Source organism: Lotus japonicus, chromosome 3 (assembly GCF_012489685.1).
Source record: "Lotus japonicus ecotype B-129 chromosome 3, LjGifu_v1.2".
NCBI lineage: Eukaryota > Viridiplantae > Streptophyta > Magnoliopsida > Fabales > Fabaceae > Lotus > Lotus japonicus.
Window position 1 is genome coordinate 317624 of NC_080043.1, and position 55683 is coordinate 373306.

A 55683-nucleotide genomic window follows, 5' to 3' on the forward strand; every position below is an offset into this window, starting at 1 on the left:
CTAATGAATCCAGCTTCCAGTAACTTATTTGTTTCCACCTTTACTGCCTCTGCCTTTTCTTCGCCCATCTTTCTCTTGAACTGAACAATAGGTTTTGCCCCGGGATTTAAAGCCAATTTGTGACATATAAATTCCGGATCGATTCCTGGTAGATCCCTTGCACTCCATGCAAACAAATCCATATTCTCAGATAACAACTTTACTAACCTGTTTTCCTGACTTATAGTTAAATTAACACCAACTTTCAACTTTCGCTCACCAATCTGGATCGCCTTAGTTTCCTCTTCTGATTTCATCTTGTACTCAATGAATCCTTCTCGAGGATCCAAAATAATATCTGACTGTTCTATATCCACCTCATAGACTCGATGCCCCTCTTTCACTGCCTTCTTTCCCATGTGTCCATACTGCTTGAAACTTTCTGAATAACATTTTCGAGCAACCATTTGATCAGCCTTTAAAACTCCAACTCCTCCTTTGCTCAATGGATACTTCGCTGTTAAGTGTCTTGTAGAAATGATCGCTCCCAATCTGTTCAGTGATGGTCTCCCAATGAGTACATTGTACGACGAAGTACATTTTACTACCAAAAACTTAATAGCAAATGTCTCCGCATTCTTCCCTTCTCCAAAGACAGTTTTCAATTCCACATACCCTCGAACAAATACTTTTTCTCCAGAAAAACCCACCAAAGAACCATCATAAGGCAACAAATCAGATTCATTTAGCCCCAACTTTTCAAAAGCGTCACCATAAATCAAATCCGCCGAGCTTCCTTGATCCAGAAGTACCCTCTCAATTTCATAATCAGCAATCCTCAGCATTACAACAATTGGATCGTCTTCGTGAGGTTGTACTCCCTCAAAATCTCGCACAGTAAACGTTATATCGGGTTGATTGGTTGCCCAACTTCCCCAATCGTTAGAATAAACAGCATTAATGGAATGGACGTACCTCTTACGAGCTGAATTAGTCATTCCTCCACCGCGGAATCCACCAAAGATGGAATGAATCCGCCCCTTCGCTTTCCCTTCTGATTGTCTGTTTTGTCCTTCACTCTCAATCTCTTTTCCGTCTTCGGTGCGCCTGGTTGAAGTTCCTGCTTCATCTGAATTGCTTCGCCCTTCAAGCTGTTTAATACACCCAGCCTTTATCAACTTATCAATCTCCTTCTTCAAAGTAAAACAATCATCAGTATTATGTCCCGAGATCCTATAATATTCACACCACTTCTTCTTATCCACATAACCCGTTGACGGCTTTGGCTGTCGCGGGAAACGGATAACGTTCGCCTCCAAACACGCGTGTAAAGCTTCAGTCAAATTAACCGCCAACGGCACTGCACGATCATTTTGATTCCGGGTCCACGTCATTGAATGTCCTGGCCCACGCATCCCATACGGCTGAGCACGATTTTTGAAATTAGAACGGTTATCAAATCGACTGTCATAACGGTTGCGATTGTTATACCCTGCGTTGCCACGTTCGGTCCATCCCTTCGAATATTGATCTGCAACCGCTCCCTTCTTCGCCTCAAACTGCTGCCTCTGCCCTGTAACCGCTGCATTCGGGCGGTTGTTCTTGATCTGATCGCTCTGCTCCTCCCTGATGTATCCTTGTACCCTTTCGCGTAAATGCGCCATCGTCTCCACAGGTTTTCTACTCAAGTTACTGTTCAAACCACCCCGGCTTCAAGCCCAATTCAAAAGCTGCAATGCAAATTTCCGACATTTTATCCTCCAAATGGACAGATAATTGATTGAACCGCCCCATGTAAGACTGTAAAGTCTCATTTGGTCCTTGACGAACATTGAATAATGTCGCCGGAGTTACTTTTTGTGCACGACTGGTAGAAAACTGAGACAAAAATTTTGTAGATAATTCCGTGAAATTGACAATTGACCTTGACGGTAGAGTTGTAAACCAAATCATCGCCGACTTCTTAAAAGTTGATGGTAACATTTTGCACTTCAACGCGTCTGATGCGCCTACAATGACCATTTTCGTGTTGAAATACACTAAATGGTCCTTTGGATCTGAGTCGCCATAGTAAGAATCAAGCTTCAACGTCTTCAAATTGTCTGGAACGGCGGTGTTCGCTATTTCTTTTGTAAAAGGTTGAAAGTCCACCACCGTCTCAGCCATTCTTCGATCGCCCTCTCGTAAACCCTGAGTCTGATTGAGATCAGTAAGTTGATTTTGCAACTGTTGATTATGTTGACGAAGTTCATTGAGATCGTCCATGATCCGCTGAAGAGCATCGGGAGGAACATCATTTTGTTGAACATGATTCCTCTCTCCGTTCGCCCCGGATCGAGTCACCATCGCGGTGAAAAACGAAGCCTAGGAAAGTATCCTTCGGCACCACGGTGGGCGCCAATGTTCCGGTATAGAACCACAGACTAAGGCTAACCAGTTTAGAGAGCAAGCGAAAGTAAACAAAGTGAGTAAAAATGCGTGAAATGATAGGTCTCTGCCGCTTGGGCGGTCCTCTTTTATTTATAGCTTGGGTTTTGATCCGGTTGGATCATGGGTTTCCCGGCTCATTTGATACATGATTTGATCAGCCCAGTTACTAATACATTGATCCGCCCATACCAGACCAATAACAATATGCCAATATATCCTCTTTCGATTTATAAAATTAAAGCAAACATGATATCATTGAGGACAACGTACTTCCGACACGTGTTTGTTTAGCTTGTCATTTGACACTGGTTAATTAAAGTGGTTAATTAAAGGGACAATGAGTGTTGAGGGAATTGGGGCCGCTGTTGTTGAATTACAATTTAGGCTTAATTGTACTTTTGGTCCCTGATGTTTGACCTTTGTGCAATTTTGATCCCCTTTGTTTTAATTGCGCGATTTTAGTCCCCTTTGTTCCAATTTGTGACAATTGGGTCCTGTCGTTAGCCTTCCATCTAATTGCTAACGGCAGTTGCTATTTTCACCCCCCTCTTTTGCTATCTGTACCACCTAAACTAAATTAAAAATTATTATTATTCTTTTATTTTATTTTTATATTTGTATCTACAATGTAAAATAAAAAATAAAACACCTTCTTCCTAAATCCCTTTATTCTCCTCCCACTCATCTTCTTTTTCTCTCCTCCACCCAGATCCACCAAACCAAAACCGCTGCCAAAACGCCACCGCCGCCCACAACGCACCGCAAACCCCGACCAGATTTATTATCTCCCTCACCCTCATCCACCCAACCCGACTCCAAGAGCATGAGAGAGGGAGAGAGGATCCCGATTTGGAAGACGGGGATTACCACCACCACCCGCATCAGCAGCAGCAGTGGGAGGAAGCGGTGAAGCAGGTGCAGGGGATCAAAAAGTGAACGCGATTTGAGCGACTTAGGGTTTGGTGAATTGGGGAAATAGTGGAACAGGGGGATTTGTAGGAGTTTAGCCCAGATCTGGGTTTGGGTGAGTTGGGAAAATGGAAAAGGTGAATAGGAAGAAAAACAATATGATTAGGTTACCTTGTAGTTGTTGTTGGTCATGGGATGATGAAGGGAGGTTAAGGTCAGGTTCGCGAGCAGGAGGGCGACGCTTGAGGCGGGGGAGGAAGGGGACCGGAGAGAAGGTGGCGATTTGATGATGAGTGGCGATTTGATGATGAACTCTCTCTCTCTCTCTGAAACAAAGATGATGATGATGAAATTGAAATGGTTACTTTGAATCTGTCATCAACCATGCACACTGAGATTTGACGGAAAATTACACTTAAAACATGTGTTTGAACTGGGTTTGTTCAAGGTTCCAGATCTGGGTTTGTTGATGATGATGGATGAATACATGAATTGATGATGTAGATGATGATGTTGGGAGATGATGTTGTTTAGAGATGATGATGAAGAATCATTTAGGTTTTTTTTTTTTTTAAATTACTGAAAATATTTTTATTATTTAAAATAGTAAAATCCAAGTCATATGTATGTGTAAGCTAACGGCGTCACGGATTTAACTGAGATTTGACGGAAAACCCCAATTGTCACAAATTGGAACAAAGGGGACTAAAATCGCACAATTAAAATAAAGGGATCAAAATTGCACAAAGGTCAAATATCAGGGACCAAAAATGCAATTAAGCCTACAATTTATTAATAATGTAGGCAAATGATTGAACGAGGGGCACTGTACCATAAAGAAGGCCACGTCCACGTTTTCTCTTAGCAATCTTTATCTTGGGACCTGGTTATAGAGTACTGGTTGTTTGCCACCATGGATTTATTGCATGATGTGTCTTTGATGAGAAGCCTCCTTCGGACTTATTCCATGTGTGTATGCAATTTTTATCGTAAACATTGGGGACATGCTTGATAGGAACTGCGATACAAGGATCAATCATACTCTGGGCGAAGGCAATTAATACGTGTGTACGTGGATTATTTAGCTAAGGGTGGGGCTCGTCAGGTTATAGAGTTTGTGATTATTAAGAATTCCTAGGTGATATTTTCTGAGCAGATTCGATAGGAACGGTTATATATCCCGTGACTTAGTTGTCTTGGAGTTATTTTTCCTGTAATTGTTCTTTTCTTCGCCGTTTGTTTAATTGCCCTTTTGTACGTACGTACCCAATATAAATGAAGAACCAATTCAAATTATAATAATATAGTAATTAGCATAAATTAAAAATAGGTCATTAGTAAAAAATGTGTCATGCTATTCGCTTGAGTCATGAGTTGTATATTATTGGATTTACAACTGATGATTTAAAAGTCTCATTATGTATTAGACTTTTAAATAAGCTTACAAGCTACTAGTTTTTTAAAACAAGTTGTAATGATGCTTGATTTCTTTAATCTTTCTCTTTGGAGGTGGTGGGTGGTGGGTTTATTCTATTGGGAGGCTTTGCTGATGCTACTGGAATGTTGTTACACTTGTTTCCTTTGTTTTTCTTCGTTTTTTCTTTTTTCTCCCTATTATTGTATTGAGTTGAAGTACCCCTTATACTTCATATCAATATAATTCTTTGTTTATTAAAAAAAAATTGTAATGAACCTTAAAAAGTAACCTACATCATGGCCGTCAAAAATAGAAAAAAACCTACATCAGGCCGATATGTAAGAATAGACCATGCTTTAAAAGGTCCAGCTCTGCCCATTTAGAAAGTAATTCCTGTAATAATAATTAATCTGCAATTTATATGATTCAATAGTAGTATGACTTAATAGCACTTTTGATTCCTCACTTATCATGATCTAGTAGTTTTGGTCCCTCATAGAATTTATTAGCCTACAACATCTCTCAATCTCTCATGTTTACTAGCTAATTATTGCAGTTTTGGTTTTTCGTCAACTTCTATCCAATTTTTGATGATTTTTAATTAAAAAATCAATTAGAAAAAAACTAGAAACCACAAAATTGTGAATTAGAAAACATAAAAATGTTATCCAAGCTTTATTTTTAATTGATTTTTTTAATTAAAAACTAATAAATATTGGATGAAAGTTGACAAAAAATCAAAACTGCAAGAGTTAGTAAACGTAAGGGACATTATAGGCTAATAAATTCCAGCGACCAGAACTGTAAAATCGTAATAAATGAAGGATAAAAATGTTATTAAACCTAGTACTAGTATTTAACAGAATTTTGTAAGACACGAGTTAAAGTATTATTAGATAAGGACTATAGTGAAAGTTTAATTAATTAGTAGTTTAGCGTACATTTGAACAAAATAAAGTAATTGGTGTGTTGTAGTTCCTTAATTAGTGTCGACGGTAAACACCAAAGTGATTGTTAATCTTATAATATGAGTACTAGTAATAATTAAGTTTTTGGTGGGCATTAGCAGCATATATCCGTGTAGAATACTAATAAAGAAAGAAATGTGAGGAATTTAAATGAAATAAATAGGGCAATATAATAGCAATAATTAGGCATCACGTGTCGGTGATATGAGTTTGTTTAAATAGCAGCACATAAATCTGAATTAAGTAGCAGCAGCTAGAGTGAGCCAAAGAAACAAGAGGAGAAGAGAGGAGGTAGAAGAATACATACAGTTTTTCAAACTCTAAACATAAGCCTCTTCAATTCCTCATCTCTCTCTTATATATCAGTATTGATGCAGCAGCACTGCAGCAGAAAAGAGAAGAGTAATAAGAGGACTAGACTAGGAGCGGCACTGGCCGGGTCAAAAAGAGGACGAAGGGTGCGGGTGCCACAACCACTACGGCAGAGGAGGAGGACGACGACTACGAGAAGGAGGAAGACAAGCAGTAAGAGAGGAATAAAGCTAGTAGTCAAACATAAATTGATGAGTATCTGGCAAAACATGGTTTTTCCTGTCCGGCGTGTCTGGCTCACTCTCTCTTCTCGCCTCAAATCCTCCAAAAACGGTTCGTTCCTTTCTTTCATTCTTCTAGCTATCCTATATATATAAATTAAATTCATTCATCACTTCATTTTTCCATGTTTCATATTCATATTCTATCTATCTATCTATATGCGCGCAAAAAACTCTTTTTAATTCACTCCCATGCTCTGCTACAGTGCTACTCCATCTCAAGTATATATTCATGCCATTTTCTCCATTTCTTAATTCCACCGTCTCACTTGCTAATCTATATGCTTAATTTTTTATCTGATATATATTATTTAATTTTATATCCAAACTTGCTCTCAGTCTGGGCCTGAATCTTCTTCTTCTACAACAAATTAAAATCAAATGTTCAATTCGCTAGCTTCTTCCCTTCCTTTAAATGGGCTTTACTAGTCTAGCTAGCTAGCTAGATGTTGATTGGTTTTTTTGAGAGAGGCGATGCGCAATCTAAATAATGGTAAGTTATTAGATGGATGGATATGGGTCACTTATCAGATACCACCCCTGTCCGTGTGTGTATGTCCATACATTCATATTCACATTGCTTTCTGTTATCAATTAAAGGGTCCATTACTTTACTTAAATTAATCTTCCAGACTTCCACTTAACATAAAACTAACCACATAAATTCTACCTCTATACTATACCCGCATAATAATATTCATACCTTTAATTCTACCTGCATCACACGCCTTTTTACCTTCCTTTCACCCAATTTGCCAACTCAAGTTTTTCCCAATAATATAATATGCCACTAGTAATTATATTTAATACTTTCTCTATTCCATATAAAAATTGTTGTTTAAAGTTATGGTATATATAAAGAATAACATGCTAGTTTTTTCATTCACCAAAAAAAAATAAGATACTAAAAATTATTATTACTACTATTTGACTACTTATTTATCCTTTTTTTAGAAACAGGGAATATAGTAAATACTCAATAAAGAAAGAAGAATTGTGGGTTTTTTTTAATAGAAGAATTGTGGTTAGTCAATATAAAATGTGGTAATTAAATAAGATGATCAGTTAATGATATAGATGGAAAACTGAAAAAAAAGGCATTAAATAAAAAAGAGTAAAGTACACTCACCCCTCTCAAGGTTTGTTAGAATTACACTCCACCCCATTCTTGTCTAAAATCTACACCCCACCCCATTTTATATAGATGCAAATTTAGTGACGAAAAATATTCTTCATTAATAATTAGTTATTATTTAAATTGTTAATCAATAATTTCAAAAAATATTTTCAATATAATCCAATAAATTTAAAAATGAAAACATCACAGTCCTCCTCATTCTCTCAATCGCGGTCTTCCTCCATAAATTCACAATGCAAATTCTGCAATAGCACACCCGACCGGTTTACAAACCATATCTCGAACATAGGGAAACATGCTTGTGTTTTCATATTTGGTAATAATTCAATTTTAATAAAAATAATCTCTTTATACCTCAAATTTTGAAAATTGGATTGTAGACCCAAAAAGCAAGACAAATGGGTGAAGAAAATAGAGAAACAAAATTAAGAAATATGAAGTGGATCAGAGGTTATTAGAACCCAACGATGCGGTGGAGCACCGTTTTTAACAAAATCCAACGACATCTTAAACCAACAGAGCGTTCGCTCGCAACTTAAAGGGGGTGAAGTTCACAAGAAGTAGTTGAACAGGTAGCTTTGGGAATGTGCGATTCACGTTCTGTGGTTCAGGTCGCAACAAAACTTTGATGCATGGTGGTGCCATGGGGTTTCACATTCTGGGACAGTGGCCGTCGTGTTAAAGGGAGCAAAGGCTTGGTGGTGACCGTTTGTGGTGAGAAATATAATTTGGAGACAGATGGGACGTGGACTTAACAGACAGAGTGAATTGTTTTTTTAAATTTAATTCAGTAAAATTATTTTCATAAATTAATGTATGATAGTGTATATGCATTAAACTTATTTAAATTTTAACTAATTAGTAATTATTTTTTATTAGTGACGAATTTGTTTTCGTCACTAAATTTTTCCTTTATAAAAAATGGGGTGGAGTGTAGATTTAAAAAAAGAATGGGGTGGAGTGTCATTCTTGCAAATCTTGAGGGGGGTGAGTGTATTTTACTCAATAAAAAACAACAAATTTTATGAAAGGCGCTAGTACATGCTACTTGTGCGTGCGTGGTAACTACTAACTGACCTAACTTTTTTTTTGAGCCATGGCACTGAAAGAAAGATGAGGAGGATCCACATCGTTTTCTGTGCAACTTTATTTATGCCGCCCCACCTAGTCACCTACTTTAGTGGCGGCTCAAAAATAACATCACACTATATTGTTACATCATTTTGCTAAGGTTTCCTCTGTACCACAGTTTTAAGGTTTAGTAACAGGACCAATATCTGCCTCCATTGTTACATCATACTTTCTACAAATATGTAAAACATCCCAACAAGTATCTGGATATCACGAAATCTTATTGTGGGAATGGTTTCAATAGCTTTTAATTGATATCAACATCACTTTTCTCATCATAAAAAGCTATAGCATATTTAATCACCTTAATTTTCACCTTAAGTTAGTCAGAACCTACTCACAAGTTTTTCCCCTGTATTTGATTTTGCCTTTCTAAGAAGATTTTCAAACATACCACTAGTCTTATTAGCTTTAATTTGAGAATCATTTCTTCTCCAAACATGGAAACTTATCCTCTTTGTAAACACACATAACATAATAATAAGATACAGGCATTTCTTTGAATAGATTTGAGCAATGTCCTGATTGTTAAGTGAAAATTAAATGTTATTAGTGGAGGGCTATGTGTTTAGTGTTATTGATGTTAGTGAAGATAATCGGTGCTTAGTAGAGTGATTAAAGTGAGTCATTGTAATTCTTTGATAATTGTAACAATCACTTATCATGCTAAAAGTACATTATATGTGTATGTGATTGATACTGAAATTAATAGAGAGAAATATAAAATAATTCAACTACTAAACACTTCCTCTTACTCTAAATTTCTCTGCTAAGATTTGCACTCGATGTAACTCATCATACTCTACTTTTAAGTGTTAGTTTCTACTTTGATGATACTGTTTTTTTATTGGCACGTACTGACATGAACATTTATGGTGCAGGAGCAGGATTGTTGAAGCTTCAGGATGATGTGCAGACTTGTGAATACTCTGATGTACAAGTGATGTGGGAAATACTACAAAGAACCGAAAGCGAAGTCATAGACAAATGCCATAAGCGCAAGCAACTACCCTTCTGGAGGATTTTTGTATGGTCCAACCACCATGAAGCTTCATCACAATCTGCAATAAAACAAACTTGAAACCAACCAGACACATACAAATTTGATGCTTGTTTGTTTACAAATAATTAAAACTGCTGCATATTCTGCAACAGGCAAGTCACAGTCCTGTTATCTTCCCATTGCTGGCAATTGCATTGCAGAGGCATAGTCCTTGGTTTCTAAAACTAAGTGGAAGACACTGATAATACTGTAGTTGTAAATATGCTAATTTAGTTTGTCAAAAGTCACACACACCCAAGAGCTTTCGGGGAGGCACTACTGCTTCTTTAACAGCAAAGCAATTATGTTTCATGTCTCACTGACTATCAAACTAAACAACTTGGTAAACTCAGAAAATCACTATAGTTAACTGGTTTTTGTTGGTAACAAGATTGTTTCAAGTTTTATCTGTGGGCTTAGAAACTAAGATTATTTCCTGAATGTAAGAACATGAGGAATGGTAGCAACATATATATTCTTTTTAGCATAACTTTTCTCACCTATACACCAACATCTGTCATTGAAGATTCATAAGGAATAGAGACTGCCAAGGGAAGTACTACCCCTCAATTCATTAATAGCATCTATGGAAGAGTTTCTACTTAATTTCTCATAATCAATTTTGACAATCAAAAGTAACTCACATAAACTAATCCCTAAAATTAATTGTCGATTTAGAATCAATTGTAGAAGCATTTCCAAACATGACATTAATTCACTTCATTTTCCTCGTCTCTAACAGCAATCAGCAATGCCTTAAGCTGTTAAGCCCTTCTACATATGTTCTATACAACTCCATACAAAAATTAAACTTAGACATCTTTCCAAATTTTGAGCATAATATATAAGAAGTCCAGCCCAACCTACCTCTATGCTCATCACAGCATAATTAAAGTTGTGTGTGTAGAAGTCATGAAACCAAAATCAATGAGAAGCCAATAATTTTTTTTGATAGCATTGATCACAAACCTGGAATTGCAAATCACCCATCTCTGCCAAAAATTCTCCTACATCAATTGTCCTACTTGCTGAGCTAATAATTCTCACATCAATTAATCATCAATATCTAACAACTCTTATTATTATTATACATCACATACACTGATAAGAAAGTAACAAGAATAGCTAAAGCCCTGTTCACACATAACTTGTTCACCCCTGAATTTGAATTAGGATCCTCTCCTCCATTATCAGCACCACCACCAGGCGAAAGACTTAAATCTGCCGGCGCTTCACTTCCGTCGTCACCCGCATTAGGACCCGGGCCTGAAACCGAACCCGGAGTCGGACTAGGAGGAGACAATGCAGGCGCCGGAACTGGTATTGGAACCGCCACTGGCACAGGTGATACCACCGGAACTGGAACTGGAACTGGTGTGGCTACCGGCACCGGAGACACCACCGGTACAGGTGAAACTACAGGAACGGGCGCGGGTACCGGCACAGGTGATACTACAGGCATCGGAACGGGAATTGGGGTGGCTACCGGAACAGGTGAAACAACCGGTACGGGAGAAGGTGATGGCGCGCCGTCGAGCAGAGCGCGTGGCATGATGACGGTGCTGACCTGCACGATGGAGATATTGTAAGGCTGAGAGAAAACGTCCTTGATCAATTTGGCGCCGGTGGCGTTGGGATCGGAAACGGAGCTGAAAGTGACGGAGCCGGTGCTGAGATCGGTGATCTTCATGAACCCCTGCATCCCCTGAGCTTGGCCGGTGGTCTGAAACAGAGTGGCGACGGTGATAGTCTGGTCACCCATGTTGTGGAATTTCTCGACGTCAAAGTAGTCGAGAATGACATGGATGCTGAGCACCCTCTTGATGACGTCCATTGGCTCGCCGGAGATCGGGGCTAACCCGGCGTTATCGACGGCGAGGAGGGTAACGGTTTCCCTGTTGTTCAGCTCGTCTGCCAGCTTGGTTTGGGTGAGGTAGTTGCTGAAAGTGCTGTAAGAAGGGTATTGAGATAGTAGTTTAGTAATGTCAAAACAAGTGGTGCAAGCAGGGAATATTACTAGTACAACTAGTAGTGAAAAATAGGAGAGCATGGTAGAAGAAGAAACACTCATCTTGTCCAAGATCATAATCAAGATGCATTTGATACTAGTTATATATAAGCACTTTAATTGAGACTAATTCAGATTTGTTGATTTGTTTTGCCAAATTTTTAGGACAATACTTAAAGTTGGATTGATTAATTCAATATGATGATGAGAAAGAAGAGGAGGAGGAGTAAATCGTGGAGCTTTGCTAGGCCATTTCAAGTTTGACAATGTACAAATGCCTCCTACTTAACTGGCTAATTAGTTTTTTTTCTTCTCTTACTTAAAGATGGACCAAGCATGAGTTATTTTACTTTTTATTACGTGTATACTATACAGCAGATTATGGACTTTTGGCAACTTAATTTGATCTACTGCCATTCAATGTGTGAGCCATATATTCAATTATAAATCATGGATTTCTTGATCCTAATTTTTATTAGTGAAAAATAAGATTTGCTGTCATTTTTATAATATATATTTTTGGGTTAAATATATTTTTGGTAGCTATCTTATACCATAAACTAAAATGGTCCCTATGAAAAAGTTCCATAGTTTTTAGCCTTGAAAAACTATACTTTGTTTGATTGAAAATAGTCATTATAGCGTCATAAAACATTTTAAAATAACAGCACACTTGACAATCCTATAAGATGTGGGTTTTCAAGTGTAACTTTCACGGTAACAAAACGTGAAATACCGCACTCAAATCTTTAATTACTCATCTTTTTCAACTTTTAACGTTGATCTCCACTTGTCGAAGGGATAAAAATCATAGCATTGTTTATTGAGTTTCTAAGATGCAATTTTGTTTTTCTGCCGTTTTAAAATGAACTTCAATTTTTTAGCCATAAATCCTCATGATTCAGAAAAGTCACATTGAATTTTAACTAATCCAAGTTAATCTACCTGGGACAAGACTCTCATTTTTGTGTGCCGGTTCTTTTTACCATGTATAAGATTTGAACCCTGAACAATGAGAAGAATCAAAAGGCATTAATTTTCACATATGATAATGTTTTACTTAGAAAAGGGCCATTCGGATCCCAGATTCAATTAGGAAAATGAAATTATTTGAATACACCCCTATAGTAATGAGTAGATACATCATTTATTCTATGAAATGAAAATGTTGTTTTTTGCTTATAATAGTGACAAGAGGGTGTATGTTGTTAGAAATATAATATAAAATCATTTATGTGACTATTATTTAATATTTTAAAATTTTTTAAATAATTGATTGCTTGACATAGTATCATATCGACCTGTTTATTATACACTTCAAGCTTAAGTGAGTTTTTGTGTGAGGATGTGTATTAAAATTATAATGTAAAACAATTCAGGTAGCCCAAGAAGCTAAAATCATCCCATTAAATTCAACTGAAAATCATAATTAAGGCCTAATGCCTACTAATTTCTCAACTAGCTAGTGGCAGATGATTGTGAATTTGATCTTATTGCACTAATTTTTTTAGAAAGAAAAAAATATGTATTAACCACAAGGTTTGGAAATAAAGTTCAAAATGGGATAACGAAGGTAGTTATTACAACAAAAAGATAACCACCAACCAATAAAAAATATCCCCAACAAACCAAGAAGGAAAACCCCGCAAAAACCAACCTACCAAGATTTACGAGAAAAACCAAAGACACCAAAAACCAACCCAAGAACAAATGATCCAAGCTAATTAAAAATCAACCAGAGAAATCCAAAGAACCCAAATTTTCTCTATTTAATTTGATTTGTTATGTGTAATTTTCCTTTGCTTTTATGTTGATTCAATCCTATGATGAAACTATAAATAGTTACTAGTCCATTGTAGATTCATTGACTAGAGGTTCGGGGGAGAGAAGGGAAAATTAAGGTTTAAGTGTGGTGGTTCGTCGGGGAAAATGGTTGAAGAAGGGGTGATGATGGGTGGGAGGAGGAAGAGGAAGAGGAAGAAGAGAGAAAAATGGAGAAACACTAAATTTGATAAAATTTTGAAGAACTAAAACTGATGTGAAAATAACATGTGGACATTTATATTTGACTAAGATTGTCATGTCGACTAGCGATTGGGTAAAAAGTATTTCAAAAATGCTTTATGACATCAAATAAAAAAATTCAGGACTAAAAATTATAATTTTTTTTCATAATAACCATTTTAGATTATGGTGTTACTTTCCCAAAAATCTTATAGCGCATAAGGGCTAAGGGATTCTCTTTCTCCAAAAGAAGGCTCTTTACCAACTCTAGGTAGGTTTCCCCTCCCCTTAGTGAGAGTTCACCTCTTTAGTGAGATCTGCATTCTCCTCCACCCTTCCGCCAATATTCACTTCCTTGATTAGTGACCTTTTTCTTCACCTCCTCCTCCACCTTCTTTTCTCTCTTTTTCCTTCTTCCTAGTTTTCCTTTTATCACCCTCCATCCTCTCCTTTACATATATCTCTCCCGCATCACCTTTTTCCCTCCTCTTTTATTTCACATTCTTACCTTTAACCAGTGGCGGACCTACCACAGGGCTTGGTAGGTCCAATGCCCTGGCTCAAAGTAAAAAAAATACAAATTTCTTTGGACTAGGTAGGTTTTTTGGCCCAAAAAAAAAATTAGAGAAAAGACAAATTTATAAGGAAATGCAAAGTTTAGAGATTAAATCATAAAATTTGCCTAGGCTTCCTAAAATTTCTAGTTCCGCCACTTCCTTTAACCTTTCATCATTGTGGTATCCCTTTGCTCCATCAATGTTTTTCTTCATCTAATGTCTAAACCTCTTGCATGCAAAAAAAGTGTTACTTTGACTGCATTCTTTGATATATGGTGGGTTCCCTTGCATCTAAATATGTCTACAACAGTGGCAAAGTCTGTTAGGCTACGAAATAATAAATATTCCTTTTAGTTAAGCGACAGATCGTATGATTTGCATTTTTGTTTGTGCTATAGCATTGCAGAATCGCTATAGTAGGAGTTTGATTTTTTTTTCTCCTTACACACAGTGTTTTAGGTGTTCTTTTTTTGAAATTGTTGGTTAGTTGACTTTGTAGACACTAATTACTATTGAAATAAAAGGAAACATGGTATGGTAAGATATTGTTTCATTTGTTTTGAAACAGATATTGTTACAGTAGTTTTTGCATATTCATGCTTAAATCCAATGATATCTTTAAATTTATGTTTGTTCTTAAAATTTGTCACATACCTCTTTCGCATCAAGTATTTAATTTTTTTTTGATACATCGAAAAACCTCAAGTATTTAATTTTATAATCGATGTGTTTTCTTACTCTTATTTTTTATGCAAACGACAAAATGAAGAAGAAGAAAAATACAAAAATAAACGACATTGTACTAACCTATCAAAACAGAGACCTTCAACGTATCAACAAGCAAAAACTGACTCATACCCTTCAAAGATCTCTTTAGGATAACTAACTCATGACCCTGACTTACATTATCTCCACACACCAAGGTCTCCTCAACAACTTGTTATTATCTCATAAAATGGCAAAATGCCCACATGCCTATAAAGACCTGGATGTGAAATACTAATAAGCTTCACTGCACATTGAGGATGTGATTGACAAATAACCCTCCTCAAGCACATATTCACATATTGCCAAGAGAAGTTTGTAGCGAACACCTGTAAATCCAAATTTCGCCAAACATCTCTCACATTACCACAATCTCGATCTCAAGTAGTGTAACACGTATTCACTCGCTAACTATATAAAATGTCCACGTGATTATGACATTCTAGAGGTGACACTAATAGACTTCATTGCATCTTGAGAATCTGATAAACAGATAACCTTTTTCAAGCCGAGAGTCTAAACAAGCTTCAAACTATGAGCTATATAAGTATTAATGAAGAATGTACAATGAAAAAAAAAAACCTCAAACCCACCCTCCAACCCTCCATTGACATCTCACTAACATCCTCAAACTCCTGCTCAATATTTCTACTAAAAATTTATCAATTTTTTTAATGAACCACTTAAAGTTAAGAAGCACAAATAATGACATATTTTAATTTCATAGAATTATTTAATTATTTTGAAATTAGGCAGAACCGGAAAAAAGTGTTTTGGGTCCATGAACACAAAAAAGTGTAGTCTTACTCTAATTTAAGGAAAAAGAAAAATTAAGGAGAAAGAAAAAGAGTGTGCGAGGCAAAGTGGCTAGGGTTTCATTGCCAGCAGCAGCGTAGCTGAATCGGATTGAGATCGGTGCTGTTACGTTGCGGAGGCTCCGATGAAGCTCACCGTCAAGACTTTGAAAGGCAGCCATTTCGAAATCAGGGTTCAACCCTCTGATTCTGTTAGTTTTCTCTTCGTTTTCATTGCTTTCAATTCTGTTTTCTTCTGCCTTCTCTCTCGCTGAGCTGCATTGTTCATTCTATTCGTCATTGTTCTGAAACTGCCATTTTTAATTCAAAGTTTTTATCTTTGTATTTTCCCTGTATCATTGATTATTATTTTTATGTGATATTTGATATGATTATGCTGTGATGTGAATTGTGATGTAACCCCTTACTTTTGATTTCTTTCTTTCTCATTTCTGTTAAATAAATGATCTTTGGTGTCTGCACTCAAGCCTCTCTGTGTCAATTCCATGTTGCCCTTTTTTAATCTAATGTCAATTTCATATTTGCCCTTTTTTCTAGCTGAAATTGAGCTACTATCTTTTTTAACTCAGATTATGGCTGTCAAAAAGAATATTGAAGATGTGCAAGGCAAAGATAATTACCCATGTGGGCAGCAATTGCTTATTCACAATGGGAAGGTTTTGAAAGATGAAACTACACTAGCAGATAATAAGGTCTCTGAGGATGGCTTTCTTGTTGTCATGCTTAGTAAGGTATGTTAATACTGAATTCAATTTATCTAGTTTATTGTAAACATATTACCATCTAGGTTGCATAGATACGGGTACGGCCACGGGATATGGGATTTTTTTAAATTTAAGGTACTGGTATGTCCATATATATTTAAAAGATAAAAGAATGCCAATTAGTGCGTCACTTTCATCTAATCTCACTTAATTTTATTATTTACAATTAATAGAAAACCCACCTTTCCCATGGCTTAGCAAATAAAAAAAAGACAAGAAACTAGAAGAAAAGAAGAAATTGGGGATCGGCATTTTCGATTTAAAATCAGCAATCTTAAATAGAACAAAATATTGGTTCATGGGAGAATCGATTCATACATGAATAGAGGTCAAGAACGGCTTACAGGCGTATGGTGGAGAATGAACAGGATGGCCTCCTAGCGCTCATGAACATCGAAGAGGATGGTTGTGCAGCAAACAACCGAGTAGCACCGCGAGCAGACTCGAAGTACATGTAAAATGGTGGCCGGCGGACGAGGGAGAAAATCAAACATGAGTGAGGGAAGAGCAGCGGTAGGTGTGGATGAGGTTAAAGAAGTGGAGTGAGTAATCTGTAATTGATTTTTTTCTTTTATATAAAACATAAAACGACGTAGTTTTGAGAATTAAGAACCGACGAAGTACCCGTGGAGAACTCGAAACGTACCCAAAATGTACCCAATTTTTTTATTTGGAAATTGGTACGTACCCGTAACCTACCTAGGTTTGCCCATGCTTTGGAGATTACCATAATATGCCATTTTAATATTCTTCTATTTGCAGAGCAAGACCATGGGATCTGCTGGCACTTCATCGACTCAGGCATGTTCTTCCTCATTTTTATTATCCTTTTTCCATTTGGGTTATCTTTCTTTTTACACTGTATGAGCTGGTGATTGTGCATGTATTGACAGCCTGCTAGCAATCCACCTATATCAGTATCAACACCTAATCCCGCAGCTCCAGTACAAACTCAGTGAGTTTGTTTGAAATAGTTTATGATGTAGTTGTTTTTATATCAGCTGAGTTTTTGCCCTAATTTATGTTATCTGGTTCTGCAGGTCTGCAAACAATGTTGCATCTGCCACAGATGCCACAACTACGAAGTATGGCTTTTATTTGTATATTTCTCTGGATATACTATTAAAAAATTGTAATGAAGTTTCTATTCATTATGCCACTATATATATACTGCCTTTAAGTAGTTCCTGTCTCATGATCAATAAGCTCTGCGTTTAATCTTTAGCAATACATTCAGGAGTCCAAATGTGTTGAATTTGGCATGATGCTAGTAGGGCTAGCATGTAAATTTGGGATACCCTGATTTAATATTCCAATTAAGATTGTCTGATCGCAAATCGGACAGGTCCTAATTAATTACTATTTCCTTTTCACAAGAAGGACAGGCCAATTTTGCCAGAGGCTAGATTGGGGTGAAATGAAAATGAGCTAGCCTGATAATTTTTGGTTTGGCCTGATCTAGTTAGTTATTCTTTCCTCCACTGTCCTGATAGGCAAGCCAGTTTGGTCCGATTCTAAGCTGGGCCAGCAATGATTTCAGGCTTGCACAAACTATCGATTTTTTTTTCCTGTCATGGCCCCTGAGAAGGGCCAAACTTTGGAGTAAAATATCATTTTGATCCCTAAAAGTGTAGCGTTTGTCATTTTAGATTTGTGTATTCCCTGAAAGTATGATCCGTTGGTCAATCTAATTAATCTTTTTTTTACAATCAGGGTCCTGGGAAGGGCCAGACTTGTGTCTAGGCTTATTCATCTCATTGCATTTAGACATCACTACAGCTGCCATTTTCAATTGTTCACCAATCTTTAGATCTAAATTTTTAAAACCTTGTATACTATGTACAAACCATAGTCTTCTAATTATAATTACGCCCAAAGTTTTCATGATATCCATAAACATCTCACCATCATGCTGCAATCAACTAATTGAGTCGTTTTCCATTCCCCCCTTTCATTTAATCAAGCCTTTTGAAATACATTTTGCTGTCTTTTTTGCAGTGTGACTGCAGATACTTATGGTCAGGCTGCTTCAAATTTAGTTGCTGGTAGTAGTAATATTGAGCAGACTATTCAACAAATTATGGACATGGGCGGTGGCAGCTGGGACCGGGATACAGTTAGTCGTGCTCTTCAAGCAGCTTTTAATAACCCAGAGCGTGCTGTAGATTACTTGTATTCTGTATGGCTTTACTGCTCACCGTAGATTCCAAGTGCTCAAGTTTGCTGCTGTATCTTTTCAATGTCACAATTATTTATTTATTTATTTGCAGGGAATTCCTGTGGCAGCGGAAGTTGTTGTACCGGCTGCTAATCACCCAAGTAGTCAGACTACTGAAACAGGTGGGGTCAGTGCTGGAGCTGTTCCCGGGGTCCCTAACTCATCTCCTTTGAATATGTTTCCTCAGGTAAAAATTATTATTTTAATAGATTGTCAAAAGTCATGTTCCCTTGTAACTTGTCATGAAATCTTTTGCTGTTACTGTCTGTGACTTATTTTAAGTTGAAACTCTTTTAGGAGACAATTTCTGGTGCTGGAGCTGGAGTTGGATCTCTTGACTTCCTGAGGAACAATCCCCAGGTGGGTTTCTGTTTCATCAATTGCTGTGCTCTAAATGTTAGAAGGCATTTATGCTTGGCACGTCCGTGTCGTGATCACATTTACTAATTGAATATTCTGGGCTATATTTTGACAATTTGCTTATACCACAAATGACACCAACCTGATGAAGTCTGAAATATAAATTTGGACTACCAGGTTACATTGTTTTCCTCGTTGGTGATATGTAGAAAAGAACAAATGAAGTAGACAGAAATTCCATTCCACTAAGTAAACAATAAATTTTATGTTGTGCATTCTTCTTTTAATTCCGCTATAGTAGCTATTACAAAAAATGGCAAGAGATAAGAAAAAAATTTGCTGTGATTGTATTCTCTTGTCTATTAAATTATGTTATTGTTTTTATTTATTGGAGCTAGTCAGAAATGCACAATAGTTTCAAAATCATGCACATCGTTAGTGGGTTGATATGTAGACAATATAGTATTGAAAATAACTTGTTTTCTTCTTCTCTTCCTTCAAACTTTGCTCTGATGGCCTTTATTCACTTGTTTCTTGTCCGCGTATTTAGTTTCAAGCATTGCGTTCAATGGTGCAATCCAATCCCCAAATTCTTCAGGTATCTTATCTATTTATTTTCTCATTCTCTCAGTACCTGACTTTTGGTCATTTGCTATTTGTTAATGCCTATATGATCATTTCGATCGCAGCCTGTACTTCAGGAGCTGGGGAAGCAGAATCCCAGTCTCTTAAGACTTATTGATGAGCATCATGCTGAGTTTCTCCAGTTAATAAATGAACCCGTTGAGGGTTCTGAAGGGTGAGTGTACTGCTTGCCTTATGTGGTATATATGACAATTTATCATTTCATCTTTGGATTTTATAAACATTACTTGATCCCATAATCATCCTTCTATTGCATCTGATTTCAATTCTTGGCTTTTAGTCTTTTTTTGAAACATGAAAGTAGCCTTTTGACTTGTTAGGCTGATAATCCTTTCCTGGAATCATTTATAGGACATAACATTGAACTAGTAGCTTACTTTCTATGCATGATCATTGAAACTTTTTGGTTAGAAATGTAACCCTCTTTCTTCTCTTAGTGATATATTTGATCAGCCTGAGCAAGAAATGCCTCATGCCATCAATGTGACACCAGCTGAGCAGGAGGCGATTGGAAGGGTATGTTTGCATTTATTAAATCTGATTTGTGTTCTTTTCATTTTTAACTGACTGACCCCAACAGTCTTCATTTTCGAAGACACTCAAAAAAGTTAGTCTTCATATTTGCTGATTGATTTGTACTCATGATTCGTAGCTTGAGGCCATGGGATTCGATCGAGCCTCTGTCATAGAGGCATTTTTGGCATGTGACCGTGATGAGCAATTGGCAGCCAACTACTTACTTGAAAATCCTGGAGATTTTGAGGATTAAATCACTAACCTACAGCTATTCATAGTTTTGTTCAGGCCTTTTTTTTTTTCTTCTTTTTTATATTTATCTGGGTGGGTTGTTTACATTTCTTTACATTTAATGTGTCATTCTCGGCAAATTTATGTGGGTAGAGTTTTGAATTTGGATCCCGTATTTAGCTGAAATATTTGGACTATTACTCTTTATTTTAAAATGGTTAAATATTATATAACAGCGTCTTAAGTTGTCTAGCCAGATGAAGTTGGAAATGTATAATTACAAGTTGATTTATACTAACCAACCTATGTTGGCTCAGTTGGCAAAGACAGACCACTTCCATGAGAAGGTTGTGTGTTTGATTTTCACAGCCAACGTAAGAGTTGTGTTGGTGGGTGATTTGTAAGTATTTCTGTAAGCGACCTGTGGTCTTGAAGCCCTGGCCTGTGGTGATGACCAGAGTTGAATTCACCCAAACTATTATTCTTCTAAGAATAAATTGATTTATTGATTCTACTATCATATCATTATGGTTGGCACCAATGTTAGATTTCTGCATTGCAGTCTGCTACTGCTATTCTCGTTTTGTTTTATATTTGCCCATTCAGCTCATCGCCCTCTGCCAGCACCCATTACTTGCACATAATCTTTTGCATCCCTCTGCCATACACCTCATAATCTTTTGCATCCCTCTGATTTCCCTCAACTTCAACTTGTTCCTGGACAATGTATGTAATAACTGGCCCATCAACACTTATCTGCCTAGTGCAAAAGCAAGAATACATTCGTTCCACTTCCCTTTTAAACATCCTTAATATTTCACTGGTGTATAACTTTGAAACCTGGGACTCAAAGTAAGACCTTGGTTTTGGCATATAGGTAGAAGATTTTAAGTCCAAATTTGCCAAAGCCTCAAGTTGTCATTCTGCCCGCCTCAATCTTTTTTTTTTTTTTTTAAATTCTTCTGGAGAAGTTTGTTCATCAAGGTACCCATAAGAAAAAAGAAAGAAACAACATCACTAGGTGAATTGGAAACATTCCTGCCAAGAAAATTTCCTTCAGGTAAACTGGAACCCACCCTTACCTATCCTCCTATAATGATTGAAGCCATTTATGTCCCCAAGTTTCATTGCTTTTCATGGTGTCCTCCCATGTATCAAAATCCTCAGCCCTTAGTGAGGAATAAACTGCTTTGTTCAAAGGTGCACTGATTGCTTCATATTCTAGATATGCTCCCAGTTTTTCTGGAAAATTTCGCAGGACATTCGATAAGCTAAGACAAGACAGTGCGTAGCTTGTGGAAAAACATCAGCAACCACAATTTGCAAGATTCTAAATCGGTCGGTAACGATAACTTGTGGAGGGCGACCTAAGATACACGTAAGCCACGCCCAAACAAAGTGAATTGTTGATGGTGATTTAATCCAAGAAACAGAACTAGGGTCTAGGGGAGTAGGATATTCACCAAATAGGATATTCACCAGCCAACCAGGTGGAATATATGAATATCTTGTTACGATCTGTTTTAAAGAAAGAGTTGTGACAAAAAAAATTAATTCATGTTGAGATAAACTAATCGAGTTTACGTTTGATATCTTACAGTTAAATCTTTTTATGAATAAAATAACCGTGTAACTCAATTTGATCCTCTAATTGTAAATTGATTATCACAATAAAGTGAGTACAATATTCCAAGAAATACCAAGTCCAATGAACTTGACATATTAACTTTATATAGTGGATTTCAAGAAATACCAAGTCCATAGATAGAATATTTAGCAACAATCCGCTCGTATCAGGATAACTTGCACATTTTGAGTCACAATTGTCTCTTTAGAAGTATTCCTTTAGTGGAGCTTTCGAGTGCTTCAAGCTTCATAGCTTTACTCGTCGTATCTCAACCTTCATATGACTGATCTGACACTGAGTCATTCAGTTCGCCTTTGTGACGCATACTTAAGAGCAAACCCTTTAGGTTGGCCGAGATGCTTTTGGGACTTATGGAAGCTGGCCGGAACAAAATGCAACATTCAAAATTAGGGTTAATAGTCACTTAAATCTCAAACTCTTATGATATCACATCTATTATTTTCATTTTAAATTATAGATATAAAATGACCTCGTTTCAACAATACTACCTAAGTCGATATTTTATTTATTTTAATTTGCTAGTTATAACAAACCAATGGGAGGATCAGTTTTGATCCAATTAATTAAGTGTGTGTTTGGATTAGCGTTAGCAGAATCACATCTGATCAGAATTGGATCTGGAAATGTGAGTTCAAAGAACGTGATTTATGTTTGGATACATATACCTAGAATTGATTTTCGTAACAGAATTTCGTTTGGATAACTTTGATTAGATTTGATTTAATTGTATGATGACCAAAATGGGTATGACTATTTTAATCATTATATATGGCTTTGCGTCATTTTTTTAAACTTTACATAATAGAATTAATTTACAATTTAATTTTATTACATTAATTGTAATATATATATATATATATATATATATGAATGATATTTAAATTGATTTAACAAAGTTAATACTCCCTCCATTCCTTATTATAAAGCAAATTTTGAGTGTTTTTCTTGTTCCTAAATATAAGTCCATTTACAATATCAATGAAGCATTAATTATTTTTTCTCAAAACTATCCTCATATTTAATATGAAAGAGACAATGAGATTTTGAAATAATAACTTGGGGAGAGAGGTTAATCTAGGAAAGTGAATAAATTCTTTTACAAATTTATTACTTGTAACTACTTTTCTTAATCTAAGAGAATTAGGTAAAATGGACTTATAAATAGGAACGGAGGGAGTAATAATATATGAATGTTTAAATTTGTCTATAAAATTATGAAATTAACATTGAAGCAAATATAAAGTAGCCAGACAATAAGAAATATAAAATATAATGCAATACAACTTAAAAAATAACTAGAATATTAGTTGATGTTCTTGAGCATTACAATTTGATCTCTAATGAAGTTTCGAACATGATCAACCTCTAGTGAGGAAGATATGTTTGCAACTGAGGAGGACTTGAAGTTAACATCACCATGATCATTTATGTTAACAATTATGTTCTCATCTTCATACAAATTGAAATTAATATCTATTTTAGCGTGCCTCCTAATAAAGTTGTGTATAGTCATTGTTGCACAAATTAATTGAAATTGCGTCTTAATTTTGAAATTAGACATCTTCCGTAAATTTGGGACTATTTCAAAATTCTAAAAAACTGAGCTAAAAGTGTATATATATCAGAAGGGAAAAAGGGTAAAATTGAGTTTGTTTCAATTTGGTTTTTAGATCCACGTTTGGTTCACGGAGAAGCTACCTTTCATAGCATCACCATGATCCAATTTTACTCCCAAAACGTGGATCAAATTGAGTCTTCCCAAACATGTTTTAAGACATGAAGATCCACATTTAAGCTCTGATCCATGATCCCGAACCAAACACACCCTAAGGGTATGTTTGTTTTAACATCTAACCTCATTCAACTCCAACTTTCAAAAATTTTACTTTCACATTTTGTGTTTTATCTTACTTTCTTAAACAAATGAATACTATAATCATAACTTGTATGGGTGTGGAACCCCACCCATTGACAAGAAGTAACCAATGTCCTTCCCTCTACAAAGTCAAGATGAAGTTGAATAATGAATGAATAGTTACCGTTAGTGTTAGCACTTAGCAAGCACAAAGCAAATCAAAATTCGGAAAACATTATAGTACGTTCCCCAAAGCCTTTTCAAATTGGCTTAATTGCACTTTTCGTCCCTGATGTTAGGCCTATGTGCAATTTGAATCCCCTTTGTTTAAAAGGAGCAATTTTGGTCCCCAAAAATCAATTTGTGCAAATTAAGTCTGACCGTCCAATTGCTAACAGAAATTGCTGAGCTGGCATATTCATTTAAATTTTATTAATATTATTGCCATATAAGCATTAATTTTTCTTTTTCTTTTAATTTTTTTTACCATGTCACCTTCTTCTTCAATTCTCATCCTTATTTCTCACCTTCTTCGTCTTCAATCTACACATGTGTTTAAAATAAGAACACCTGAGTTTAAATCAAGAAATTATGGTCCCAACAGCAAAAAAACAACCCAGAAATCACACAATCCTCAAAAATCCAACTTTCCGCAACTCATTCCTCAAACCCCCAAATTTCAACCCATTCTCAGTTCCAATAGCGATTTTCTTCAATCATAACATGAGAATAGATTTTGAGAAGATCAGTCACAACATAAATGGTACATCCGCCACAAATCTGCATAATTTGGGAAGGAACGAAAAATAACAACACCCTAAAAACCAAGAAATCACACAGTATCCAATACCACACTCCTTAAAACCCAGAAATCACACACAACAACACAACATTCCTCAAATTCCTAATTTCAGAACTCAATCCTCAAAAACACAAAAGAGCACGAGTTGTGATGGACCCAGATTCAAAAAAGGAGAAGAAAAAAAACCCCAAAATTCTGCCCACAAAACCTTAGAGTTTGGGTCCTAAGATTTTGACAGAAATCCTTAGAGGGATGTGAGAATGGAAGACAGGGACAACAGCGACGATGTCGTTGGAAAGGGAGATGCGGCCAGTCAAGATGTCGTTGACGGCGGAGGACGAGTTTAATGTAAGCTTTTGTGCAACCTCGTACCTCAAATCAACGCTTCCCATGTTTCAGATCCACCACAACACAAGCCTAGTTGCAGAGATGGTTAACTTTCTGATGCAAGCCTTAGCGGTGGATTTCCGGTGGTTCTAGGTCGTGGTCGCGTCCATGGTTTCACGGTGGTTCTCCAACGACCGTGCAATCTTCAGATTGATCTCCAACATCGATTTTTCGGTGGGTCTATGGAAGCTTCCTCTGGTGGGTTTTGCCACAGGTGTGAGAGGAAGGGAAAGATTAAGTAATTGCTTGGATTTAGGTGTGTGATGATGAAGGTGGTGAAGATGAGATGATGAAGGCTGTGAAAAGGGTGGAGATGATGAAGATGAGAAGATGAATGCCGTGAAGATGTTTTTTTCTTTGATACTGCCGTGAAGATGTTGAATTGTGGAGGATTAGGTTTTTTATTTTATGTGCTGAATTATTTTTTTATTTACTTAATTATTTTTATTTTTATTTGGTGAAGTGGCATCCCAATAGCAAAAGAGTCAAGTCCACATCATAAAATGAAAGCCACATAGGATAATGCCGTTAACAATTTAACAGAAGACTAACGGCAGGACTAAAATTGCACAAATTAATTTTTAGGGGACCAAAATTGCTCCTTTTAAACAAAGGGGATTCAAATTGCACATAGGCCTAACATCAGGGACGAAAATTGCAATTAAGCCTTTCAAATTCAAACCTGAATGGAATGAAAGGGACCCACCCAGCCACTACCAGAAGCACTTATTACTAGTATTCAGTACTCAGCCAGAGAGACAAGACATCAAATCAAATACCTTGAAATCGAAATCAAAATCTAGTACTTACTCAATTCATATATTCTTCTCTTTACATTCATGCTATGCTTTCTTCTTCTACTTCTTCTTCTTAACTGTTCCAAGTTCAAATTCAAACAGTACTGAACCACCAGCTACTAATGTTCAAAACATGCAGATGAAGAAGATGAATGTTTCCCAAAAATCACCTCTGTGTTCCAATCCCCTCAAAGAAAGCCAGCTCAAACACTGCAACAGCTTACCCTCCAAAGGTGACACCATTCAAATCAATGACCATGACAACAACAACAACAAGGAAAACACGAATAACATTAATGGGTCTTCTTCTTCTCTTCCAAAGTCCAAATCTTTATCCACAGACAGGGTTCTTAAACCCTCCTCACTCCAGTTCTGCATGAAAATGAACGACCCTCTTGATTCCCACCATTCCTCCACCACCTCTTTGAATATCTGGGACTTCTCTGACTCTGAAGCAGCTCCTGCTTCCTCCTGGTCCACTTTGCCCAATAAGTCAGTAAATTTCATTTTTTTTTCCAATTTTCATTTCCCGGATTGACTGATGGATTGATTAAATTTGATGTTACTATGCTCAATTTGTGTTTAGGTCTTTGATCTGTAGACCCTTGCCTGTAGATATTGGAAGGTGTACATGTGTGATTGTGAAGGAAGCTACGCCACAAGGACTATCTGGGGGCACTTTCTTCTCTCTTTACACCTATGTACGAACTAACATTTCTGCAACTTTTCATGTTAAAATGTTCTTTATTTATGGACTTGCATTCATTCATATATCTTTGCCATCAAGCTGTTAATTAAAGGATATAAAGTGCTCAGTTTGATTACTTTTCTATTCATGTATTGATAAAGCTACTTTTATGAATGTGGAGGCTAATTGGCCATGATAGGAACCCCTAGTTAGAATGTGCTCTGCTTCACTATAGAGTTTAGAAGATTATCAACATTGCACTTTACCTTTTTGTTGTGTACCACCACTTTAGAGTATCAGGATTCCACAGGAGATTGGTCTCCATAACTTCCATTGTAGATGTTTATTCTGATGCTATGGTCACATTCTTTTGTTGCTGCTTGTGGCTTTTTATTCACATCTGCAATATCATCATTGTTTCGTTTAGTATCTTGTACATGTTTTATAGGAGGTGACTTTGAGGGTGTGTTTATATTATAGGAAGGCCAAGGACGGCAAAATAGGAAACTAGCCGTGGCCCTACACAAGCGGCGGAATGGGAGGTCTCACTTCACCGTGGCTCAGAATTTAAAAGGACTCATGTCCAATTCAGATGAGAGTTTCCTTGGGACGGTAACTGCTAACCTCATGGGCTCAAAATACTGCATTTGGGATCAGGTTCCATTTTTTACTATCTATATGTGAACAATGCAACAATGAATTTGATTGATGAATTTCTAATTGTTTCACTAATTTCACCAATTATCTGTTTGATTAACAGGGACATCGTCACCGTTCTCATAGTAAACAACCAAAGCTACCTCTTTCTGTTGTGAGGTAAGCCAATATCTTTATCTATCTCAATTCCCACTGGTTGTCCTTGTCCTTTGCTAAGCACAAGATTTGGTTGTCTTTTGCACTGCAGGTATATACCTACAATAGCAACATGCACTGGAAGTCACAGAAGCATGAGAGCATATATACCAAAGCATCAATCTATGTCACTGAAGAACACCACCCAGGTTAATGTTACATCTATAACTGACACTGATATCTTGAATTATTTTCAAGCATCTACTATGTCTACATAAATCATATTGTTTACAATTGAATTAGAAATTCTATTTGCCATTAATAAGAGGGGGTTCTTTTGTTACAGGCACAACATATTAAAGGATTGCCAATGAATTGGGAGGGGAAATTGGACAAAGTCCATCAACTATTCACAAGGGTTCCACTGTACAACAAGGTAGGAGCCTAAAGGACATCTTCTCTGTTAACTACAGTCAGGCCATCAGGACTTGATTAATTTATATATTGTCTTCCTTCAGATTTCAAAACAACTTGAGCTTGATTATAGAGATAAAGGAAGGCCAGAACTTAGAATTCAAAGATCCGCGAAAAACTTTCAGCTGACCCTAGAGGTATTAAAACTCCTTTATAATTCCCTCTTGTCAAAGTATTAAAACCAACACCTTGGAACATTTTGTTTTTATTCCAAATTTCCTTTTGTACTGCATATGTATGCTGTTCAGTTATAGTCCTGCACTCCTGCATATTTCTCAATGTTTGTAAAGGACTAAGCTAAAATGAGTTGTTTCCACAACTCATGCTTCCACAACTCATGCTATTAGTTATGTTGCCTGGCTGCTAAATATGTTGTCTTCACAAATTAGGAGAACGGGAAGCAAACAATCCTACAGCTAGGGAGGGTGGGAAAATCAAAATTTGTGATGGACTACAGGTATGGACTAAAACAGTAGCTTTATTGAGCTCAATTTTTTTGTGCTGCAAAATTGGAAGTGGGTTTGACAGCAAGTACAACATTCCTGTGCAGATATCCTTTGACAGGTTACCAGGCGTTTTGTATGTGCTTGGCTTCCATTGATGCAAAGCTGTGTTGCACTGTATAGTAGGGAATTTCTGCTACTACACACAATTGGTTCAACCTCTGAACTGAAGAATGAAGATGACTTTTAATAAGGGATACAAGATTTTAGGGTGCTTCTGCGAGGTGGATTGTATGGTTGAGTAGGGGAATCCATTGTGGGGATTTTGTGGTTTTCATTTTTCATTATTCAAAAGAAAATGAAGATTTTGGGGAGGTATTTGGTGTCTCAAATTTTCAGCTGGGAAAATGTCAGTCTCATTAAAAAGTGATTGTGTAAACCATTGTATTCTTATGATCACATTACTTCAAGTGTCTGGTCTTTGCACACAAATCAGAGAAGTTGTCGACTTCAAGTATTTGTTTCTAAAGATCCTTTTATGTAATCTACTGTGTTGTTCAATACAATGTGATCATTTTTAATTTTATTGTGCATCTGGGCACTAACCTTAGCCTCTCATCAAACTATACAAACAACAATAATATGAAGTAATCTGGAAGTTGGGTGATGATGAAATGCAGTCTGTTACTAACCACTTAATCCTTCAACAAAATAACACTATTTCTGTGTGCGTGGTTTACCTGCTACATTTGCCAGTGAGTCAACATAATTAGGTAGTTAGGTAGCACCGTTCTCAACCATTAATTTATCATTTTAAAAAACTGTCAAATTTAAAAAATATGTACTCACTTCTTAATTCCTCCAACAATACCCTTCCAAGCAATCTCCAATGCAACAATTGAGTAGCTGATATCTCCAAATATATAGAAAAATTGTCAAAAGGTTGTAAAAAATGTGAACCTCAAAGGGACTTTTAGACCACATTGCTCTTTTTTTTTTTCGTTTCTTGTCAACTTCATCGAGGATAAAGGCCCGCGGGTTGTCCCTAATAAATAGATGATGACCCAATATTGTTAACTTAACCACACACTACCAACTAGTAGTCACAAAATGGTAGACTCACAAAAGTGGGAGAATATGAGATTAGGTTACTAGGCTTGAGGCTTCATGCATCCTTCTTCATGTGATTTATTGTCTTCATCAAAATCCTTCTGCCATATTAAGGAGGAAAGACATCTTCTAACATATTTCTTTATCTGCTTAATTATTTGTGTAATTTGGATTTAGTTCTCCCTTGATCATGTGGGGGTGGAAAAATAGGTTTGACCCATGGAGTCATCCCTTTTAATTAGCTCATTATCTTAGGTGGGTTGAGTTGATGATGCTCAACCTAACCTAATAGACTACTTTCAATATAACATTTTCAGCACACCATTTTTCATTATTTATTATTTTTGGGTGAAACTGTTAAGAGAAGCAATGAAAAAATAGGAAGGAGAATCAGAGGATGAAGAGAAAAGAGAGTGGAATGGTGCTAAGAGTTAAAATGTAAAAATTAATACAAGAATAAACCAAAAATAATTAGACAGCATGTAAATGACTAAAAAACTATACTACCTTTAAAACAAATAATAAAATAAAGCTACAATTTGTATTTCATGATGAGGATAGACATACTAATTTAAGTTATAGAAATCACACCCTCACCTTATCATCTCGTTTTATCTCAATTGTAAAAATTAATACAAGAATAAACCAAAAAGCAAAAGAATAACAATTTGCAAGCCTTTCCCCCCTTCAAGTTTATACAGAAAGAAAAGAAATGCCACTGTTTGAAGAATCTTCCAGTCTCTTAAGCATCAATGGACATTTTAGCTATGAATTGGCTTGAACAACTCCTTGTTCTAAGCATTGAGCTCATAATGAAAAATGGGTGCAGTAATTGAGCTCAACTCACCAAATATGATGTCATCACTCTCCATGTAGGTGCTTCCAGAATCATCATGACATTCAAAAAATGTTTGAATATCATCAGGAAATGTACGAGAAGCAGGGTTTGACTTTGAAGGTGGTGGAGGATAATCGGTAGCTGAAGTCCTTTCTAGCATTTCTTTGAATTTTGTTGACTGCAAAAGAAGGCCCAATGCAGAAGATGTTCGCGGCCCATTATTACTAGCAGGCCTTAATGTTGTGGTTTCACCGATGTCTGGCCCAATTTGATGTGAGACGAGCCCAAGTTCAAGTTCAGAGTTAGGAATATCATTTGGTTCAGGGTTTTTGGTAGCAATTTCGTCGTTGTCTTGGTCTTGAGTCTTTGGATGTAGCCATTTGATATAACGACTAAGGTCAAAGTTTGTAACTGCATTAAGTCCACGATACTCTATGGCTGCCATGTCATATGCTGTTGCTGCTTCTTCTTGTGTAGCTGCACCAGAATAATAATGCAAAGATATTTAATTAATTTGCATGCAAAATTAGGTTAGGAACGAATTGTCCTTTTATACCATATAGAATAAAGGACGATGAAAGAATGAGATCATATTTAAATAGCTATAATAAGTAGTTGAGGTTTGGTGATCTACATCCCAACAAACTACACTTTGATTGCATTTTTTCATAATTTTAATTGTCCTCTAGATTTGACCTGCGGGGCCTTATTAAATGAAATCCGATTTTTCAGTTAGAAATTGGAATTGAGCCTTCAAGCCATGGTCAAATGGATTTCCTAAAGGTTTGAGAAAACATATCGAAATGTGTTATGACCGATTTAAATGGTCACAAAGCCCAATAATATCTTAAGTAGTTTAAAAGTTTTAATTTGAGAGTTAGGTTTGAGTTGTTACGAATTGATTTGTAAGTTATTAGTGATTAGACTCTAGCTCACTTGTTTTATTATTCATGCTAGTTTGAGAGGTTACAGTTACACAATTAGTTGCTAAGGTCTAACAACTTGCTAACCAATCCCGAACAACCAAAACCTAACTCTCCAATAGTTTTATAACTAAGAAAGTACCATGTTGATTGACCGAAACGACTGGAAAAATGATCACCTCGTTCAACGGACAACCGACACCTCATTCAACGGACAACCGAGTGGAACATAGCTGACATATTTACTAAATAACTGAAAGGTTACCCATTATCTTGGAATTCATCCAATAAGGCTTCATAAAGGCTTAATTGCAATAATTGTACAATGCTCATTTTTATTATTATTGTTCTTCTATGACTTTTGAGCTCTTTTTTATTCTCTCATACTGACTTGTATGTTAGGGTATTTTTTTAAGTACCTATTCACCATGTCACCACTATATTATTGTGTCGGAAGATTCATTCAAGACCGCACATCTCCACCAAAAACTAAGAAAACCAATCGAGGCATATTCACTTTTGGAAAAAAAAAATGTCACACTGATTTGTATTTCAATCTTAACTATTTGTTATAATATTTAATAACAAGACTTATTCAATCCTCTAATTCACACCAAAAATAGTTTTTTCACTTGATACATCTCACATTCATATAGTAGCATACAAAAAACATTTCTATCATTACTCATATTTGTAGTAATTATTACATTATTCAGACAAATTATTAGTGGCACTAGATGATGGAAATTACCGTAAGTTCCGAGGTATAGATACTTGTTGCCGAATACTCTGCCAATTCGAGCTTCCCATCTTCCATTGTGATGGTGTCTGTAAATTAACAAGAAAGTTAATCAGAGACATTGTTTTACTAAGTTATTTAATGCTAAATAGAGTTCTAAGGTGAAAATAATAGCACTAGTAGTAGTTGGAGTATGTGTAACTTCATTAATGTTCATTATTGACAACCGAACTTGTGGGTAGAAAGGAAGCTAGCTAAGAGAGATGAATTAACCTACCCATTGCATTGCACAATATACGATTCCTCATCGCATATAGAACCTAAAAATTCTTCTATTGGCCATTTTATGACCCACAAAAATTTAATGACTCTGCATATTCTTTTGTTCTACAGAGAATGTAATTAGTGAATGTAAATGAAAAATGTTGTCAATCTTTTTTTAAAGAGAAGTGATTTTATAAAAGTAAATTTAAAATGAAGAATACAATATCAACTTGCAAAAATAAAATAAAAACTTAAGACACCTGAGAGTTAGACTTTTTAAGCATCTAGTTTAAAGTTCAATTTATGTGCAGTGTGTATGAAGAATGATTTGTTGAAAGAGACATACTTATTTACCCTCCGTTCCTATTTATAAGTTCATTTTACCCAATTCTCTTAGATTAAGAAAAGTAGTTACAAGCAATAAATTTGTAAAAGAATTTATTCACTTTCCTAGATTACCCTTATTTAATTTATTACTGTATAAATTTCTCTCTCCAAGTTATTATTTCAAAATCTCATTGTCTCTTTCATATTAAATATGATGATAGTTTTGGAAAAAAATAATTAATGCTTCATTGATATTGTAAATTGACTTATATTTTGGAACAAGAAAAACACTCAAAAATGACCTTATGATAAGGAACAGAGGGAGTATAACTTAACAAAATAAGTCTTTTTTTTGGTACATCGGAAAGATAAAGTGTACTTAATAGAAATCAATTTCTGGACCCCCTATCTAACCCATATGTCCCCAACTCCTATAACTTGAGCTATCCTTTGAGGACTAAGAAAATTATTATATTCCTACCTGCCTAGAAACCAAAATTTGCTAAAACAGAAATTAATGTGGTACCTTGCCACGCCTCTATATTTGGAGACTCCTCGAGAGAAACCGCTACTTTTTCTGTAAATTAAAGATGAAAGTTTGTGAGAAATGGCTAAAAAGTACTACATTAAAAAATGACTCTTTAACCTACATAATAAATGTACAATACACATTTTATAACTAAACAAAGACCTTCTTAAGGATCCAATATATTCTTCTTTTGATTGATTCTCCATCTCCTTAAGCTCATCTTGATAATTTGATAACTATGATCGATCATCAACAACAAAGAACAGATTAAAGTTTGTTTGAAATTATCATGAAATCAGCATTGGACTTTTTTTTGGTCAATAATCAGCATTGAATTGAAGGGATCAGAGGAAGTACTGGAAAATTGAGGATGGTGTCTTGGCCCCAATACTTCAATGCTGCCAAGTCATAGGCACGTGCTGCTGCATCTTCATCGTCATATGCCCCTAACAAAACCACCCAAGTTTAATTTGTACGTACCCACATTTAATTCATTATTAAAATTAATTAGAGAATTGAACAACTAAAAAAGATGAAGATTTGTCAATGAAAATCATACCTAAATATACTGCAGCCAATTGTTTTCCATCGCCATAAAAAACACGGTGAGGCATGAAAATAATGAAAAATCGAATAAATGAAAGAAATTGGAAATTATAGAAGAACTACCATTAAGATTAAGATCTAAGTATTAATTAAGAACCTTGTCTTCCTTTCTTGCTCTGTGATTCATTCCAGCAATTCTTATCCCACAAATGGGCCTCATATCGACCTGTCCATCTATGCCTATATGTAAAACCATAGATATACACATTTTGTCACCGATATATATATCTCTGAAAATGTTAGTATTATATAAGATATTGGAGCAGAAAATAGAGGTAAATTTAAGAGACAATTAAGATGGGTAAAAAAGGTAGCATATATTGAATTGAATGGATCAAGCTAACCTTGTAACGCCACGGTAGACAGAGCTTCTTTGTGATGGTGTGTCTCTTGGGGTGCTTTTGCGTGAACGCTTCTTCATCTTCGTGGTGGTGGTCGTGGTGGCGGTGTTAGTAGCAGTAGCAATAGCATTACTAGTACTAGTGTTTTTGAGGCCTTTCTTCTTAGCCATGAATTGAATTGAATGTTAATGCTGAGTCATAACAAGAGAAGAGAGGACCACTGCACTTGTTAAGCAATTGCATACAGTTCGAGAGTGAAGGAAGACACAGTTATATCAATATGACAAAGTCACCCAATAACAAGGGCATTAATGGAATTGCGGGTCACACTCACAAAAAAGTGGGTCTAATGCTTTAATTTCCTTTTTTTTTTCACTTTCATTTTAAGGCTGCAATTTTTTTTGAGATTAATTTCTATGCACCTTTTACCCCATCATTCAATCACATCTCTTCATTTTATTAGCTCACAATTAATTTTGAATTTAATAATATCTAAAATAGAAGGTTGTGATTGAATGATGATGTAAAACTTTTTACACCGTCGGTGTATAGAAATTAATCTCATTTTTTTTTCCCTGGTTCATCATGTTGTCACCATATTTTCAATTTCACACCCTAATAAAACTAACTTTTTCTGTGAGAGTTTTTTTCATTCACATTTAATACTCAAATTTAATTAAGATTTTGCTAAAGAAAATCAAACATTTATATTCTTTTTTAAGGGATGAAAGATGTGATCAAAGCAGTTGGAAGTTGAGCAGAGTGTTTGGGACTTAAAGATTCATGGCCGGCCGGCAAGAAAGGATGGTTTTGATTGTGGCCGTCTTTAAGCAATATTATGTAGTGCACTAGACCTTAATGCTTGTCTTTACCATTTCTACTTTTCTGAATATTTTGTAACAATGTGGATATATAATATTAGTTTATGTACCCTTAATTAATAATTCAAAATCAATCCTTGAGCTTTACCTTTGGCTTCTATTCCCGTGAAAATTACTCCTTGTTTAGATAAATCACAGCAAATTTCCAATTAATTTTAACTTGATAGTTTGTCCTCACCCTGATCATCAAATCACATTATTCTCTATTGAGAAATGAGTTTTAGGTAAAAAAAAAACCTTTATAGTTATTTTCCCATTCTTCTAATCAAATCCACCCTTTGATGCTCATTGTTTTCAAGATTTCCTCTCATAACACCTCATCGCCAATTCGTCTGTTTCTATGCAACAACTTTTCTCTAATTTCTCATGAACCAATCTGTCTTTCTTATGTAATGATTCTTTTTATTTTTAGCAAAGTGGACTGTATTCCCCATTCAAAAGGGTTAAAGCCCAAATATGTAACAAGACTCATTACAAATAACCATTAGATGATTGAGCTTTTTCAAACTCATCATAAATAGAATAATGTTACTTTCACGCCTCTCTTTGAAGTGGAAAAATGCGAAATGAGAAGAGAGATAGAAATAAAAGAAAAAGTATGATATGTGATGGATGATAAAATGAAAGAGATAAAAATAAAGACTTAAATGGTCAAATGGCCCATGGAATTGTAAAGGGAATCAGTTCCAATCCCTACAAAAAATTTACATCAAATTGGGTCCCTAAGTTTTTTTTTTAATTCAATTAAGGACAAATGCTGCCAGCCTTCAATTTTATCCTACTAAGCAATTTCACGTGGCTTTTTAATTATAAAACTTTATTTTTTTATTTCCAACTCATATATTAAAGCATAAATAAAAAAAATAAAAAACTTAATAAAATCTGTAATCAAAATAAAAACCTAATCTAATCAATTTAGTCCCAAATCTAACCTAATCTAAAAAAAATTCAACCCATATTTTTTTTAAACACCTCAACCCAGATTAACATTAACAAAAGGTAAAAAGAACATTCACCATGAACATTCATCTTCTTCCAACCCAGAGAAACTAGAGATCTAGCATCTACTCACATACAACAAAAACCCCTACACAAACCAGAACCACCACACAATCAATCACAAGGGAGATCTCCCAGTATCGTTCCGTCTAAAGAAGCTGAAAATGGGGAATTTTTCATCTGGAAAAGAGGATCCCCTTCAACAAAAGCACAAGAAAACCCCTCATCTACTATCGAATCTTCATCACAGCCAAGCTCCAATTCCATTTTTCCTGTGCAGCAACCAACAGTAGAGAGACAGTAATCAATTTCCCTTGTAGCCACGAATCAAGGTTCTCAATTTTTCCCTGCAACACCTGAATCATTCATCTGTTCTTCTTCTTGTTTAGCATTCATCCCCCTTTGCGATTGAACCTAGGAAAAGATGCCAAGAAGCAGAAACAACAGAGGCAAGGGTTTGTTCGTGTCAACCCCTTCGCCACCACCATGAGCCACGACAGCGTCAATCACAACCTAGCAGAGCTTTCCATCTCCTCTCACCGCATTCCCTCCAACGCTGATGCTGAGCAGAATCGGCTCCTCTGAGCACATTTAGGGTAGAGGCTTTGCGTTTTGGAACTTGTTGAGGAGATACTGGATGAGTTTCGGAAGACTAAGAAGGAGGTGGAGGCAGAGATTTAGGAAAATGGGTTGGGTTAAGGAAGGGTGAAGGTTGTGGGTTGTGGTGGTGGGCGGGTAGTTGTTGTTGTCGGTGTTCATGAAGGTTGTAAGGTTGCTATGTTTCTGGGTTTGGGGTAAACGTTGGAGATGCAAGGGAGAGGGAAAAGTTGGGTCGGGTTGAGTTTGCTGGTGGGGTGGGGGTTGGGTTAGGTTTTGTTTTAGATTAGATTAGATTATATTAGGTTAGGTATTATTTATAATGAAATGAGATGGAATTAAAAATAAATGAATAATAATTACTTGTATTAAAAAAAAGATATAAGCCATGTGGAAAATTGGCTGTGAAAAAATTAAGACACATGAGCTGGAAGCACACTTTGTCCTTAATTGAATTAAAAAAAAAATTACAGGGATCCAATTTGATGCGAAATTTTTTAGGGATTGGAACTGATTCCCTTTACAATTACAGGGGCCAATTGACCATTTTAGCCAAAAATAAAATAGGCTTAAATATGGTCGGGGTCTCTGACATTATAAGAGGAATCAATGTAGGTCCCTGGAAATGGTTTCTTTGAAATATAATCCCTCCAAAAAAATTTAATCAAATTGAGTCCAAAGTGTGTTTAGTCATGATGTGGCACAAATTTAGCACATTCAACATTTTCACGTGACTTTCTTATTGAATGCCTCACCTAAATTGTTCATAGTGACATCACACTTAGGGTAAAAAGAATATGCATGCTTACACCAATGAATTGTGGGGATATCCATCAACCATCTATATGCATCTTCATTCATGTTCTTGATCCCATTCATCTTCTTTTAGCTGAGGCTTTCAATAAGAAAGCCACGTAGAAATGCTGAATGACCTAAATTCGTGCCACAACATGATTAAACACACTTTAGACCCAATTTGATTAATTTTTTTTGGAGGGATGCCATTTCAAAGAAAATTTTTCGAGGGACCTACATTGATTCCTCTTATAATGTCAGGGACCTCGACCATATTTAAGCCAAATAAAAATAGGTGGAAATAAAGTGTTTAAAAAATGAAGTGTGTACATATCTTTGTTGTTATAAATAACATCGCAGTTGTTCGTTGACTTGGTTGACATGTAACACACACACAAACTAGTTTTTTTGTCCATTTTTTTAAGTAACCTCCATTAATTAAGAAGAAGACCAAGAAGTGATATCCGCATCAAGAAGCGGCAAAATAACATCCGGAGCCTCCTCCACCCAAACAATATCATCAAAGGTGGAAACATGCTTCGCAAAAAAATCAGCAACAGTACCCAAACGACGAACAAAAGACAAAGTAAAGACATCAAAATAAGAAATAAGAGACCCAACAATCATCCTAGAGAGCAACACAAACTAGTTGAAACTAGTTAAACTAGATGGGGGAATTCTAGATAGCATTCAAGTACACCACCGCAAGTATAATTTGGAATTTTAATTTATTTTATTAAAAAACCAGAAACATTTAGAGGGCTATTTTAGGGGGAAAAAGATTTCATGTGATAAAGTTTATGAAAATTTAACAGAAAGTCAGCATAAGGGTTATTTTACACATTTTAATATGTTTAGATAGATAAATACACATTTTAAAAGGTTATAAACTAAGTCGTGCAAGAGTACTTCAAGGTAGTGATTTGCATTTTCTTCTAAATACTTTTGTATGAGCTTTATTTATATGTACTACAAGGTAAACAAAATACTCTTTGTAATAATTTTTTTTACTCATTATTTATTAGATGAAGGGTTAAATATGCTTTCAGTTCATGACTTATACGCTCGCATCTAAAGTGATCCTTGATTTTCTTTTATAGCTTTTAATCCCAAATTTGTTTAAAATAAGGACTTGTGATGTTATAATGCTTATTTGGAAAATTAATTATCTAATCATCAGTCCATGTGTTAATTTTAGTCAGATATAGGTTGCCAATGAGGACAACCATCAATTCTCTTATCTTTTTTTATTTAAAGGATAAAAAATATTAAAGAGAGTCTCGAAGGAGTAACTAGTATGAAAAGTGCATGGGAGAACCTGCATTAACAAAAATGGTGTGGTGAATGGGTAAGAAATATGTCAAGTAAGGATTATGACATTACAATTCCTTAATTAAAAAAAATTATCGGATTAAAATCTATATATATATATAAATAAATATGTACCATTTTAAATGCGAGTGTATAAGTTAAGGACAAAAAAATATATCTAACCTTTAATTTAAAAATGTTGACATGGAAAAGTTCTCAAATATGATTAGTTGACATTGAAAAAAAAATATTATACTTCCCTTTTTGAGTATCTTCCCTTTTTATTTTGATTTATGTGTAGCTTCCCTTTTTTCTCATGTCTTTTAGGAGGGGAATAATGCAGTTTATGTGCTTTGCCAAATTCTTTCTTGAGCATGATGTGTAGCATTGTTGAATTGTACCCCGCTCCTTATATTATTCAATCTTGTATTCTCTTGGATATTCTTCCGAACATCTTTTAATGAAGTATATCTTTCTGTCTTTAAAAAAAAGTATATCTTTCTGTCAAAAAAATAATAATCTTCAAATAATTAATTTATTCTTCAAAGAACTAGGGCAATGCACAAGATTTGTTTTGGTGGGTGGGATTTCCGATTTCTAGGTTTTTATCCTTGTCGTGGCTGAGTGATAAAAGAAAACCGTGAATGAGTGAATTAGGTTTTTGAATTTTATTTTTGGAAAATGGTGAATAACTTTTTTTTTTTGAAACTGCTCATATTATAAAACTAAACCAAAGGCGTCAAAGGCACCAAGTCACAAATTACATATACCATAACAGCCGATGAAACATCCTCCACCCAAGCACACTAGCCAAAATCAAAAAAGTTACGAGCTAAAATGTCAGCTACACTATTACCACTACGTGTGTAAATAAGTGTGCTTAAAGAATAAAGATGGAGATGATGAAATAAGTATTAGTGATTAACAAATTAGGATTTTGTAATTTTTGCTTTTAATTAGGATTATGAGTTGGGGATTAGTTAAATTATAATTTCTATATTTTTCTAAATTTGAATAAATATTTCATTTATTAATTATACGTGTGTAAATTAAATAACATCAGCTTTGTTTTAACATTGTGAACCACAAGGGGTGACACAAGTTGTGAATGTGCATTTTCTTAAGGGATTTTGCATAGGCTTCTGCCCTGGGTTCGATCCCCTCAGAGGTAAAAAATAATACCGTTGTGGTCAGAGACATCACTACCGTATCCCGATCTAGATTAGTCACGTGTGGCACTTTCCCACGTGGAGACCGGTGGTCAAAAGGAAAAAAAAAACATTGGGGACAATGCCACATAAATGCAATTTTATTCTGTAATAACTAATATCAAACGTGCTTATATTTACATGGATAAAGCCATAAAATATATTTAACCCCTTTTATTCTTCATAGTGTAATGTGATCACCAACTCACTTAATACTTGTTATTTGTAAAAAATATGAGAACAACATGAGTTGGATACAAAAAATAGTAATGTAATGCTAAAGGATCGATAAAGCATGAAAGATTGTGAAATGGAAGGTATCTATTTTTTTATTATCTTCTTACCAGATCATCACATTTTTTAATCTATATAGTTTCATATAGATAAAACATATATGTGTATGCTTCTGGCTTTGCTCAACCAACCTTGTGTTCAGGGAGAAAAAATCACAGGTCTATTCTCCCCCCAACAGAGGAAATAACACACCAAAAAGGGGGAGGGAAAGAACTATGCCTTTCTTTTATTTAACCAACTCAAGATGATGTCAAATCAGCACTCTTAAATCAATTTATGGGTTTCCGAAACATGACTGGATGATTTATTTATATATATATATTTTTTTGAAAGATGATTTATTTATATTGAAAAATAGAGGACCAAATATTAAAGCCTTACTCCATCTTCTGAGGGAATTTTATTTTATAAAGTTGCTCATATTAAAGTACAGAGTGGAAATAGCTACCAAATCAACCGCTAGTCCATCGATCTTCTTACTTATTTTCTTGGCTTGAGTTTGACTTGCAAAGGATGGAACCTGTGGGTGGTAAGGCCCGTTGTACCACACTCTCTTCCTCCTCCCCTTGTCCGAGCTTCCACTCGAATTCCTGAACCAATGTGCCAATTGTTGTGCAAGCTATTGTGATGGCCTGAAGAGACCCCGCACACACCCTCTTCCCTGCTCCGAAGGCCATTGTCTTGTAAAAATCCGCGTTGTCATATTTCTCATCAAGAAATCTCTCAGGTGACCACTGCTGAGGATTTTCCCACTGCTTCTTGTCCATGTTGCATCCATATATATTTATTGCAATCTGCAGTGTTAACATGAATGAATGAGGCATATATATTTCTATCAATAATGGCTGGCAATCATACATATAAAGAGAGAATTTAATATTTATAAGAAACTAAATTCAGCACCTCGCTTCCTTTAGGAATATGATATCCACCCAACTCGGTATCTTCATGAGCATATCTTAGTGGGACAATTGGAACAGGACTATGCTTCCTTAAAGTTTCATGGAACACAGCACCTAAATAAGGTAGCTTAGCTAATTGGCCTTCTATAAATTTTTCATGTTCAAATACATTTTGGAGCTCCTCATACAAACGCTCCTGCCACATAAATACAAAACCGCGGACAATATTTCAATAATGGGGTAAACCACTTAATGCATGTTTGGAAATCATTGATTCAATCATTTATAGGGAGAAGCTAATGTCAATAGCTTCATGGTGCCATAATCGATTTTCAGCTTGTTTGGAAATCCTATCATTTTTCACATTTAGCATAATCGATTCTGAAATAAAGAGGTAAACTACAGAGATTCGATTTTAAATTGTTCAAAGCAATTCGAAAAAAGAAACTTAAAAATTAACAAACCATACACAAAGATCAAAAAACAACCTGGCGATTTTTATCTTTAGCAAGTTCATACATAGCCCATTCTGTTGTAACTAAGGTTGTATCAGCTGTTTCAAGAATGGTCTCCCATATCAACATGTAAAGTTGTTCTTCAGTCAATTCTTTAGCTTGAGACAACAGGTAGTCAAAATAACAATTTTCTTCCTGAGACATCCCAAACAATCAAATTAGAGTTCACAGAATCAAATCTGCTAGATTTTAAATTGTATGTATAAAAGAAAAACCAGACCTTTCCCGAGGCCAATCGCTTTCTCTGCTCATTCATCAAGGCCTTCATGACAGCTTTTCTGCGATCATGCCATTTCTGAATCTTCATCTCTATGCCCTTATTCGGAATCCATTTAAGGTATGGAAAGAAATCTCGCCAATCTACCTCAATAGCACCCTCCATTATATCAAGCACGAGAATCTTGTATATATCATTTTTTGACAATGTACTCCGAAGCTCCTCCACATAAATGGATTCTACATCACTTCCAAGAGCCTAAAAATTCCCCATGAGGTCATTTGTTATGGCGTGCTTGGATGAACAACTTATTTATGCACTTATGACAATAAGCGCTCTTTGCATCAACACTTATTTATACACTAATTTGAGAAACGTATTAAAATAAGCCAAAAATATTGATAAACATAAATTCTTATTCATAAGCTAATTTCAACAACTTATAGGCTGACGGTAGACATAAGCTATTTACTCTCTCTATTATAGAAATATTGTTGTTTTGAGCATTCTTTCAATATTCTAAAATATTTGTTATTTTAGAAAGTCAATGCATTTTTTCCCACCTATACCTTTATTTAATAGTTGCACATGATACTAGTAAAATTAAATAAGGGTACTTTAGTAACATTATACAATCAATATTTGTAATTTTACTCTTTGTTGTCACAACCTTAAACAACAATCTTTGTGAAATGGAGGGAGTACATAAGATGTCACAAACATTTGCATAAGCGCTTATGTTATAAAATAAGTTAAAAAGAAGCTTATCCAAACAGAGACTTACTTGCTTCATTGCTAGTCCAAAAAGTTCAGACGCAAATATTTCCCTAAAATTAACAGCCAAATCAGAGGTGGTCTTGACATGTTCATTAAACTGCCTCGAAAGGTTTTCCATCATCACTTCTCTATGGAGACGATGTCGCTTCTGAACATTGGAAAATACACTTTCATAACCAAACAACAACAAAAAAAAGAGATTTCTATTTAATCAAGTTATTGTAACCAACCAACCTGTGCATTGGCTCCGAGAACGTTTGCAAGGATATGTCTTTTACTCATTTTGTGAAATTCATTGTAGTCACTCGTAGCAACCATACATTTATTGGAAGACAAAATATGTAGCGCACTTGATAGCTTCCTTGACGAAATTGATGAATATCTGGTCACCATTGCCTGAGGCAACCATAAATGTTTATAATCTAATTAACCAGAAAAATAAATAATTTCATGGACATTTTTTTTGATAAACATTTCATGGACAGTTAACCCTATAATATTTGCATATCCTTCTCGTATGCTAATTGAAGCTGAACCAGAACCAGAGGATCAATCCTAAAATCAGATGATTCTTTGAATTGTGATTGTATTCTTCCAAGTACCAACTCTCTTTTCGGTATTTGGTCTTCCTTTGGTCTCTCTTTTCAGCTAAAAGTGGGTTGTGGTCCAACACAATATCAAACAGATCACAAATGGCCACAGAAATCGTAAAATTTAATAAGAGAAGTACTAACATCAACCCAAGAATTCATTTTGCACTTCTTAAAATTCGGGCTAGACATCTCTGGTTCTACCCTTGACAAAGACTATTTATTTGGTTATGTCTCTAGTAACAGCCGGCTCATATATGGATAGTCTCCAATAAATATGGATCTAGGAATTAGGATAAGATTTGATACTATCTTAGAATCTAGGCTAGACTTCACCCCGAAAGCAAGCTTTGGATGAGAATTGGTTTATCCGTTGTAAACATTTATTTGATCATATTTCTAGTCAATGCTAGACATTTTAAAAACACTTCCATCCAGATTTCATATAACAATCAAAATATTCATGTATCTGTTAAGTGAAGGGTTGAAATTTGAAAACAGCAACATTGATAATAGAAAAAATAGGGAAGGGGAAGAGAAACTAACCTCCTTGGCAAGCTGGGCAGAGTTGAGAACAATGAGGGTGGAAGCACCAGTTCTGATTGAATAAATTGGCCCATATTTCTCAGCCATTTGGATGAATGTATTATAAGGTTTCTTCTCCTTCAATTGCAGCAGATTCCCTATCACTGGAAGCCCTGGAACCGCTGCATGCAACAAATTAACCAACCAACCAGTTTAATACTTTTAGCACCAGTTCAATCAAAACATAGAAAAAGATTAATTGAAACTTACTAATAAAACAACATACATCAATGAGTGAAAGATAGCTACCTGGTACTGTGGGAAGGTTGGAACGTTTGGTGGTGAACCAAAACAAGAAGAAGAGAAACACAGCACCCAAAGCAAGGGAAGTGGCATATGGTCGTGTCTGAACAAGTTGAAGGGTGTCCATTGCAATAGCAACACTGCTCTGTACTGCTCTCAGTTGTAAGGGAACAATCAAAATCATGAATATTTATAGACAAAAAGGGGTGTTATTTTTTGAAATTTGGAGGCTGTAATTGCAGATACAATAGCCATAAAAATAAAAAATAAAAGAACTAGCGATACTAGTCAATGCTCGAGCTGTCATGGATTATTTTTCTTTGTGATCTGCTAATCATGGATTAAAAAACACTTATGGATTAAAGAATTAATGAAGACTAGTATTGTACCCGTGTCATGACGGTTATATTGTGAAAGGTGCGAATTTATAAGAACTTTCATAAAAATCTAAATTGAACAAATATGTATGTCATAAAAATTATTTAGAGCTCTTAGCTTCTATTAATTTTGTGATCCCCTCCGAAGGTTTTTTTTTTATAGACGAATGTTAGTTGTTAATTGTTAGTAAATTAATTCCTTCGTCAGGATTCGAACCCTGGCCCTTCACCCTGCAAATCCCTTCATTCCCTTAGCTCACCAAGTGAGTTACCCTCCCCCCCTCCCTGAAGGTGATGATGGTTTGGCGTGGACGGGTGATCTAGCGGGACTCTTCTCATTGAAGGCTATTTGTGGCCTTGTTGAAGCCCAAGTCTTTGAAGTGGGTTCTTGGGTGGTTCCGGAGCGACTTAAACATATATTCTCTCCCAAGGTGCAACTTTTCTTTTGGCAGGTTCATTGATGCAATCAGAAGCGTAATAAGGATTAGCAAGCGCTAACCCCAAGGATAATAATGATTAGCAAGCGATAACCCTAAGGATAAACTCTAGAATCCACCAGAAAAGGAGATAAACTCTGGAATCCACTAGAAAAGAGAAAACTCTCAAGTTTTATTATAATTCATAAACTGATCAATGGTTATGCCTTACAATTGCTTGAGTAAGAAAAGAAAAAAGTCTTAACAAAAAATAAATAAGATCCTAATTGAAAATAAGTAAGTTCTAAACCAAAAATAAATAAGATCCTAAATGAAAATAAATAAGATCCTAACAAAAAATAAATTAAATCCTAATAAAATACTTAAATGATGTTTTGCGGGTCCGAGATTGATTCAGATGAGTTAAATCCGGAAATCCGACCAGGCTCACCCGTCATCGAAGCGCGCAGCCAGCTGCGCTACATCAGTCTCCTACACCCCTGAAGAACTGGACCCTGAGTTCTCATCGTGATAAAGGACCTCATCTTCCTGATACTTATATATGCCGGCCTTGTTGAAGGTATTGAGGATATTCATGTCATCTGGGAGAGCCACCACATAAGCATTTTCATTGATCTTTCGAATCACCTTGAACGGACCATACTTGCGTGGCTTCAACTTGTTGTAAGTACCAACTGGGAACCTCTCCTTCCGTAAGAACACCATCACATCGTCTCCTACATTGAAAACTTTAGCTCTCCTGCCTTTGTCGGCAACAACTTTGTTCTTCATTCTAGTAGCCTCCAATCGGGCATTTACAGCTTCTATAATCACCACTGAGCAGAAATATTTAGTTTTGTTTAACATCCTCATCGAGCTCCTTTTCATTATGCATCATCACTAAGAAACTTGACTTCTTTTCTACTGGACTCTTATCAAAGCGTAAAACAGGAGCCATAGCAATATTGTGTGTTCCCCACGTAAACAATATCACATTATTCCTTCCTTTGTACATAATATCAGTATCATACTGCCAAGGTCGTCCAAGTAAAACATGACATATATCCATACTCAAATCGTCACAAAATACCTCCTCTATATTGTGTTTTCCAATGGAAATAAGTACCTTGCAAGTCTATGAAACTTTCACCTGTGGCCCTTTACGCACTCACCCCAAGGAGTACGGTTTTTCATGAGGCTTTGTGGTCAGCTTCAAGTACTCTACCAACTTCTGGGAACCCAGATTCTCAGTTCTTCCACTGTCCACGATCAAGTTACACACCTTGTTCTTAACAAAACAGTGTGTTCGAAATAGATTCTTCATTTGACCTTCTTCTTTGGATGATAGCAAGATCCTAGTTTACTTTTTCCATAAGTGGGATCCTTGGTTATTGCGCTCTTCTCTTTTTCTTCTGCTGACTCGATGTTATTATGAGGAGAATACTTTGGAAAATATGGGAAATTTCTAGAAGATTTTCCATCAATTCAGCCTTCAAAACAAGGATGGATGCTTTAGCGACGGTCCACACAGTTTGCAAACCCATATTTTCTTGCAGGGAACCCTTCAAGCCACTTATGTATCGAGCCACCTTCTGATTTTCAGATTCTCTTAGTTCGTTACGCTCAGACAGACGTATGAACTCAGTTGTATACTTCGTCACGGTCTTCTTTCCTTGCACACAATTGATTTACATCTTATAAAGAATTTTCTCATAATCTTCTGGTAGAAATCACTCCATCATCAACTGTTTCATTTTACGCCATATTTTGACTGGCCATTTTCTCTGCCTCTGCCTTTGAATAACAAGCTTATCCCACCACACAGCAGAAGTACTCTTCAACTTGATCGCCACCATCTTGACTTCCTTATTCTCAGGGATGCCCATGATGTCGAAAAATTTGTCGACACTAATCTCCTCTCGTGTCCTCTAGTGTGGTAGATCTGGTGTGGAGTTATGAGCAAGAAAGGTGAGTACTGATCAGGAAAGGTGAGTACTGATCTTGCCCCCGGGATATATCTTCTCTGGATAACGTTTGGGAGTCTTTGATGGTGTTATCTGATCCGCTTCTTTGGTCTCTCATCCCCTTTGCGTTGTGCTGGTCCGTTTGGCTAGCCCGTAAAGATGTCAATTTTCAGAATAAAACCTTTGATCCCACCTTTATGTGGGATTTGCATGTGCTTCGGATTGGATGGTGGATTCAAGCATGGTGGAAAGAATGTCCCTTTCGCGATGTCTTAATTCTGTTAGAACTTTGAAGCCATCCGAATTGTTCGGACTTCTCATGTTATTAGACAAGGTAATTGGTGCCCCCTCCTGAGAATGTGTTGGAATTTAATGTCGATGGATCGTCAAAGGGGGATTCTGGTCGAAGTGGGATTGGAGGAGTTCTTCGCAATATCTCGAGCAAAATGATTTGTTTCTTCTCCAAAGCGGTTGGGACGCGGTGGACATTTGAAGCAAAAGTTGAAGCTATATTACATGCTATGTTGTTCTGCCAAGAGCATAATCTGAGGGATGTCGTGGTGGAAAGTGACTCTTTTCTTGTTGTGGGATGGTGAGTAAAAAGAACCACCGACCTGGAAGCTTTTAAATGCCTTGAGTTCTACTGATTTGCTAGCCTCTCAAGTAAATTGCATTGTTGTTCAACATGTTTACTGAGAATCAAATGTTGCGGCTGATTTTCTGGCTAAACAAGGATGTAATAGAGTTTGTACTTTGTGGAGGTATGTCCTGTAGCTGATGTTGGGTGCGCCTCGCCCCCCTACGATTTGAGGTGGTGGTTATGTTTTGTTGCATGGGAATTATGTTGGTAGCTGTGTGCTAGTGCTCCCCCCTTCATGTTCCGCTTTATGATCCTTCTTTTCTGCCTCTTGTTTTTGCTTGTTGTGTTATGTCTTTTTTATGTTTTTTAATGTATTATTTTGGTTGGTTGGCTTTGTGCTAGGCCATGTTGTTAGATGCTTAGTTGGGAAAGCTTGTTCCCAATGATTTTTTATCGGCTTAATTGCACTTTTGGTCCCCCAACTATACCCTTCCTGCGAAAATCGTCCTTAAATTTAAAAAGTAGCAAAAAACGACCCTGAAGTTTACACCCGGTTGCAAAATTGGTTTTCCGTTAGATTCCGTCTAAAAACTAACAGAATATTCTGTTAAAAATGTATTAAAAAATAAATAAAAAATAAAATTGAGAAAATAATTGTATTTTAATTGAAATCCAGAAATACCCAGAATATTACATCAATTCATGAGAGCATTTGAGATTCAAATGATCACAACCTGAAATTTTAATCCAAAAAAAAATTGTTCAGATTAAAATGAAACCAAATCCAGGAAAAACAAATCCTGAAAAACTGAAGAGGTGAGTTTTATCGTTTCTTGTTTGTTATCCCTTTCCACCTCAACCTGCATTTTCTCTCTGCTTCTTCAATCGAAACCAAAATTCACCATCACATCCAAGCAATTGAAGCAGAAGATCAATTGACCCCCTTCAAATCTAGTACTCAAACCATAAACAACCATAAAACCTAGAACTTGAAAATGCAAGTGTGTTGGTGTTCCAAAATTGGTGGGTTTTCTTGGTTCTGGGGTGAACAAAGGGGGATTTTTATGAGTTTTAAAGAGGAAGGAGTCGTGGAGGGAGGAATATCTGAAATGAGAGAGACACAGAATCAACAGAGACCAGATCTGAAGAAGAAAGGTGGTGGCTTGAATCTGCCTCCTTCACCATCACCCGCCACCGTCGCCGAACCATTGACCGAATCAGCAACCTCAACTTCGTCTGCAAAGCTATGGGTATCTTCGTTCACCTTTTTCTTCATCTCTGCCACCTTTCATCGCTTCTGTTGTCGCTTCTGCCACCTACGCTCTTTTGAAGCACCAAATGGAAGTTGCTGCTGCTCCTTTTCGTTTTTTCTCCAATAGAATTTTGAATCGAAATAGAAGAATTGAGGATGATGTGGGAAGAAAATGACAGGGATGAAAATGAAGAAGAAGATGTTTGAAGAAGATGAATAATGAATGAAGGTTGTTGGGTTTCATTTTTTTAATTTTTAATACATTTTTTAACCCAGAATCCGTTAAGTTTTGGATGGTTTTGGACGGCAGACCAGTTTTGCAACCGGGTGTAAACTTCAGGGTCGTTTTTTGCTAATTTTGAAGTTTAAGGACGATTTTCGCAGGAAGGGTATAGTTGGGGGACCAAAAGTGCAATTAAGCCTTTTTTATCTATGAGATTTGCTTTTTTGAAGAAAAAAATTATCAAGCGTAAGTCAAATGTTAATGAAAAACATTCTTATAAATAACATTTATTGTTGTTGAACACGCATACCTTCATCGTCAATGACAACAATAATACTCAACCATTCTTTGTTTACAATTCTTGAAAGCGCCACATAAAATTTTAAATAATAATAATAAATAAATATTTAATTTCAAATAAATAAAAGAAAATAAGTTCAAAATATATTTATTAAATGAATTATAGTAATGATGATATACATTTTATTATATTAATGATATAACATTTCTAAGGAAAAAAACTACAAATAAATAAATTTAGAATTTAGTGGAAATGCACTATCAATGTAAAATAATTTTACACTTACATCCAACTAATGTATGTCACGCAGGAGAGTCACATTCATTTATTATTTTAGAGGAGCAAACATTATATCAAAGCCTTATTCATTGAGGGAATTTTATTTTACTAAGTTGCTCATATCAGAGTACTGAAATAGCTACCAAATCAACAACTAGTCCATCTTCTAACTTATTTTCTTGGCTTGAGTTTGACTTGTAAAGGATGGAGCCTGTGGGTGGTAATGCCCACTGTATCCACAAGCTCCTCCTCCGCCCCTTGTCCGAGCTTCCACTCGAATTCCTGAACCAATGTGCCAATTGCTGTGCAAGCAATCAACATGGCCTGAAGAGACCCCGCACACACCCTCTTCCCTGCTCCGAAGGCCATTGTCTTGTACAAATCCGCGTTGTCATATTTCTCATCAAGAAATCTCTCAGGTGACCACTGCTGAGGATTTTCCCACTGCTTCTTGTCCATGTTGCATCCATATATATTTATTGCAATCTGCAGTTAACATGAATGAATGAGGCATATAAATTTATGTGAATATTGGCTCGCAATCATACATATAAACATAATATTTAATATTTATAAGAAGCTAAATTCTGCACCTCGCTTCCTGCAGGAATATGATATCCACCCAACACGGTATCTTCATGAGCATATCTTAGTGGGACAATTGGAACTGGATTATGCTTCCTTAAAGTTTCATGGAACACAGCACCTAAATAAGGTAGCTTTGCTAATTGTCCTTCTATAATTTTTTCATGTCCACATACATTTCGGAGCTCCTCATACAAACGCTCCTGCCATATGAAAATCATTGATTCAATCATTTATAGGAAGAAGCTAATGTCAGTAGCTTCTTGGTGCCAGAATCGATTCCCAGCATGTTTGGAAATCCTATCATTTTTCACGTTTAGAATAATCGATTCTGAAATAAAGGGGTAAACTATAGATAATTGATTTTAAATTGTTCAAAGCAATTCGAAAAGAAAAACTTATCCAAATATGCTATAAATTAACAAACCATACACAAAGCTCGAAAAACAACCTGGAAATTTTTCTCTTTAGCAAGTTCATACATAGCCCATTCTGTTGTAACTAAGGTTGTATCAGCTGTTTCAAGAATGGTCTCCCATATCAGCATATAAAGTTGTTCTTCAGTCATTTCTTTAGCTTCAGACAACAGGTAGTCAAAATAACAATATTCTTCCTGCGACATCCCAAACAATCAAATTAAAGTTCACAGAATCGAATCTGCTAGATTTGAAATTATATGTATAAAAGAAAAACCAGACCTTTCCCGAGGCCAATCGCTTCCTCTGCTCATTCATCAAGGCCTTCATGACAGCTTTTCTGCGATCATGCAATTTCTGAATCTTCATCTCTATGCCCTTATTCGGAATCCATTTAAGGTATGGAAAGAAATCTCGCCAATCCACCTCAAGAGCACCCTCCATTATATCAGACACGAGAATCTTGTATATGTCATCTCTTGACAATGTACTCCCAAGCTCCTCCACATAAATGGATTCTACATCACTTCCCAGAGCCTAAAGGTTCCCCATGAGGTCATTTGTTAGGGCGTGCTTGGATAAACAACTTATTTAAGCACTTATGGCAATAAAATCTCATCGCATAAACACTTATTTATACACTAATTTGAGAAACATATTAAAATAAGCCAAAAATAGATTATTGATAAACATAAACTTTAATTCATCAGTTAATCTCAACAACTTATTCAAATAAGTTCAAAACAATTTAAAGGTAGACCGTAAGCTATTTATATAAGATGTCACAAACACTTGCATAAATGCTAATACTATAAGATACGTTTAAAAAAGTTCTTCCAAACAGACTTACTTGTTTCATTGATAGGCCAAAAAGTTCAGATGCAAATATTTCCCTAAAATTAACAGCCAAATCAGAGGTGGTCTTCACATGTTCATTAAACTTCCTCAAAAGGTTTTCCATCATCACTTCTCTGTGGAGACGATGTCGCTTCTGAACATTGAAAAATACACTTTCAGAACCAAACAACAACAAAAAAAGAGATTTCTATTTAATAAGTTATTGTAACCAACCAACCTGTGCATTGGCTCCCAGAACGTTTACAAGAATATGTCTTTTAATCTTTTTGTGAAATTCATTGTAGTCACTCATAGCAACCAAACATTTATTGGAAGTCAGAATCTGTAGCGCACTTGATAGCTTCCTTGAAGAAATTGATGAATATCTGGTCACCATTGCCTGAGGCAACCATAAATATTTATAATCTAATTAACCAGAAACATAAATATTTTTATGGACAATTAACACTATAATATTTGCATATCCTCCTTGTATTAATTAAACTGGAAAATAGAGAAACACCCTAAAAAGATCTAAATTAATCTGCTAATTAGGAGGAGTAGGACTCATATGGCATACTAATTGAAGCTGAACCAGTGGATCAATCCAAAAATCAGATGATTCTTTGAATTATGATTTTATTCTTCCAATTACCAACTCTCTTTTCGGTACTTGGTCTTCCTTTGGTCTCTTTTTCAGCTAAAAGTGGGTTGTGGTCCAATCCAAAACAATATCTAGCAGAACCACAAATGGCCACATAAATCGTAAAATTCAATAGGCTTAAATGCATTTGTTGCCCCTGATGTATCGCCAATGTGCAAAAGACAACCCGACTCTTTTTTTGTCGACGTTTGTACCCTCAATGTTTTGAGAAAGTATAGCGAATGCCCCTCCGTCAGATTGACGTTAAAAAAGTAACGGAGGGGCTGACGTGGATTTTTTTTTATTTATTTTTCTTTTATTTCCTCAGATGCCACGTCATTAAATGAAAATAAAAACCTTGAAAATTTGTTGGAGAGGTTCAAACCCAGGACCTCATAGTGGCAAAACACACACATTACCAATTGAGCTACATGGACAATTGATATATTTGACAACAGAATTTTATTTATTTCATATATCTTCTTCATCTTCTTCCTCATCATTCATCTTCTTCCCTTACCAATCCTTAACCCCAACGGCCCAACCCAGATTGAACCTCCTTCCTCCGCAGCCCCACCAGCCACCGTCGTCGCCACTATCACGGCACGGCGACACCATGGTGGCGAACACCCTTCACGCCCCAGCGATTTCCCTAACATCAAACAACAACAACACCACCACTTCTCCCCAATTTTCCAGAACACCCAATTTTCCCAACAACAACACCCAAGAACATCATCCACACCATCATCATCATCCAGAACCCAGAACACGAATTTGAACTGCGAAATTGAAGGGGGAAGAACAAAAATTGATGGATTTGTGGTTTTCCTTCATATCTGCATGTTTATCCCTTTCTTCCCCCTTCAAATTTGGGTTTCTTAGTGTTGGATTTGTGGGTTGTGGGTTTTGGGGTTATGGTGGGTCGTGGGTGGCTGGGTTTGATGGTCGTGGGTGGCTGGGTTTGATGGTGGGTTGTGGTGGTCATGGGTGGCTGGGTTTGATGGTCGTGGGTAGCTGGGTTTGATGGTGGGTCGTGGGTAGCTGGGATTTATGATCGTGGCGGTGGTGTTGGGTGAGAGGGGGATTTGGTGGTGGTGGTGGTGGGTTTCAATGGTGATGATGAGAAGATGGTTTGGTCCATGAATTATTATTTTCTTTAGTTTGTTTGGTCCGTGAAATAAATAAAATTCGGTTGTTAAATTAAACAATTCTCCATGTAGCTCAACTGGTAATATGTGTGTTTTGCCACTATGAGGTCTTGGGCTCGAACCTCTCCAACCAATTTTCAAGGTTTTTATTTTCATTTAATGACGTGGCATCTGAAGAAATAAAAGAAAAATAAAAAAAGAAAATCCACGTCAGCCCCTCCGTTAGTTTTTTAACGTCAATCTGACGGAGGGGCATTCGTTATACTTTCTCAAAACATTGAGGGTACAAACGTCGACAAAAAAAGAGTCGGGTTGTCATTTGCACATTGGCGATACATCAGGGGCAACAAATGCATTTAAGCCAACCTCCTTAGGCTAAAAAGCATTTTTGGCCCCTGATGTTTTAAGTTTGTGTAAATTATGCCCCTACTCTATTTTTGTCGACGTTTCTACCCCTCATGTTTTCAAACAGTGCACCGTCTACCCCTCTGTCAGTCAGGTTTTCTCAGGAGAGGTTCCTCAGTGGATTGGAGAGATGAAGATGAGTATATGAAGTTGATGATGATCAAGGAAATGATATAAATTAAATTTGTTTCATGTATATATCAATTATGTATGTAACTGAACTGATATAATGCATGTTTTGCTACTTACGGGTCTTGAGTTTGAATCTCCCTTGCCTATTTTTTCAAATTTCACTTGTAATTATCACGTGGCAGGTCCAAAAAATATATAAAAAAAAGTCACATCAGCTCATTTCGTTAGTTTTTTAACGTCTGACTAACAGAGGGGTAGACAGTGCACTGTTCGAAAACATGAGGGGTAGAAACATCGACAAAAATAGAATAAGGGCAGAATTTTCACAAGCTTGAAACATCAGGGGCCAAAAGTGTGATTTAGCCAAAACCTTACTAGGGAAAACCCACTTGGGAAAACCTAGTGAAGGAAAAAGAGAACCCTTACCTAAAGTCAAAGATAATTTCCAAGGAAATTACAAGATAACAATTTAATTTGGCAACAACTTGAATCCAGGAGGTTTTGGGGGTCAAATAAACACTTATCTCAAAAACTTAAGTTATTGGGTAAGGATCACATCAATGGTTTTATATTATATTCTAACAGACTTCACCCCAAAAGCTAGCTTTTGGTGAGAATTGATTTATTATTTATAAAAATTTATTTGATCATATCTCTATTCAATGCGAGACATTTTAAAATCACTTCCATCGAGATTTGATATAAACATCAATATATTCATGCATCTGTTAAGTAAAGGGTTGAAAATTTGAAAACAACAGCAGTGATAATAGAAAAAATAGGGAAGGAGAAGAGCAAGTAACCTCCTTGGCAACTTGAGCAGAGTTGAGAACGATGAGGGTGAAAGCACCAGTTCTGATTGAATAAATTGGCCCATATTTCTCAGCCATCTGAGTGAATGTCTTGTAAGGTTTCTTCTCCTTCAATTGCAGCAGATTCCCTATCACTGGAAGCCCTGGAACCGCTGCATGCAACAAATTAACCAACCAACCAGTTTAATACTTTTACCACCAGTTCAATCAAAACATAGAAAATTGATTAATTGAAACTTACTAATAAAACAACATACATCAATGAGTGAAAGATAGCTACCTGGTACTGTGGGAAGTTTGGAACGTTTGGTGGTGAACCAAAACAAGAAGAAGAGAAACACAGCACCCAAAGCAAGGGAAGTGGCATAGGGTCGTGTCTGAACAAGTTCAAGGGTGTCCATTGTAATAGCAACACAGCTCTGTAGTCTGTACTGCACTCAGTTGTAAGGGAACAATCAAAATCATGAATATTTATTTATAGACACAAAAAGCTAAGGGTCGTGTCAAATTTTGAAATTTGGAGGCTGTATATTATAATTGCAGATACAATTGATATAAAAAGAAAAAAAAAAGAACTAGCGACGTAAAAAATTCACATAGTTTAAGAAATGTAGTTAAACTAGATAAACTGCATTAAATATGTCTTGAATTAAAATAAACTTTCAAAATTACTCTTTGTTATTAGTGTTGGAAAGTGAGAAAAAGAGAGAATAATTAATGAGACACATTTTACAAGTTAGAATGAATAAGGGCATCATTGGAAAAAAATAATTAATATAGCTCAAACTTTCATTTGGTTCTTATAAAAATGACCAAGATTTTTCTTCTCTTTCATACTTATAAATAGGACCGGAAGTAGTACTAGTCAATGCTCGTGCTAATCATGGATTTTGTTTTTCTTGGTGATTTTTCTAATCATGGATTAAAACATTACTTATGAATTAAAGAATTAGTCAAGAATCAAGATACAATAGCCATAAAAATAAAAAATAAAAGAATATGCTCGAGCTTGGGCTTTTGCCCTCAACTTCATAAAAAAAGAAGTCAATGCTCGAGCTGTCATGGATTATTTTTCGTGGTGATTTGCTAATCATGGGTTAAAATATACTTACTTATGAATTAAAGAATTAATGAAGACTAGTATTCTAACCGTGCCATTACGGTTGATATTATGAAAGGTGTGAATTTATAAAATTTATGATAAAAATCTAAATTGAACAAATATGTATGTCATAAAAATTAGCAAGCGTCAAATCTCAATGAAAAACATTCTTATAAATTATATTTGTTGTTGTTGAACACGCATTTTCTTCATCATCATTGACAATAATACTTAACAATTT

The 55683-nt window shown here is 35.9% G+C and overlaps 7 protein-coding genes across 7 annotated transcripts; 3 read left to right on the forward strand and 4 right to left on the reverse strand.

The window, feature by feature from the left end:
- Window positions 1-5930: 5930 nt before the first annotated feature.
- LOC130748155 (uncharacterized) lies at window positions 5931-9997 on the forward strand. Its single transcript, XM_057601316.1, has 2 exons — window positions 5931-6348; window positions 9447-9997. The coding sequence occupies exons 1-2, from the start codon at window positions 6075-6077 to the stop codon at window positions 9644-9646; spliced, it is 474 nt and encodes a 157-aa protein (XP_057457299.1). The 5' UTR covers window positions 5931-6074; the 3' UTR covers window positions 9647-9997.
- A 676-nt stretch (window positions 9998-10673) lies between these two features.
- Window positions 10674-11678, reverse strand: LOC130749596 (fasciclin-like arabinogalactan protein 14). Its single transcript, XM_057602973.1, has one exon. It carries the CDS (start codon window positions 11676-11678, stop codon window positions 10674-10676), a length of 1005 nt encoding a protein of 334 aa, XP_057458956.1.
- Window positions 11679-15752: 4074 nt separating this feature from the next.
- Window positions 15753-20746, forward strand: LOC130748497 (ubiquitin receptor RAD23b-like). The gene is made up of 12 exons (XM_057601726.1): window positions 15753-15947; window positions 16326-16487; window positions 17283-17321; window positions 17414-17475; window positions 17561-17605; window positions 18519-18699; window positions 18791-18925; window positions 19036-19098; window positions 19649-19696; window positions 19788-19897; window positions 20181-20259; window positions 20396-20746. Exons 1-12 carry the CDS (start codon window positions 15882-15884, stop codon window positions 20510-20512), a joined length of 1107 nt encoding a protein of 368 aa, XP_057457709.1. The 5' UTR covers window positions 15753-15881; the 3' UTR covers window positions 20513-20746.
- A 5131-nt stretch (window positions 20747-25877) lies between these two features.
- On the forward strand, window positions 25878-28957 carry LOC130748742 (tubby-like protein 8). Its single transcript, XM_057601987.1, has 9 exons — window positions 25878-26471; window positions 26566-26680; window positions 27148-27324; window positions 27428-27483; window positions 27572-27668; window positions 27806-27895; window positions 27978-28070; window positions 28323-28390; window positions 28484-28957. The coding sequence occupies exons 1-9, from the start codon at window positions 26113-26115 to the stop codon at window positions 28557-28559; spliced, it is 1131 nt and encodes a 376-aa protein (XP_057457970.1). The 5' UTR covers window positions 25878-26112; the 3' UTR covers window positions 28560-28957.
- Window positions 28958-29969: 1012 nt separating this feature from the next.
- On the reverse strand, window positions 29970-34305 carry LOC130749073 (AP2-like ethylene-responsive transcription factor At1g16060). Its single transcript, XM_057602361.1, has 8 exons — window positions 34057-34305; window positions 33810-33892; window positions 33666-33674; window positions 33464-33552; window positions 33269-33342; window positions 33104-33154; window positions 31999-32075; window positions 29970-30801 (listed from the first exon to the last, which is right to left on the reverse strand). The coding sequence occupies exons 1-8, from the start codon at window positions 34221-34223 to the stop codon at window positions 30281-30283; spliced, it is 1071 nt and encodes a 356-aa protein (XP_057458344.1). The 5' UTR covers window positions 34224-34305; the 3' UTR covers window positions 29970-30280.
- Window positions 34306-40245: 5940 nt separating this feature from the next.
- LOC130748708 (ent-kaurene oxidase-like) lies at window positions 40246-44164 on the reverse strand. Its single transcript, XM_057601950.1, has 8 exons — window positions 43974-44164; window positions 43686-43846; window positions 42784-42945; window positions 42557-42697; window positions 41776-42030; window positions 41529-41690; window positions 41042-41236; window positions 40246-40932 (listed from the first exon to the last, which is right to left on the reverse strand). The coding sequence occupies exons 1-8, from the start codon at window positions 44149-44151 to the stop codon at window positions 40615-40617; spliced, it is 1572 nt and encodes a 523-aa protein (XP_057457933.1). The 5' UTR covers window positions 44152-44164; the 3' UTR covers window positions 40246-40614.
- Window positions 44165-49315: 5151 nt separating this feature from the next.
- Window positions 49316-54794, reverse strand: LOC130748710 (ent-kaurene oxidase-like). The gene is made up of 8 exons (XM_057601952.1): window positions 54621-54794; window positions 54332-54492; window positions 51436-51597; window positions 51211-51351; window positions 50643-50897; window positions 50396-50557; window positions 49953-50147; window positions 49316-49845 (listed from the first exon to the last, which is right to left on the reverse strand). Exons 1-8 carry the CDS (start codon window positions 54739-54741, stop codon window positions 49531-49533), a joined length of 1512 nt encoding a protein of 503 aa, XP_057457935.1. The 5' UTR covers window positions 54742-54794; the 3' UTR covers window positions 49316-49530.
- Window positions 54795-55683: the final 889 nt, after the last annotated feature.

Coding starts and splice junctions, on each gene's coding strand:
- LOC130748155 (XM_057601316.1), top strand. CDS start 6,075: ATGCAGCAGCACTGCAGCAGAAAAGAGAAGAGTAATAAGAGGACTAGA. Junction 6,349..9,446: donor CCTCAAATCCTCCAAAAACG/GTTCGTTCCTTT, acceptor TTTATGGTGCAG/GAGCAGGATTGTTGAAGCTT.
- LOC130749596 (XM_057602973.1), bottom strand. CDS start 11,678: ATGAGTGTTTCTTCTTCTACCATGCTCTCCTATTTTTCACTACTAGTT.
- LOC130748497 (XM_057601726.1), top strand. CDS start 15,882: ATGAAGCTCACCGTCAAGACTTTGAAAGGCAGCCATTTCGAAATCAGG. Junction 15,948..16,325: donor GGGTTCAACCCTCTGATTCT/GTTAGTTTTCTC, acceptor TTTTTAACTCAG/ATTATGGCTGTCAAAAAGAA. Junction 19,697..19,787: donor CCAATCCCCAAATTCTTCAG/GTATCTTATCTA, acceptor TTTCGATCGCAG/CCTGTACTTCAGGAGCTGGG.
- LOC130748742 (XM_057601987.1), top strand. CDS start 26,113: ATGCAGATGAAGAAGATGAATGTTTCCCAAAAATCACCTCTGTGTTCC. Junction 26,681..27,147: donor TCTTCTCTCTTTACACCTAT/GTACGAACTAAC, acceptor TTTATATTATAG/GAAGGCCAAGGACGGCAAAA. Junction 27,896..27,977: donor GGGTTCCACTGTACAACAAG/GTAGGAGCCTAA, acceptor GTCTTCCTTCAG/ATTTCAAAACAACTTGAGCT.
- LOC130749073 (XM_057602361.1), bottom strand. CDS start 34,223: ATGGCTAAGAAGAAAGGCCTCAAAAACACTAGTACTAGTAATGCTATT. Junction 33,343..33,463: donor ACACCATCCTCAATTTTCCA/GTACTTCCTCTG, acceptor GATCGATCATAG/TTATCAAATTATCAAGATGA. Junction 33,155..33,268: donor TATATTGGATCCTTAAGAAG/GTCTTTGTTTAG, acceptor TTTAATTTACAG/AAAAAGTAGCGGTTTCTCTC.
- LOC130748708 (XM_057601950.1), bottom strand. CDS start 44,151: ATGATTTTGATTGTTCCCTTACAACTGAGAGCAGTACAGAGCAGTGTT. Junction 42,946..43,685: donor CTGCCCAGCTTGCCAAGGAG/GTTAGTTTCTCT, acceptor TGGTTGCCTCAG/GCAATGGTGACCAGATATTC. Junction 42,031..42,556: donor TTGGACTAGCAATGAAGCAA/GTAAGTCTCTGT, acceptor GGGAATTTTTAG/GCTCTTGGAAGTGATGTAGA.
- LOC130748710 (XM_057601952.1), bottom strand. CDS start 54,741: ATGGACACCCTTGAACTTGTTCAGACACGACCCTATGCCACTTCCCTT. Junction 51,352..51,435: donor TTCTGGGAGCCAATGCACAG/GTTGGTTGGTTA, acceptor TTCAATGTTCAG/AAGCGACATCGTCTCCACAG. Junction 50,898..51,210: donor TTGGCCTATCAATGAAACAA/GTAAGTCTGTTT, acceptor GGGAACCTTTAG/GCTCTGGGAAGTGATGTAGA.